The following is a 56,320-nucleotide window of genomic DNA, read 5'->3' as shown; positions in this document are numbered from 1 at the left end:
TTTCTACAAACTTTGTCTGCTTCCCTGCACAGGACCGAACTGTCGTAGCATATTGGTTCCCGTAAGCACATGAGAATTTTCACAGTGGAGAAGTTAGCCGTGCTGTCACAGGTGTTTCACAGATGTGCCATTCCTTCGCGTCTATTACCTGCCTTGCTGTAAAACCCTGTCCTGTCCCAAGACCCTGTCCAGATTGCTCTAATTAACTGTGTACAGTTACTCAGAACAACTTTATTTGAATGATCATGAGTGGGGAGTTGTTGAACTGGGTTAGTTCAACAAGAGGTTAGTTTGAACAATTTCGCATACAAGAAGCCAGCGCACCAAATTCACAACAGAGACCAGACACTAACAGAAGCGCGAAGACAAGTAGAGGTTGAATAGATTGGAATATATTTTCTGTGCACGTGCTCCGGTGTAGCCGGTTCCGACTTTGTTGGGTCTGACCAAATTTTTATTTTTCAGTCAATCAAAATCAAACTGTTCTCGCGGAACAACAGTTTTGAAAAACTATTGTTTGCAGAAGATGACTTAAAGGCGCATAATGTCAAGGTTGGAAACAACGTCCGCTGTTTGTAATGGTTTGTGTCCTGCAGAGAAACCTACGCAAGGGCAAGTGTGCTCACAACGCACGAAGACAGCAGGATTCACGATGTTTAGTGGCTTTACATGACTAACCAACGTGCAAAGCCCATGTAGCTAGAGCTGAGCGGAAAATGTCACTTTCACGTTGAATATGGACCCTACCTTTTTAATATTATGCGAGGTCCTGCTTATGTATAGGGGATCACCACATGCCTACGTCCCGCTCGAACAAGGGTCCGTCCACCCTGAAAGCCTGGCGGCTACATTAAAGGAGGAAAGAACTCCTACATGCAGATATTTAGTTACGAGTATAATAGGTGTAATATTGTTCTTCTACGCTTCGTAATTCTATTTACAATTTATTGTTCAGTACTTCTCCTGCATAACGTGTGCAGCGTTAATACAAAGACGAACTTTTTTAGTTTAGTAGCACCCAAGACGCAAACGCGGAGGCAGAGGTTTATCCAGAATCCCAAGCATGGACGGGTGTTGGAAAAAATTGGGGGTGGGGAGTCATCGTTATAGATACGTCATTACCGACATGTGTCTAAAGCTGAAAATGCAATGATACCCCCTGTATGGGGTACACAGGTGAAAAAGTTTGGGGGTGTGACTGAACATTTGGGGTGTGTTAGGGGGTGTAGGGGGTCTAGATAAATCAGTGCGTGGAGGTACACATAACGTTCTTCTCTACACTCTTAAAAATGAACTTCACCACATAGCACGCTCCTAGCCAACATCATCCCGAATGAAACGGGAGGTGGAGCCTATTTTGCAGCCATAATGCCGTACATAATGCGTACATAATAGGCTCCGCCTCCCGTTATCAACAATCAGGAGTGAGAACGTTGTCATTGGAGAATATGATTGCCTAGCAGCGTGCTATATGTGGTGAAGATACGGACCTATCAGATTCATCGATACAAATCGAATCACAGCCAACAAGTTAAAATCGCCGTTTGGAGCCGACACAGTCGGTGAGCTAGCTTGGTAGAGCTCATAGCCCTTTTAACGGTAAGGCTGTCTGGATACCCAGTCTCCATCATTGTAACCACATGACGACTGAACGCCACCTGCACGCACACACGAACGTGTTAGGGCAGTCTTGGTCTAAGTGCAGAACGTCTTTGAGCTTGTCACGGCAGTCTACGGACTTCCTTTTCGGTTGTATTTGGCGCCGCCCGTCCGGCACCTGACACACAGCAACGGACCATTCGCCTTGCTCCCTCGCCGTACCAGACGATCCTCGGAAGCCAACAAAAGTTCTCAATGGTCTGACGTCACGATACGCCAGAAACAAATGGGAGGGCAGGGATAATGTACAGAGAAATGAGATGATGTCCGCCTGCACAGAGATAGGTGGTGTCGGTTTCGCGGATTAGTGACGCGTGCGTTCTGTCGCCAGGTACCTCTCGATCAAATTGCTACTGTCGCTTGTGGTAGCACGTGTGTGCGGCCATTGTTGTTCTTGGTTCGACGACGCAAAATAACGTAAAAGAACGACGTGCACAAACAGCACCGCAAAGGGTAAATGCGTGTTCCGCGTTCCATGGAACCCGGAACAACAGACTGGGGACAAAGGCAAACTTTCGGTGCGGTCGTTAAACAGCCTGGTAAATGGAGTAGGGTGACCGAACAGGGCACCCTATTTAGTGACACCAATGTCGGGTATAGGCAAAGGTGGAGTTTACCCATGTTACACAGGTGCTGCACGCATTGCTAGACGGACTATCGCGTCCGGAAACGCGTGCAGAATTCCAATACGGTAATATTCGGCACCGCTTCACAGTCTAGTCGGGCAAGTTTCTCTTCCGAAAACAGGTAAGATATTAAATAGTCGAGTTTTAAAGATACGCGCTCCCTCTGCAACTAAGCAATCCCCAGCGATAGTAACATCATGATGACGTATATGCCAGGCACACGAATGGGAACGGAGCGCAGGCGATTGTCTCTAAGCTCGTCTTCTTCACGTTCACAACGCCATCATATACTAAGTGAAAAGTAGTCGGTAAATACGCCCACTTTCGCTTACCTGTGGGAGCTCTGATGCGACCATGTCGCGTGAAGCAAGGTGTTACGCTCCTGGCTGCACGAACACGTCCGACGCTAACCCAGAAATGACACATTCCACAATGAATCACAGGAAGCCCGCGAAGCCGCGACTTGCAGACGCCGTCCCAACCGTCCGCCGGTTGGTTGCCAAAGGCTCTCCGACCGCCCCATAATTGGACTTGTCCACGTCAAAGGGTGCTCCCAAGCCTTGTCCAAGTAACGTTTTCTCCTTTTTCGAGAGAGATAATTCCCGAATACCCTCAACGTACGTCGTTTGCTCTTGCAATGCATTACATCAAATTGCACAGAAACTATTCGCGTCACATTTCCGGCCTTATTAATCTGTGACGAACGAGGAGTAAAACAGCACTATAGTTTCGGAATCGACCGTGACGGATGCCATAGTCCCTTTAAGTGAAAGTCTGCTTGTGCAGTGGACTTAAGTCCTCCTCATTGTAGTGGAGGCTAGCGATGCGAGGCTGTCTTGACAGAAAAGGAGACGAAACCCGCCATCCAGTCATCAGGGCATGGCTTTTCCTGGTAATCACTCGTGTGCTGGAACCTCCAGAAGCGGAGTTTTTCGGATAAATCAGAATTGCTTTAGATTCTGCCGGAGTATTCCTTTTGATTTTTTTTTATAAATACGAAAACACGCATCCCTACCGAAAGGGAGAAGCCACGAGCTGAATATTTCAGATAAGTGTATCGCAGGCATATAGCATAAGGGTAAAGACCGTTGGGGGCATTGCGCTCAGGAACGAGCGCACCTCAAAATTTTTCAGGAAGAAAATAAAACAGCAGTGTCCGACCTGCGCTAGTACGACGCTTAAACCCGCTGCCTTGTGAGTGTGTTTCGTTTTCTGTGGGATTTCGTCATCTCAACGTTCCGGCCGACAACTAACAAGTTGTCTTGCCTTTCTTGCGAGAAAATATTTATTTTAGTATTGCCAGCATGACTTTCAGTATTGCGTGTCAAAGCGCCGTGCACAGTAAAGTATTACTCACGTTAATCTTTTCTTTTGTAAATTCCGTGTTAGCGCCGCGAAGCAACTGTGGCTATGAGCGGCGTACAGACGTGGACAGATGGAGAGAGGACAGCAGGAAGGAGTGGGGGACAGGGGGTTAGTATGCGTTCTGGGCCGACTTCAGGCGGAATTGTGCCGACATTCGTCTGGAAAGTCTTCGGAAAACCCAGGGAAAACCTCGGACAGCACAGCCGGTGACAGGATTCGAACCCGTGTCACCTGCCTGTCTTGCCGTGGAGAGCGATCATCCTAACCACTATGCCACGAGAGACGGTACACAGTAAACTTGTTTACACTTTTTTGGTGTAAATGGCTTGCCCCATGGCGCACACCTTTTTGGTGTTGCCTTTACACTCAAATGATGGGTGTTTTCTAATACACCCTTTAGTTAAGTGTATTCCTAAACACTGGTATAATGGGTGTTTAAAAACAAAAACGCCCTTAAAATGGGAGTATTCTATTGAAAACAGCTTTTATGATGGAATTATTTGCCAGCAAATAATTGCTGCTGTGAAACCAGCATAATTTTTCTCTCACGAAATAAAACACCATTTTTAACACCATATTCCCAATTCAAATGGGTGTAAAAAATGTGCATTCGACGGAAAACACCTGTTTCAACACCCCATTTTACACCCTTAATGATCCACATTGGATAAAACGTGGCGTATGTCGATATTACACCTTTAGTAATGCACTTTTTGTGGAATAGAGAAGGGTGTTTTTATAAGAATACACCTTGTTTGAGCAAATAAAGGTGTAAAATGATTTACTGTGTAGTAACGTTAATCAATAAACCAAATGACGTCCCATACAACAATATACACACTTCCAAGCGCTGCAGGCGGTTCGTGCAGTTTTGTACTGACACTAATCTAGCTGATCCACTGTGACTGTCACCTCACTCTAACAACCATGTGCCGCATGAGACATGGGACTACTGTTTTCTTTTGATATTTATTCCTTTATTACTATTTTATATACTTTACTGCATACTTAACTGAACTGTAATAGCGGGCCGTCTTCATGAGCGCCACATATATGCTGCGTTTTATTTTTCCTACACCAAACCAAATCATCATGAACAACCTGCAATTCAACATCTTTCTGGCTTAGGCTGGGGCTGTGATCAACGCTCCCTTCTAGCCGTTCACGCGGCTTTGGTGAGGGCGACTGTGCTTTACAGCCTTCCAGTCTTGCACAGGGTTTCTACAACATCTTTAAATACCCTTCGGACCCTGTTCGCCCGAAGCCGAAGGTTGCAGGTTGCTGTCTCGGTTGAATATACCGAGATTACTGCCTGTTTACAAACAATCTACGATTCTACGTCATAGAGTGTACTTGACGAGATGTCCACCAGATGTAGCAACCCGTCATTGGCAAAACAACACCACGTGCGTTGACAGCCGCCGATCACATGCGTTGTTTTGACGGCTGTTTCCGATGATGGATGTCACTGCGGGAAGGAGATACGAAGGAAAGCCTAATTTGCGATACAGATAGGGTAAGGTGGGGCAAGATGAGACATGGGCAAGACGCGACATTTTTCGCTCGTCGCCGCCTGTCTCAGACACGCGTTGCTCAATGCGCTTGAAACTTTACTCATAGGTGGCTCTGCATGTTCGCTTTATTGCATGTGAGAATTGTCTTCATTGAAGAGAGAGAGAAAAAAAAATCGGTTACTTCTGCATAAAATGTAAAGGCCCGCCAAAAAGGCGGGATTTTCTGTAGTTCTTTTTCTTGTCATTTGTGCAGCACCGTTTCGCAGGCTTATTCTGTCAATAAATGATGTAAATCCACATCCTATTTGTTTAATCATTCATCTAGATATATGCAAAATATGAGCGCTCTTGGTTATCCGGTGTTGAACAGAAAAATTAATGCATCCGATTATATGCACGGGGCAAGACGCGACAATTTAATGCAATTTAAATTCAATGCAATTTAACTTTGATGTAATTGAGAAACGGATATATCAACTACAGTCAACCCTCGATTTATGAACCTTTGATTTATGAATTCCCTCGTTTTATGAACAGGAGCACGAGGAACCAAACTTTTTACATGCATTTTCCCCTCGTTTTATGAACCTCGATATCCGAATAATGAATGGAATTTCTGGGAACCAACTAGGAGCTGCCCAGCGTTTTCAATTTATGAACGGATGGTTCCGAGGTCAACAAAAATGTTCAAAGGGATTATTCCGTGGTCTTATGAATGATGCCGGAACGGACGAATGTTTTTCCAGGTATTGCACCCTCGGTTTTTAACCCCTCGAAATCCGAACAAACGGGTTTTCCGGGGACGCATTAGGGACGACCAAGTGTATAGCAGAAGGCCTGGTCGAAAGAAAAATTACACAACATATTGCATTATAAACACAATCCCAACTCACAAATACTGTTTCGTCAGCCGATAGTACTGACTTAACGGATTTATTAACGATTAACGATTAACTTAACGATTTTTTCCGGGAACCGAGGGTGTTCATAAATCGAGGGTTGACTGTATTAAGAGGCTTTATGCTTCTTCCTCAGATATTTGTTTTTTGCATATTGCCAAGGATTTTCCAGCAAATTTTTCTGTTTCCAAGGATACTTCCAGCAAAGCAGAAGCGCGCGCAAAACCGAACGACCAGTGACACATCAGGCTTGCGCTGCCTTGTTTGCAAAGGACGGTGGAGCAAAATATCACCTGGTTCTGTGGTTTTATTGCATATCGTGTGGGCGGTGGACCCAAGGGGGTTGTGTAGGGGCCCACGGGCTTTATTCGACCCATGTGGGCGCCAGGATTACCAATATTGGTCCAATATAGGCTGCCAATATGGGACCAATATGGGCTGCCTATATTGGTAAGCCCATTTTGCCCATATTGCGCCAATATTTTCGTGATAACGCCAACGGTGAGTCCACGTAATAATAAATCATTGTCCGATATATCTACCACTGATATCATCTCTTCTAAATCTAATCCTTTTTTATTTCTGTAGATCCTATTGATCCACGCTGCACCGCGTTACCAAAACAACACTGCATCTCGAACGAAGAACAGGTACCGTGCCCGTCTTGCTGAAGGACCCAGGCAGTCCCACGGAACTGCCAAAAATCCCTCAGAAGCATTCATTGAGATCGCAAGAGTATATGAACCAAAAACTTCCAACCCGCTCCTAGAGTACAAAGGAGCGAAACACTTTCGTGACCGCGACGGACATACGCCTCAGCAACTCAAACTGCCTGCAGTTACTTGAAAGCACCTAGCATTACAGAACAGACATCCCTTCCTTCATTATGTTTTTACTTGACCTGCCGCGGTTCCGTTGTCATTAGAGAAACCAGCGACATTTTAGCCGGAATGAAACGTCCAATCCGAGTGTCGCGCATGTGCATTAGTTGTAGGACGCGTGATTTCGCTCAAACGACCACGCTCTCAATCGGTTCGACCGATTGGCATCCCGAAGCAAGATGGCGGCTGTTTGCAGCACAGGGGTGACACAAACCCGCCATTGTTGTAACTACCCTCAAGCGGGTGCCTTTGGCAAAACTGCCATCTTGTCCTGGTCGCACATCATAGAAAACGTCATTTTGAGGTCATGTGACTTTGTTTACATCTCGTTTTGCCGCTTAACGACATATCTCCGGCATCATAAAGCCAAGAAATGAACATATTTTGCCAGCGTAAACCATGCGGTGCTTCTTCCGCAACATGGTAGCCCATTTCTCCTTAGTTTAAGTACATCGCATTGGCTCGGTGAGTCTTAACGCGCGGTCGTCATCACATCTTTGGAAGTCGTAAACAGTACGAGGCCATATGTGCAAAATTGTGGGTTTTACTGCGAGATTATCTGATAAATAATTACCGTGATCGAAAGATATCCAAAACGTCGCGCAGCAACCACAGCAACAGCAACCACATTGTTTACAAACGGTTTTGCCGCCGGTCACGGGCGCCGCCATCTTTAAGGTCACGTGTGCCTCGACGTTTGCTGTGACGTTTGACCAGGACCTGTCCAGGATGCATTGCGTTCGCATAGCACGCTTTCGACTGCGGAGCAATACATTGAGTGCCACCCCTGTGGTTTGCAGCAAGTGGAAAGTTGAGTTGTTGAGCTGCAGTGCATGTTACAGTGGGATTGCCACATATGTTGACTGTTTCGAACAATGTGTATCATCTGCGGGAAGTTGTTGGATGTAACGACGTACTGAGTTGGGAATTTCGCACGCTTCAAAGTCCAATCTTGCCGTGCTGCTTGGGTATTTGATACAAGTATACCAATACGGGTACGTACCATTTTCTGCATTTTCAGTCAATATCGGGTGTACGCGGGCAATATGGGGCCATATTGCCGACATTTTCCCTATATTGGTTCAAACTTGGCAATATGCGGCCTACATTGCAAGGTTTGAGCCAATATGGGGGAAATCCTGGCAAAACGGGTCCCATATTGGACCCGTATCGCAAACGTTCAACCAATATGGGTCCAATATTGTATGCTGCTTGAGATGAGATAATCTGCATTTTTGAATTTCTTGTTCTGTGCTTATTATAGATCAGCTACGTACGTTCTGCATTTACGGGTCAGGAGCTCTAGACCTCTGAGAATGTGCCTACATGGCTAGTTTTTTTTTTAAACACGAAATATAAAAAAATATATTCAATTGCAAATTTATGCCTCATCTTGCCCCACCTTACCCTACTTCCCTGACCTCACCTCACAAAACGCAAAAACAACGAAGTCACACGACGGCAACACCAACGTGCGACCATTTTGCCAATCAGCGGGTCACCTATAACGGCTCTGGGTAGCGGCAGTGCCGTGTATGCCAAAGAGAGTCTGGCCATTAATGGGACCTGCTATAACTGGAGCTCCACCCACTTTTTGAGCTCTCTGGCCAATCATAAGGCAAAATACAGTTCGCTATTAATCCCAGGCTATCCAAGCTATAAATTATCTCTATTCACTGGATGCCGACATTTTCGGGAAACTGGATTGGATTGGATTGAATAGGATACTCCCCGACGACCAAGCAAAATAATGGATTTTGCGTCCACTTTTAACGGCGCCATCTGGCATGTCTGGAAGACGCAGACTAGCAGAAGGGCAGAAGTAGCAGGGGTCAGTGCCGTGTATGCCAAAGGGTGTCTGGCCATTAGGAGGAGCCTAAAAAAGAGGCTCGACCTGTCAATCAAATTCAGCGTTTTTCATTGACTGCTGTTTTCAATGCTGGCCGCCATGACACCAAAATTTTCCCGAAAATGGCGGCGTAGCTTGGAACGGCGAAGCGAGGATTTCATGACAAATATTTTTCACAAATTACATGAATTGTATTCCCTAAGTGTAGATTCTGTTGCAATTATCTTGCAAATCACCTTTAAATTACGCTCCAGTGTCGATGTTTGCCTGAAAATAACATGTTTCATTGTCCTTGTTAGGCCTAGTAACGACAGCAATCATAGGCAAATAGCGAGAAAAACGCTATGGATTGCCAAAAATTTGCATTTTATGCCATAGTTTTATTCATGTACGCACCTTTGCCCATTCTCGATTCAATCATATGGTGTTTTATAGTTAAAATACGTATAATACAGGCAGTCTGTTACAACTAGCGGTCCTACCGACCAATCAGTTCTGCTAGCATGCACTTCTGCCTTCTGCTATTCTGCGTCTTCCCGACATGCCCCTCTCCATCCAGATGGCGAGCTTAAAAGTGGACGCAAAACCCATAATGTTGCTTGGTCGTCAGGGAATATCCTATTCAATCCAATCCGATCCAGTTTCCCGAAAATGTCGGCACCCAGTGTATACAGATAATTTATAGCTTGGATAGTCTGGGATTAATAGCGAACTGTATTTTGCCTCGTGATTTGCTAGAGAGCTTAAAAAGTGGGTGGAGCTCCAGGTATAGGCATGTTGTTACGTGGGTAGCGGGCGCTGCCAACGCCACCTAGATACAAAAGGTCTGCTTATGCCTCCTCTCCCTCCTTTCTCTACGTGGACGCATAAAGTCACAACTCATCTACTACCGCGATTCGCCGTCCTGCGAATTCAAGTGCTCGTAAATGATTGCAGCTAACTTCGGAAATTTAAACCTGCAGACAAAAAGTGTAACACGCTTTCCAGGGACTCAGTCTTGAGAAAAATATGGGACCGTTTTGTTTTCCGTTGTTGACCGTTGACCGTTTTGCTTTATTTTGTTTTCGCATTTAGTACGCTGGGACGCTCTCTTCTCGCAGACGACAGTGGCTGCCGATGCATCTGTCGGTGGCGTGTCTCTATGGCTACGACAGCTGAAAGCACGTTCGTGATTGGCTACAGCCGTTCAAAACACGATCCTGATTGGCTGACTCTTAGTTGCTCTGTCACGTCGACGAGTAAGCAGGCTTTCTCTATCTAGGTGGCGTTGGTTGTGCGGACTTCCCTCCCGTCTTCGAGTACAGGAAGTAGTCTACGAAGGGGACCTGTTGTGCGAGTAGGTTATGCCCCTCCTGTCGCAAGGAAAGTTTCTAAAGCATGTTGTCACCTGTGTGCAAACCCAAATGTGGTTAAAATGGGGATGCCACTACCCAGGCAACACAAACCCTCGGGAAAAGAATGGGAACGCAATGGGGGCTTCGGCTCCTGAACGGGCGATAGTGCCCGACTGGTTCCCAGCGGTGTGGGAACTGAGGAGGTAGAACATAAGAGAAGGTAAGGTAGTCCCCCGATGGTGCCCTGATCATTTCCCGCTCTGGTCTCCTTTTGGTCATGTAAACAATAATATAGGATCGCTCCCCGATGCTGCTCTGATCATTTCCCGATCTGGACTGACCTTGGTCATGCGACCAAAATATAGGATCGCTCCCCGATGCTGATCTGATCACTTCACGATAATCAGTCACATGACAGGGGTGCAGCAACGGATTTCTCTTCCCAGACTGTCAGGCGCCGAGTGATGCAATCACGTAACCGACAGTTTCGAATCTGGCTAATGATGTTCCTCGATCATCCAGCCGTGTTTGCACTCTCGGAGTCTCCGTCGCTCTCGCTGCGAGAAACGATTGTACCCGGCCGTGCTCCCGAAACTTTCGAGGAATTCCAACATTTTTAAGCGATTCATCGAGTGGTAAGTGCTATTTCTTTTTGTGGTATTCCTCGCATTGATAAACGTTACTCATAGATGCTTTTCAACATGAGTGACACCGTTCTAGAAGGCTGCTCTCGAAACTTAGCATCGCATAGTTTCGATTTCAGTGATCCATTGTGGTTTATGCGTTGCTTTTAGGATAATGGACTCCGTTTTGGTGAAAATATGGTTCAGTAAAGTGTGGAATCGTACGTATATATGAAAAATTTATGAAATGTATGTATGCATGAAATATAACCATTTCTCAGGACGACTGCGTGCTGCAGCTGTGCTTTCCATCTCCTGCGTGCGTAGAAAACTGGAATGCTAGAGGACTTCAGCTCAAGGTTCGTTTTTGTAGTCATTCTAAATAAAAAGAAAAGAAGAAAGGGAACCTCCGAAGTGAATAAATTATTCCGCTTTAATCCGTTTGCGTAATGTGATCGACGCATGATATGTCAATTTGTTTGAAGCTGTGAGTGAATGAAAGCTATCCTGATCTTTCATTCATAATGTCATGCTGGACAACTACCAGAGCGTGCTTAAAGAAATCAATGCCTTGATGAAGGTATCACCGAAGTGCCCACCACCAGATCACTGCCTCAGAGCCAGTGATGATGGTCAAGATTTTTCTAGCGGATCTTGTAATGTCATGCTGAAAACTGTAAGTTTAGCTATTTGGTCTGTATTCAATAACGTGTGCATCTTGTGGTGTGATGTACTTTTCTCAGTGTAACCCTGACCTCAAGCTATCTTCCACTTTCAGAATCCACCCCGCACTTCGGTTACAACACTATGAACCTATCGCGCTGTGATGCTTGCTTGAAAGGAATACAATCTGGTATGCCGTGTTGTTTTTCTTTTAAAAGGACTTCAGGTATCCATAATAAGAGGCCTTCGTAGCAAGAAAGCCATAAGAAAAGGCATCTTCTTGATACGTTAATATTCCTCCTAAAGACAAGGGTACGAGACACACTACATGTGCCATACTGCACTCTCAGAAAAAAGGGTGGAGCAATTAGACCTTTTCGGAGGTAATAGTTGTCGCATATGTTGTGCCTAAAAGTTCTACCTGCTACCTCACTCTCTGCCACGAATAATAGGGTTACCGCTTCTGATTCGGTGAGCGAGGGGGGCGTACACCTTTTTGTTGCAATTTGGATCGATGATAATTTCTTTTACCACCTTTTCACACCCCTTATCAGACGCTATGTTGGCTTAGGAGGTAACTAAGGAAGTTACCACCTTCTCACACCTTCTTTCTTAGATTGGTGTTCGCAAATTGTGTGTATGTTGCCCTCGTATTAGCAAAGGTGCGCAAATATTTCTTCTGTTTTCTTAAAGAAGGTATAGAACTATCATGACACATGTAGTACGGATTCTCAAGTTGTTCACGTGTTCCATGTTGTTCGGCGTAACTCGTTACCAGTAACTCGATACTGTAACTAGGCTACTCGGCTTTCTTCTTTTTTTTTTTCGCTTTCTTCTTTCTTCGTTGCTATTTTTTTTCCTTTTCCCTTCTTTCTTTTCGTTTTTGTTTTTCCTCCTTTTTACGGAGACTCACCTTTTCCTATTCGTCCTTTCCTTTCTATTTATTCTTCGTTTTCTTTTGATTTTTTTTAATGGAATAGCATGCCGACCTTGGTCTGGCAGACCTTTCCATTCAATAAATATATATCCCCCCTAGGCTACTCGGCTTAGCTGTTTTCAGTAACTTTTTGCATAGCTCTTTGCTTTTGAGCTCCAGTAAGTTCTTGAGGAGCTCGTTCCTTTCCCTTTTTCCCTGTTTCGGGGGTGGGGGGTTAAGTTCGTCAAGGATCTTGAAGAAAGTTCAAAGTACCTTTTGTTCGATTCTGGTCTACAAACATCGCAGGCGATGTCCTCCCCCCATGACTTGAGATGAAAGATGGCACGTGCACGGCGCGACTAACTCCCGTTGTTACACAGTGAATGTTACAAATTATGTTTTAGCCGAGCATTAGGAAGCTCGGGTATCGCGCATCTTAACGATAAGCAGTGTATTGATAATGATAGAGGGCATTGAGAAGCAGGATTAAAACTTGGCATGGTTCTACGATATCTATGTAGGGGACAACTCGTAGAGCATAAACTTGCTTTGTGCTCCTTTTTTGTGTGCCTTATTACGAGATCAAAATCATCACATCCCTCCCTAAAGAAGCCTATAAATGTAGGTGTTAGCCGAATAGCCGAGCAATCTCATAAGTGTTTCAGTTAATTAACTTTTACTGTTGTCTGTTGACTGCCACGAGGGAAGCACCTTAGAGGGACGACCTTCGCTGTTGGACCTTTCAATGCGGATTAGAGCGCTTTCTAGGTCGCCCATCGCCATTCAAACCCTAGGTCGCCATTCAAACCCTTGGGACGTCCGGCTGGCAGTCGTGGAAAGCGGGTCACCGGACCGGTGATCTTTTGTTACCCTTTTCGGAGAAAGCTTGTTGAAAGTGAAAGTTTCCATATCAGCTGCTGTGCACGTGCATCCCTTGACGTCAGTTTGTGAATTTCTGATTGGCTTAGAAAGGGTGGCATTTCCGTTAAAATGCCACGCCCGAGTATCCTTGGGGTTGATTGCTGATGGTTTCGCTGCCACTCAGGCTAGCGTTTGTAACTAAGATGTACTTGTAAATAAATGTATATAGTTGGTGTTCCACATCAAGTCTCCGTGGACGTCATTTGCAACGTGTCGGTGTAGCGTCGGATCCGCAACCGTACAACCCTGCGGACTACTTCAACAACGATACGAACCTATCTGGCGCAGTCGACAGGATGCTACGCCAACTTTCTGCGAATGAAGAACAAGACACGGCAACGGCAAGTACAGTGGCAGCTAGCGTTTGATGCCTGTGGAGGAGTGGCAGTGCGTTAACGTCGTCGAGGCATCAAGTCAATCATCCCGGCGACGAAGACAAGTACTCTGAGCGAGAAAGTCTACGTCCTGTGTGGAGGTGATCTTCGCCCGTCATCAAGGTTCCGAAAAGCACAGTGAACGGTGAGTGTCTTTTCAGTTGCGTATTTTGCCTATCACTATGACCGGAGGGTATAAATTAAGAGATAGGGGAGACGCAGGGAATCGTGAGGATGAGGGGGATGACACATTGGCAGTGGCCCCACAAAGGGATGGTAGTGAAAGCAATTCAGAAATGTCTGTGTCTATCGCCGAATATAGGCGGTTGGAGCTTAGAGTCAGATTAGCAGAAATCGAGCTAGAAACGCAAAGGTTGCTAAGTGCAAGTAACTCGGGGACCCCTACGGAGGCCGGTACATATGTGATGGGGGAAGAGGATAGGATGTTAAAATTTGCCTCCCTCCTAAAAGGCGTGTTGTCGCCGATGCCGACACAGGAATCACTTATCCCTGGTTGGTTTGAAGATGTGGAAGCAACGCTAGACTCGTATAAGGTGCCTAGTGCGTGGCGAGCAGGTCTGATACTTCCATTGCTTAGCGAAAAGGCGAGAGCATTGCTGGTGAGACTTAATTCAGCTGACCGCGCGGACTACAAAGTGCTCAAGACAAAAATCCTCGAAGGACTAAGACTGTCTACCGCGGAATACAAACGACTTTTTGTCAACTCCAAACCGGACAAAAGGGAGACCTGGGAGCAGTTTGCAGTAAGGCTAGAAAATTACTTGCGCTACTATTTGAATAGTTGTAAAGTAACTACTTTTGAGGACTTAATCCAATTGATGGTCACGGACAGAATGAAGGAATGCCTATCGCCGGACGCAAAGGCTTACGTCGCGTTGAATGAAAAGGAGAAATTCCTTCAGCCCAATGAACTAGCAAGACTAGCAGAGAACTTCCGCGAAAGCGTTAGATGCAAGGCGGCAGCAGCAGCTGTAACCGGGACAGAAAGCACAGTGGAACGGAACTTCCCAAAAGGCCAGGCAAAGGCTCGCGTTATAGAGAACGGGGGTGCAAAGCCTAAGAGGAGAGGTTGTTACAACTGCTCATCGCTCGACCACATTGCCAAACACTGTACTAAGAAGGCTGGAGATTCCGCGGCGCGCATTAATGCAGTGAGCCTTGTATCTGAAGAAAGCAGCAGCGAGAGTGAAAGCGAGAATGTCGTTATTGTCGCTAGGGTACTGCTGCCCTTAGAAGAGAGTAGCTCTCAAGAGATGCCAAGGGATGTAAGAGTTAAATTACAGGATATGCATGAGGTGTCTGTAAAAAATGGTGAAGCTACTTTTCAAGCGTACGTAGACTCAGGAGCCGAGATCACAGTTATCCGCAAGACGATGCTTGCGAACTACGTAAAAACAGGATCAACAATGAAGCTCGTCAGTGCCTTCGGAGATGAGGTGGTCGCGGAATTGGCGTACGTTCCGTTGAAATTGACAGATAGCTCGCCCTATGTTTCCGAACAGCCCTCTGACCCAGTGTTCTTGTGCGCGTTAGTGGACCGCATGGCTAAGAGAATGAATGCGCTAATCACTCCAGATGTGTACAAGGGGTTGTCTAGCGCAAGTGCAAAAGTAATGGTAGATGAGGGTGACGCTCCGGAGGAAGCGCAGAACGCTCAGGAGCACGCTGACAATGAGGACCATTGTGAGTCAACGACTGTGTTAGGTGTAGGGCACGATAAGGGATGTGATCCTGCTGCAGGCGATAACAACTCCCCGCGGCAGATTTTTATGAATAGCCAGAGTGAGGATGGGAGTCTTAGAGAGGCATGGGAGCAAGCGAGAGCAGGAAAACACGGGATGATAGTTGTTGACGGCCTGTTATCTCATAGTGACTACGTAAATGGGCGCGAATGCAGGCAGTTAGTCCTCCCAAAAGAAAGACGTAGTGAGGTTCTACGACTGGCACATGATTCGGACTGGGCAGGGCACCTAGGCGAGCGAAAGACGCTGCAGCGTATAAAGAGCTCATTTTACTGGCCAGGTATCACCAACGACGTGAAGCGCTATTGCCAGAGTTGCCACCAGTGCCAAATTAAAGCGCCAACAAGAATGACAGACAGAGTACCGATTGCACCGATAGCTAGACCACGTACCCCCTTCCAAGTTATTAACATGGACTGTATAGGTCCCGTTAATCCTCCATCAGCCTGTGGACATCGCTACGCGCTGTGTGTGGTTGACTTATGTACGAGATGGACTGAGGTCGTGTGCTTGCGAGCCCTTACGGCAAAGGCTACCTGCGAAGCCCTGTTAGACATATTCTCGCGTCTCGGTGTACCGGAGACTATATGCTCGGATCAAGGGACGAACTTTACCTCTCATTTGACTAGGGAATTTCTGGCACGAATGGGCGCGACGCCGCGTTTCTCCACACCCGATCACCCCCAGAGTAATGGATTAGTGGAGAGGTGGAATGGTACCTTCAAGTCAATGCTATACCACACAGTCGAAAAACATGGGCGGAACTGGGATAAACATGTTCCTTTCTTACTCTGGGCATATCGCGAAGTCCCAAATGCGACTACGGGGGAGACACCCTTCGAAATGATGTATGGGAGAGTGCCCACTGGATCGCTAACAATCTTGCAGAAAATGTGGTCAGGAGAATGGGCAGTGCCTGATGGGCTAAGCACGTCTGCTGTAGAATATCTGAGCGACCTGAGGAAAAGACTTTGCGAAGCGGAAGAACGGGCGAGAGAAACAGGCAGTGCAAATCAAGAGAACTACTGTAATCGCTACAACCTAAGATCGCGGGAGAAACAGTTTCAGGAAGACGACCAGGTTCTTATTCTAGAACGGGATGGCACCGGGAAGTTGTTGTCAAGGTGGATAGGGCCAGTTACAGTTATTCGACGCCTAAGACCGTACACCTATCAGGTCAGGTTGAGTGACAAGAACTTTAGGACGGTGCACGCGAATAAGCTCAGACCATATCACGCCCGAGTGAGCTCCGTAGGAGTAATTTTCGAGGATGATGTAGATTTTGGACAGGTTGAGATGATACCTACGAAGAAGAGAGAGCGGAACTTCATAAATTCAGTGGAGGCGGACCATCTAAGCCCTGGCCAGAGAGGACAATTGTTGTCATTGATCAAAACGATGCCGCAAGTGTTCAGGGACACGCCTGGTGAATGTAAGGTGGGCAAACATGTGATAAGGATAAAACCGGGCGAGGAACCACAACGAGTGTATCCCTACAAAATTCCAATGGCCTATCGCAAAGAAGTAGAGCGACAGATCAGTGAATTATTGGAATGGGGACTGATTTACCCCACAGAAAGCAAGTTTGCGCATCCCATTGTGTGCGTGAGCAAGAAAGATGGAGGCATGCGCCTCTGTCTAGACTATCGCAAGCTTAACGCGATCACGGAGCCTGACGCGTTTCCGATGAGTCAGAGCACAGAAATTCTGTACCAGGTAGCTCGTGCGAGATATATCACAGTAATCGATATGCTCAGAGGGTACTGGCAGATCAGGTTGGATGAGGAGTCGCAACAGTGTACATCGTTTATCACTCACCATGGCCAGTACGCCTGGAAGGTGATGCCTTACGGCCTCAGAAATTCGGCATCGACCTTTCAGAGAACGATCAACGAAATTATGGCACCACATGGTGAATACGCATGTGCGTACATTGATGACGTTGCGATATATTCGGCTACATGGGAGGACCACTTAGAACACCTGGCAAGAGTGTTGGGATCAGTAGCAGCAGCGGGCTTGACAGTAAACTTGAAGAAATGTAAGTTCGCCCAAAACAGGGTTCATTACCTAGGGCACATTGTAGGATCTGGTACGCACGCCCCGGATCCTGAACGGATCAAGGCAGTTGAAAATATCGCCCGCCCCGAGACCAAGAGCCAACTTCGAAGCTTCCTCGGGATATGCAACTATTACCGTGATTATGTGGCGCGTTATTCGGAAATTGTCCTTCCGCTCACTAATATGACGAACCGTCGCACTCCACAGAGGCTCCCGTGGAGTGAGGAGGCAACCAGATCCTTTCAAGAAATTAAGGAAGCCTTAGCGAACGCTCCCTCTCTTTTTGCTCCGGACCCGTCGAGAGATTACATTTTAGCCACTGACGCGTCAGGGTCCGCAGTTGGCGCTTGTCTCGCACAGGAACATGAAAACGGCAGGGAATGCCCTGTAGCGTTCCTAAGTAGGAAGCTCACGCCTGCTCAAACACGATGGGCAACTATCGAGCGCGAAGCGTTTGCTATCATATGGTCATTGCAACGACTCGAAACTTGGCTCTTTGGTGCCACTATCAAGGTTGTGACGGACCACAACCCACTCAAGTACCTAACCTTGACCACCCCACATAGTGCCAGACTGACGCGGTGGGCCCTCGCGTTGCAACGATTCAACATTACCATTGTACATAAAAAGGGATCTCTGAATTGTAACGCTGACGCCCTTTCGAGATTGACCACTGCTGATGAGCACTCTCTGGTTAGCTAAATGTCAGGTTGCTGTGTGTGGTGAAAATCCGGTCATGGTGTTGGCGGGTGCGTGACGAAAGGAGACACTCTGTCTGTATACTGTGTAATCATCTTCTGGTGACTGTTGTGTATTCCTGGTGCCATGATCAATCTTGTGGCGGAGGTGTCGACCAGAAGAACTTTGCAAGAACTTTGCCAATTGTGGCCAAAACCCGGGACATATGTATAAGACATGAACTTTTCTAAGAGTGCACTGCGCTAAGAACTCGGCTAATATTTGTCCGCGTATCGCCCCGTTCAGCCTGATGCTTGCTCGGTATTGCTTTTGGTTATGTGATGCATGACGTTGAAGTACATGCATCACAGTTGTGGCGGAGGTGTTAGCCGAATAGCCGAGCAATCTCATAAGTGTTTCAGTTAATTAACTTTTACTGTTGTCTGTTGACTGCCACGAGGGAAGCACCTTAGAGGGACGACCTTCGCTGTTGGACCTTTCAATGCGGATTAGAGCGCTTTCTAGGTCGCTCGGAACCTGTACCCCATTCAAACCCTTGGGACGTCCGGCTGACAGTCGTGGAAAGCGGGTCACCGGACCGGTGATCTTTTGTTACCCTTTTCGGAGAAAGCTTGTTGAAAGTGAAAGTTTCCATATCAGCTGCTGTGCACGTGCATCCCTTGACGTCAGTTTGTGAATTTCTGATTGGCTTAGAAAGGGTGGCATTTCCGTTAAAATGCCACGCCCGAGTATCCTTGGGGTTGATTGCTGATGGTTTCGCTGCCACTCAGGCTAGCGTTTGTAACTAAGATGTACTTGTAAATAAATGTATATAGTTGGTGTTCCACATCAAGTCTCCGTGGACGTCATTTGCAACGTGTCGGTGTAGCGTCGGATCCGCAACCGTACAACCCTGCGGACTACTTCAACAACGATACGAGCCTATCTGTAGGCTTCGTTTGTCATAGCAGATATTGATATCATTTTTGTATATCAAGACTATTTTGAAACGTCTTGAAACGCCCATTGTGAAGGCAAGGTCTGAATTAACCATATAGACAGGTCAAGAGCTGAAAAGTATATATATATATTCAGTAGAAAATAACTTGAAGATGACCTGTTAGATTTCTAAAGTAGCTTAGGAACTTTTCATTACGTTTTATTACGTGTAACTGCGTTTGCAATTTATTTACGGGCCGGTTTCACGTCAGTTCAGGCAGGGAGGTCCCATTGACCTCCTGGGTCTTCAGTATTTTTTATATTTATAAACTCATCGTATATTATGATCAACATTTTTGCCGAATAGGTTTCGTGCAAAAAAATCGAGAAAATCCGACCCTGAATTCGGATGTTTCAGTTTTGCGTTGTTTGCATGCGTGTACCTCCCGAGTGTTAAGAGATACTGTTGTGAAATTTTTTGATGCTGCTTTATGTATATATTTTGCCAGAATATGTCCCGATGTTAGGCCTTTCATCTAACGCAAAAACTTCTTGTCCAAAGGCGTATACTGCTGATTAGTGCGTTAAAACGCGGCCCCACTGCGTACGAACGTGTCGGAGATATTTACAGCCAGAGCAAGAAGCGTCGAAATTTGAACAAAACTGCGCGACAGAGCATGTTCGCCGCTTTTTATACGATACAGTGTTGCACCTGTGCGCCTAAATTTGTGCTTGGAGTGCTGGCAAGTAGGTATGCTAAAACACAAAAATATTGCACTACGATATCATTTAAAACTCAGGAGGTATACACGTGCAAACAAGGCAAAATTGCAACAATCGAATTCAGGACTGGATTTCTCGATTTTTTGCACGGAAAGTATTCGAATGCTTAATTTTACCAATGTTGATCATCATCTGCGATGAGCGTCAAAATATATATAAAAAATCATGAAAATTCAGGAGGTCCATGGGACCTCCCTGTCTGAGCTAACGTGGAACCGGCCTACAATTATGTTCTGGCTAACCTTTTCAGTGACTTCCATCTTTCAACAGTCTAACTTAACTTGCAACGAGTTCCAACTTCTCTCTCTGTTCCATATAACCTGTGTTAAGTGAATATTTGTGAAGTAAATAGTACATATGCGGGACTGGTGGTTATGTCACACTGCTTTCAATGTAACACTCTTTTTTTTTTCATTGCTGGTGAAGTGATGCATTAAAGAACCCATATATCTTGTGACTATGATGCAATAAAGAATTTTCTACAATGACATATTGATTTTGTTTTTAAAAATCGCGCAAATTAACTCTTGTTTGGGGGGTAGGAGGTACCCGTAAGTGTGCATTGGCTGCACCTCGGGAAATCGTTGGGGTACGATACAGGCTGCCGATAACGGACCAATAATATCCCCGTGTTGCAAACCGTATGCCGGACCATGGTCGGGAGCCGACCCGGTCGCGTATTTCGAAACCCTGACCGATACAGAAGAGCGGCGGCGGCGGCGGCGGCTGCAGAAAACTCTGAAAACCCGATGCGTCGCGTTGGCGCAAGACGCTGCTGCTGACATAATGGCGGCTGTAGGCGGTGTTACGTTTTGTGGTGTTGGGTTGGGACAGATGGGTTGAACGAAAAGAAGCAGATAGATTTGGCTTGCTGGTTGACGTGCCTTGAGATTACGCGTTAAGTAACGCGCAAGTTCTTCCAACATTTATGCTCCTTGTGTTTGAAAGCGTGAGTCCGCAGGGAGCCGGTGTTTTCAGTGTATGAGAGCGATGTTGTGCTTCTATTTGGGTGGTCGTTGCCATTAATACACGGCATGGAAGTTGAAAATGTTCGAATGTGAAAGTGGGACAGAAACAGAAAATGGATCCTTGCGGCGTGTAGAGAAGTTTGAAGTGAATCTGCAAAAGCAAAGGCGCCGTAGTGAAGTCTGTGCGTAGTGCGTGCGCAAAGACTGTGTGTGTAGTTCCGACTAGAGTCACTAATAGTGACTAGAGTTCTGACGTTTTCAGGTTATATTCCTTTTGTCATTTTTTCTCTCGAAGAGAAAGTTGCATGTTGTGGTCTTGAGCGTCAAATCCAAATAATGTGCACCCAGTTTATTTCATGATTGAAACGTGATTTAATTCAAGGGCGATACTTGGTTCAACAGGGACTCTTCAGGCTCTGGGGTGGCATCGGGTATAACACGTAATCAGGCTATATTTATGGTGCATTTCAGTGCACTTCACATATATTTATGACCAATATTTATAAGCTTTTATGACCATAGTGTTGATACAGCTTACTTTTGTGGTTACATGTTGGCAAAAAGTCGATTACACTTGCCTTTCATTACTAAATGTTGTGGATAAATGTTCACAGTATGACAGAGAATGTACACAGGTTTTTATATTGCTATATTTTGTCTTTTATTCAGTGTTTCTGACTGCTAACAGGGAACTGTGGCCTGAACTTGAGAAAACATTATGCATAATGGACACATGCATACCTAAAGATAGCAAGTGCACCAAAATAGCAAGACTAACTTCTACAAAATCTACCAGCGTAAAAGCAAAAACAATAATGAAGTCAGTATCACTGCATTGGTCATCTTATGATGAGGAATGGCATTCACATTGTTTTCTGCAGAGAGAAGGGATGCTTCGAGTTGGAACATTTAGGTATAGCTATTTGTGTCTCACTTAATATCACCCAACCAAAACTGACCAACTTTGTCACACATATATTCCTGAAATGTTTGTTTTCTCGTTTGAACTGCACGAACTGAACGCAAGTATTAGTTATGTTACTTGTTTTAGATTAGTTCATTACTACGCAGCTGAGCAAGACATTACTTTTGTAACTTTGTGACTTAGCAAATGCCCCCATTGCACGTTCCATGAGCAATATTGAAATCGCCATTTTTGTGGTGTAAATTATGTTATCTGATTTTATTTTTCACTCTGTATCCCATGGCTATGATAGTCTCTGTGTCTCATGGTCAACTCTCATCTCTGCTCATGACTGTCATGACTCTGCTTATGGTAATGGACAAAGAGACAATAGTGGTTATCACCTCAGAACGAAAGATCATCAGTTTCACCCGTCACCTATGCAATACTTCATGCATAGGGTTCTTTGTTTTCGGGTTTTATGATTTTTCAAATTCGGGGAGTTAAAATCGGGCGTTATTAACACACGAGAATTCGGGGAGAAATCGGGCGCTACGATCTCTATTTGATATGTCATCGGGGCATTTTTGGGTGAAACGAAAGCTATATGAAACAAGCCACTGCTTTACACGTGGACGAGAAACAAGAATCTTTATATTCCGCTCGTAACTGGGGCAGTGAATGTCTGTCGTATTAAAACACTTGCCCGAGCCCCACAAAAGCTCGTCTCTCACTCCTGCAGGAGGGGATTATAGAAGGAGGACAAATAGGTTGTCACAAATAGCTGTCTTTGCTGATGTACCCCCCTGTCCCCCACTCCTTCCTGCTATCCTCTCTCCGTCTGTTCATCTCTGTACGTCGCTCATAGCCACAGTTGCTTCGCGGCGCTAACATCCAATCAAAAAAAAAATTTGCTGATGTTATGATTCACTTTTCGTACGGTTTACCGAGAACGACAAGATGAAGGAACCCGAGCATTTCGGGTAGATATCGGGTTTCACCCGAACTCTTGAAAACTTGTTCGGGGGGGACTATTGTGAAAAATCGGGTTTAACCCGAAAGCTAAGAACCCTACTCATACCACATTCACATACCAGATTCACCACGGAATTGTTCATTGGATACAACCATTGACCATTACCTGTCATAACTAGAATTGTAGCTCCAGAACAACATGTCTAAATTACTTTGGTTAGGAATAGTGACAAGATGTATTTGACATGGTCATGAGACTACAACTTGCTTTTAATTTTTGGCTGGGGCCACAGCTGGTTGGGTATTACTGGGAGCCCTCTGTTTTGGCAACTAACACATGACACATTTCTCTTGTTTTTATTATTTAGGAAAGCTGTCATACAACGGTTTCTACAAGGGGGTATCTAGCAAACTTAGAAACTTGTTAACTTATCAAGATGGGAAGGTGTCTAGGTTTACATATTTACTGATCAAGGCAAGGGAGTGGGTTAACTAAAAAAATACAGTGCCAGTGTTTGCACCCACTTGACCCAATCTTGATCATACCCACACCATCACATGCTGTATGTACGTATGCACATAACTTGAGCTTTAAGTACAACATGAAGCTCACAAATGCAAAGGCACTGCAGCTCTGTAAAACAGTAACATGCACTGCCAGGTGCCAGGTTATGAAACAAAAAGGGCTCGACTAGACAACAGTGTCTTCAATATAGTGAAGGTGTTGGGACTTTGGGCACCGAACACTAGGGATGCTGCCTTGGCGGCACTTGTGTTCAGAGCTGTTGGATGGATACAACCTTAGGATTCTCTGTGCATGATCCTGGGATAATTGTGAATAGTGAACTGCTAGTGAACATATGGCTAGTGGACTTCTGAACAGCGAACATGTGCATAGCGAATACCGAACATGCGAGCAGAGCACGTGAGCAGTATTTTTAGGGAGTGTGTGTGTGTTGGGGTGGGGGGGGGGGGGAGAAATTATGTTAGGAGCAGCAGAACAAGTTGGGAGACATGTTCAATTTCTCCTCTTTTATCATTACAAGCAAACAAAAGAGATTATTTATTCATGTCACTGGAGTAATACTTGCAATGTCACACAGCAATGTCGTTTCCACGAAACCCCCACATGTTGCAGGATCAATTACTTGCTTGGGCTTCATGCATGTCATTGCAGTTAGACGGCAACAGTGAAGTCCCTAATTCCGTGTAATACAAAAACATTACAACTGTATTCCCCATGTTTTCCCGCTAATAATGGCCTTTTAATATTTCAGTTTGCTGTGCACAAACAACATATCAATTATGGTAGCACCATATCACTAGAGTTATAACTTTATGGTCTTCCTATAAGCTTTGTAAACACCTGCCAGAAAGCTTTAAATCGATGAGATTTTTTGTTGAAAAGTGTTGATTTTTCTGTGCTTTAGAGCATGGTTTTGAGGAATTCTGGTCCCACTCACTGCTATAACGTTCACATTGTAGAGGAAACTCGAAGAGCACACAGCCTGAACAACACAGACATCTATTGGTTAGTCGTATAAGGTCACCAGGGTGGGTGTGGGGGATATCTTTATTATGTAATATGTAAAAAATAGGAGGGAAAGGTTAGGTTGCGCCATGGCGGGTTTCGATTCCCAGCAAAGAAAGGCAAACAAAAAGAAAAACAAACCACCAAGGGCAATGGAATGAACATGTACAGTACTATGGCTATCAGGTAACAGTTGTGTTAGTGAGCTTCAGGACATGTCTTTAAGCGGGCCATCGCTGCACAAGAAAGAGAAAATATATTGCGTTTTATGATGTCTGGTGCTAATGCCATACAAGCATAGCCCAGGCAAGTTCACGGCAGTTAATAAGATAGACATAAACCTCAAACAACCGACAAAAACTTGTCTGGTACCTGCTACATTTTAATGTATGTGTTCTCTGATTACTTCGAGCTACGATAATTCATACTTTTGCATACTTCACACAAACTTCATATCACCTCCATATTTAGCCCACAGTTTTCAGTGTATTGAAAAGCTTATTAACTGAATGGCATTTTTGCGTAATCAACATTTTTCATTCCCTTGTGAAACCCTCCTACAGGCAGAAGATGGCTTCCGCATGTTGCTGACGCCATCTCTTGAGACACCCTCCTTTGAACATAATGCTCACCTACAGATGCCTGTCTCCTAAGGAAGGCACCATTACTGCTTGGGCTTTAGCTGACATTAGACATTTAGTTTTGAGGACTGACGTGTTACGCTAATAACCATCGACATGTTTCTTTTGAATATCTCTGCAGTTGTTAACTTATTAACGACGTAAACAACGAGATTTGGCCGAGGCAGACCACACTTAGGGACGACACAAACATGTAAGCTTCAACGCCCAGAAATCACTCAATTGAGGCACTCAATGGCTCAAGGGACTTAAAACTTCAGACTGGGCCTGTTGGTAAGGCATGGCAGTATAAAAGCGCTAAAAAGACGAGGACAACGGACACACAGTTAGCGCACTAACAACATTTATTTTTCAACAACACCGTTCCTTAAAAGGGCTCACGAATTCCCTTTCCTTCGTTGTCAAACCAATGGAAGCGCTGCTGACGCACTTGTCACCCCCCTCTGCTATCAAAAAAGCTTCCCAGATTTCCCGTTCCAAAACTTCCCGTTCCAAAACTCAAATGAAGTTGTGGAGTGGCTAAAATCGCAGGGGGGCGGGGAGGGTAAGATGGTGTGATCTTTTGATATCGTGGACTTGTTCTACTCACTTCCTACGTCGGGAATAGTGGATGCTGTTGAGAGGGGGATTGACAGGGTGGGGCTGGTTAGGTTTCAAAATGCTGCGGGGTGTACTGTACCCCAGTTTTTGTGGTTGTTAAAGGAATACCTTAGTTCCACCATGGTACAATATAACAACTGTTCTTTCAGACAAAAGAAGGGAGTATGTATTGGGTCTAGGATTGCCCCAGTTCTCAGCAGTTTATACTTGGCTGAGGTGGATTCCAAAATTGAATGTATCCTTAAGGAAAGAAAGGTCCCTGTTACACGTATTTTTAGGTACGTAGATGATTACCTTGTGGTTGCAAACGAGGGGACGGGACTTGTTGACAATGTACGGAGTATTTTTGAGGGTGCTGCTCCCGATCTTCAGTTTACGGTGGAACGGATGAATGAGGGCAGGCTGCAGTATTTAGACTTGTTGTTAATTATGAAGGAGGAGCACCTCTGTTGGCGGTGTCAACAGAGGTCCATCAAGCCTATCTTGCCGTTTTCATCTAACCAGTCTAAGTTGGTAAAAAGAGGCGTTGCACAGAGTTGTTTAAAAACCTCCCTGGATAGATCGTGCTTCCATGAAATGGAAATCAGCTTTAAGGCACAGGTGGACAGATTAAGGAATGCGGGGTTCCCGGTTGATTTGCTTGTGGGGATCTGCGATAAAGTTCTGAAGTCCCGGGGGTCTAAGAGCCGGATCCTGAAAGAGTCTTTTTCCGGGGCCACTGTCATTCCCTATGTTCATAAAGTCTCGCATAATCTAAAAAAAATTGTCTGAAAAGAGGGGGGTTAAAGTGGTTTTTGGCGGGGGGAGGAAATTGTCTTCCCTACCTGCAATAGTTAACGATGTTCGGGGGGTTGAAAAGAAAGCATGCGTTGTGAAGCATAGGGATAGATTTGTTAACTGTGTTTCTCACGTTGTTTATGAAATTCCATTGTCATGTGGGTCCATGTATCTGGGCCAAACAGGAAGGTGTTTAAATGTTCGATTGAGAGAGCACAAGTATAATCTATCTGCACGTTCTGGTAATCTTTTTCTACATGTGAGGGATTGTGGGTGTCTACCTTTGTTTGGTGACACGCAGATAAAGGGCAGGTTCTCTGATAGCAGGGAACGGGAAATCTGGGAAGCTTTTTTGATAGCAGAGGGGGGTGACAAGTGCGTCAGCAGCGCTTCCATTGGTTTGACAACGAAGGAAAGGGAATTCGTGAGCCCTTTTAAAGGAGCTCTGAAAGCCATCTCAAAAATTTTCCGTTCCGAACGCGTTGTGGAAGCAGGTAACTTAACTTGATGATTAACACGAAAATTTTCTCTGTGCGCGATGTTTTTCGTAGAAAAAAAGACACTTGAACATCGCCGCTCGTGTTCCCACTCGACTCGCTCCTCCGGGTCAAACGAGGAGGAGAAAGAAAAAAACGTCATTGGTGACGTAATAAAAGTTGAAAGCGGCGACCGCGCTTCTATCCGGGTCAGTGCTGACTGGTTTTCTTTTCTTTCTTTCCGTTTTCTTTCACCCTGCTTTCTCTCTGTCAAGGGATGAATAAGGGAGGACCTCGATATTCATGGTCGTGAAACCCCCGTTCTCGAAATTCATGTTCTGGAAACAAGGAAAAGGGGAAATGCTGCTTGGTAAGATGTTATGCCGCGATTAAGAACATAACATCACTATTTAACCACACAAATTCAGGAATTTTCTATATGTGTTCAAGTCGCCTTAGCGAACGAAAGACACATTTAGAAGCCATTTGGCTTGGCAGGACGGCATGTTGGTTGGTTAGTTGTGTGCTTGCAATATTATGGGTGGGTTAATCACAGTTTGCCGTTGGCAGTTTTCCGCGCGCAACATGTGCATTTTATAGTCAGCTAAAATTTACGCTAGTCACGTGTTGTTTTAGTGCACGCTGATATGTCGTCGGACGCAAACTTAACCGGCGTTGTCGGTCACTATATGATGGATAAAACTGATGCACTATATGGTGACAAAACAAATGGCGCCGAGCACGGATAAACTCAAACTTGCGTGTCTGCGTCGTCCACATTTGTAGTCTGCATCGGCCAATTCTCGTTTAGCTCGATGGTTGGTAAGTTGACCATAAATTGTGGTGGTCTTATGACACTGCTTGGCTATGTTGGTGTGTAACTCAGGCAATGAATGTTCAACTCCTGATGCCACGATGTGCCGGCGACGGCATATTGCGATAAATTTCACTGGATTGTATCTGACAACGTATGGGCAAGAACACTCCTCCAGCTGAATAAGGAATTAACTGAATGGCATAGCGAATTAGTGATATAGCGTATATTGATATAATGACATAGCGGACGGAATTAGTGGTCATAGCCATGCAGCGATCATTTCGTGGCGTGAAGTGAAGCAGCGCTTAGTGCCGCACTGTGTTTATACGTATTGCCACCAACAACACAACAAGAAACAGTCACCACGATAACTTGCAGCATACAAAACACAGACACGGACAGAACAGCGTTCAACTGGCACCTGAAGTTTATTTTCATAATCCACCTACTCCGGAAGGTCGCTTTAGGGAAAGCAAGGTCAAGCGGGGAGAGGTTGACCGATTTTTGGTTGACTTCGCTGGGAGAGTTCAATGGGGAGGCCTCTACAATCTCACGGTCTAACCTTGAACAGTGTCTGTAGACTAGTCTTCGTTTACTGTATCTGATAAACCAAAGAAAAAGCAAAAGAAACTTCTTTCACCGTTGCAGCGGGGTTCCGAGTGAAAAATAGCAGACGACGTTCTTCGAAACCAATCAGGGGCTTCACCTTTCTGACGTCAAAATGACGCAAGCGGCTCGACGGCTCGTTCCGGGTATCGCCACCGTTGCGCACGGTCGCGATTTTCAAAATCGAATTCTGCGATATTTATGCACCTGTTGATAGTATCACTTCGCATGGTGCATTTTAATATGCTTATTAACCACTTGGTTCAAAAAAATGCTAGTGATTAAAGTGCTTTCCTAGCTCCTTTAAGGAACGGTGTTGTTGAAAAATAAATGTTGTTAGTGCGCTAACTGTGTGTCCGTTGTCCTCGTCTTTTTAGCGCTTTTATACGGCTCAAGGGAAACGACGTGCTGGTGTGGTGTAGTGGTTAGCATATCTGACCGGAAATTGGAAGACCGAAGTTCGATTCCTGGCGTCAGCGCCTCTTTTCCCTGAGTTGTTGCATTCGTTAACTTATGCCTGTTTTTTTGTGTCCCCACTCATAATAGCACTTTTTCAGAGGAAAGGCAAAAAAATGAGAGCTGCAACATATATTTGGAGTAATTTATGGCAATTTGAACAAAAATATGTAATGACCTGGGGTTTGAATTAATGAGTCTACTGTAATTTGGTCTTCTACACAACGTCCTGCAATTATGCCCATATGAAAAAGTTGCATGCAGGGCCAGCCCGTTCGTTTTGCTTCGTTATGCTGCTTCCTTCTGATTTGTTTATTTATGCCCTCAGGGCACAGCAATGTGATGCTTGATGAACTTTGACAACTGCTTTTGTACTGCACTATCTTTTGAAACCCACAAAAAAAGTATTTTAGAAGTTTACGCAGACTGTTCTGCAAAAAAAAAAAAAAAGAAAACGCCCTAGTCAAGCGGCTTCTGCTGCTTTTTGGCGTACCACCTTGTTTTGTGTTTGACACAAACAGAAATAAATGAAATGAAATGAAATCTTGTAGGTCATGCTTTGTGGTAAACAGGCCTCATCAATGGACGTACTCTGAAACCAACATGACAGGAGGCAGTCTTTTCGTGTTGTCTTCAACATTTGCCCATTGTTCAGGGTTGTTTACCATGCAGTTTGTCCACCAGCTTGCCTGCATTTATGCTGTTCTATCAGTGATTGTAGGTCAAGTTATTTTCATGCAATCACATTATTGATGAAAAATGGAAGTCACTGAAAAGGCTAGCCAGCTGTAGGACTCGAACCCACATCTTCTGGATTACCAGTCCAGGGCTCTACCAATTGAGCTAAGCTAACAGACCTCCCCAGCGACTTCCAAGGGTGCGTCATCTGACGGGACAAACCAGCCACTCTCTCTCACTCATCCTCCTTTCACTCTTACATTTTTGCTCACTCATACACACATTCATACGACGGGATCGACACAAGCGGCAACTGTTGAACATGAGAGAACTGATGTTCTGAGGCTGGAGCACATAGAGAGGACAAATACATAAAAAGACATTATTGTTTGTTTGTTACTGTCATTCTTCCTGCTTCTAAGACCAGATAGCACTTGTCTTTGCTATACTATCTGAGAGACAGATGAAGAAACACAATGTTGTAACGCAATTGTGTTTAATAAAGCTCATGTCTTGCAGCCACAGCAACCATTTAGTTGAGTGAAATGATGAAGCCCACACATGCTCTGTTATATTTGTTGTTTATTATTATACCGGGTGTTTCAGTTAAATCCCCGGGCTAAATAATTCGCGAACGGGTGCACCAATCCACGAACTTTCTTTTTTACAAGTATCTGTCCGATACCACCTACAAGCTGCACACCGTGTGAATGAGTGGGAGGCGCTCATTATTAAAATAAAAATGCAAATGAGTTTCGTCAAAAAGCGTATCTTCTAAAGCAGGGCGCTGTCGGTATTAAAATGTGTACTACCCCTTTTGGGACCTTCAGTGGACACCTTTTAGAGAAAAATCTGCCACCGAAGCGGGTCATTTGTTGCAGTAATTAATTGGTTTCGGTTTACGTATTTTTGTCGCGGCTGGTCGCGGCGAAGCGCAAAAGGGCGTATTTCATTGGTGTAATCCATTAATGTAAGGACGTAATTTATCGATGGATAAGGGGGTGAAAGAGCGTCCTTTTGCGCTGCGCCGCGACCAGCCGCGACAAAAATACGTAAACCGAAACCAATTAATTACTGCAACAAATGACCCGCTTCGGTGGCAGATTTTTCTCTAAAAGGTGTCCACTGAAGGTCCCAAAAGGGGTAGTACCTATTTTAATGCCGACAGCGCCCTGCTTCAGAAGTTACGCTTTTTTACGAAACTCATTTGCATCTTTATTTTAATAATGAGCGCCTCCCACTCATTCACACGGTGTGCAGCTTGTAGGTGGTATCGGACAGATACTTGTAAAAAAGAAAGTTCGTGGATTGGTGCACCCGTTCGCGAATTATTTAGCCCGGGGATTTAACTGAAACACCCGGTATACTATTATTGTTAAACTAATATTAATAATATAACTAATTATGTATTGTTATTATCTATTATTATTATTATACTGCATAGTCTTATACGTGGTTGCAGATACCCAGCGCAGGTCTCATCTATCATACAGGCTGCAAAGCACACTTTTTGTAAAAGCAAGGGATAGTGGTGTGTGTGCGTGGCTGGGGGAGGATATGTTTATTATATTAAAAAGTAGTAGGGAAAGGTTAGTCTCTGCTATGGCGGCTTCCTATTCCCAGGAAAGAAAAAAAAAGGGAAAGACAAACCAAAGAAAAACAAGCGGTGTAAGGTTCTTAACAAAACTCTGTCTTTTCAATGCAGTCAACTTTTGATGAAACACAAGTATGCGTGATGACAATGAAAACATCATAACCACCAGGTCTATCAACACAACCCCTTTGTTTACATTGATATAATGTATGTTTGTATGTATGGAGGCGCTGGAAGGTGGGTGGAGGAGAACACTTTCCTCTTGATCTCAGGGCTTTGGGGGAACGGCCCCCCTTTTCATACATACGGATTAGACAGGGCACCTGATATTCTTTTATAAGGCATATTTTTACAGAATTTACATGCATTTTGATTACTGCAGGTAGCGTCTATTAAATTAGACGGATCTTTTATGTGTATCAATATGTTTAATAATAGAGTCACTACCACTCTGATACCAAACATACCTAAATATGGCCTCACATCATGTGAGTCCTACCAGAAGTCTGCTTACCACAATTTACAATATTGCAGATTAGATTTCAAAAACTGCAGCTGCTACATGAAATAAACTTCCAAAGTGTAAACACCCCATTTAATTGTTACTCCTTTTGTTGTCCACGTCCCATTTCTTTTGGACTTCTCTCGTGCAGGTTCCCAGTCTGAATAATCCATAGAGAGTTGGTGCTATTGGAGAGCTTTCTTATCGCTAAAGATGGGTTGTGCAGTGAGTGGCTTATTTGCATATACTCACTAATTAAATATATACCAACTTTTGAATTTTACTTTGGACACGTTTGGGTAAGTACCTGGGCCTGCTTGCACTAGACTTCTGCTAGGCTCCTAACCTTGAGGAATTCCCTTTGGCACAGCCTTGCTAGTACTTGTGTCACATGCTACTGACATAAACTTCCCTATAAGCGAAATGCACTGCCAGAGCTGTGTCAAAGCAAATGCCTCAAGGTTAGCATCCTAGCAGAAGTTTCGTGCAAGTGGGCCAGTACCTCCAGCAAAAAATATTCTGAGAACGAACTGCATTGACACTCAGTGACTTTTTCGAGTTATTAGTTGGATTCTGTTTACATATTTCTTGTGTGAAGCATTGTACAAATATGCTCTTTGGCTGCGGTCAGTTGTGTGTCAGGGTCACTAGGAAGATACACTGCACTTTTCATCAGGGTGTCGAACCGAAACGTTTTTCGTTCCGGTTACATCATAAACGATCCGGTACCGGTTCTGCTCCGGAGCAAAAAAATAACGGTTCATACCGGTTTTTAACCGGTTCCGCTTCTGCTGGGAATACTCATCCCCACAAAAAAAATCAATGTTGCAAAATGTAAACCCGTTTATTCAGCATACATGGTATTTAATATTAATAGACAGCTGTGAAATTGGTAGCTCCTGGTTCCTGTAGGTTACTGTCTGTTCAAATGGGCTTTCTCATTTCTTGAAGCGCATGCTACAAACTGACTTGTTTGTCGTGATGTCATACATAAAGTACTTTCTTGCTGGGTTGGAGCGATTGCGTCCCATCCGAATGTCTGTTGTTACTGTCTAGCCAGCAAGCACCGCACGAGTACGACGCAAATCGAGGAACACCTTCACTCACAAACGCGCTCGACGGCTCCGTTTTATTTTCTTGGTGTCCTGTCCACAAAAGAGTTGCCACTTTGCACGGGCTTGCCCTCGCGTATACGTAAATGTTTTCAACTTAGCTGCTCTCAAACAAGGGACGCGTTGCGCGACATTACCGATAAAGAAGCTGTTATGCAGCCCTTGTTGTTCAGTTGAGGAGAGTTTGGGGGGATCAAATAAAACGAACACTACGGCACATTGCTAGAGAGTTACATGTACCTCGAAGTCTGTGTGCGTGCGCGAACGATAAACCATTACAAAGGGAGCCCAAGGGTCATACTATACCGACATACATTCCATCGTAACCGCAGCCCTCGTATAGTATCCATGACATGACTTCAGAGCACACGACGTCTCATTCGCCTGTCCGTAGTCCAAACCGGCGAAGTTTTTTCTTGGACCGAAAACCGTTAAATTATTTTTCGGTTTCCCTCCTGAGCGAAAAAAAAAATGTATACGGTTTCGATTCCGTTCCGGTTCGCACCAAAATAGCGTTTTTTTTTTGTTTTCGGTTCCGGTTTTCGGTTCGCTCAGGACACCCTGCTTTTCATTCGTCTTCTCTACCGAACTGGTGCACAGCACTCGTGTCGTCTCATGATGCAAACGTGCTGTCTCACCTGCGGAATGACATCATAGCCATTGCTGTTTACAAGTCAGGTAGAGAAGGATTCCAAAGCATGCCTTGTGGCTGTTCTTTAAGCAGTGTTCACACAGACGAACAGACCAACTTCGAGGCGGTGCCATCTGCGTATACACAAGTACCAACTAGGCTGCTCCGCAGACAAACAATCTCACATCATCTTATTTCACCAAGAGAACAACATTCTCTTAAGAAATGCCAACTGGGATGTTTCTGCGGCTGTGACCTCTTAAGGACTATTATTTTTCAGCTACACCTGCACTCTAATAATAGTAGTACGGCACTATGACACAAATAGAATTGCATCACCATTGGAAGTGAGGGCATAAGTCATGTGACAATGCTCCTCTCGCCGACTTGCCAATGCACAACCAATTTCTGAAGGTTTCGTTGAGTGACAGATTCGCTCCAGTTTGTGTCGGTCATGAATGTGCAGTTGGTGCAGAAAGTTGGCCTGTGTGAACGCTCTTATCCTTTGTCACTTTGTGTGACAGACAAATGAACATGCGATGGATACGTCAAGTGAGCTGAGTAAGAGAGCTTTGGACACTGCTCTGTACATAAAATGTGTAAACTGTAGCCAACTGATAACTTGAAAACAATCACCAATTGCCAACATAGTTTTCTTTAAATATTTTTCACTGAAGGTTCCGATACGTAAAACAGACATTCCAAAAGTGTCACTAGTAAAATTTAAATGTTAGAATTTTCATTCAATTAGCGAGCATATACAAATGAGCCATTGCCTGCATAGTCCATGGCACTGCACTCTCAAGTTTACGGAGGTCTAATCTGCACTAGTGCAACAAAGCTTAAGACATACAGAATTAATTTGCCAGTTTTGATTGAAATACATGTGTCAAGTGTGAACAACACGCACTTGTTTCCTGACTGTAGGTCATCTATGCCTACTCAGAAGAAGAGCTCGATGCAGCGACAGCCAGCCTTCAAAGTCAGTTTCTCACCCATGCAAGTGTCAAATCGACGCTGCTCGATTACAATCTCTGTCTCTTTATTACAAATATCCAATCATTACATTATTCTTTATTTGACACAATATCATTTTCCTTCGATACAAGTCAGGCCACATCTGTCATTCGATTGACTCTCCTGCAAGTTTATGCGGTTGTTGATGTTGCAAAATATAACAAAAATTACAAAAATTTCCTAGAGTATAATAACTATTGGGACCTGTCTACTAGTGTGTGCTGACATTTGTAGTACTTATTATCTGTATGAAGATATAATAAGTTCAACATTGTCTTCACTTTTGCATTGAAATACAGATAGCCTGTTTGTGTTCCTGCTTTCAGTGTATGTCTCAGCCTTAGCATTACACATCTCTACAGCAACACATAGCACGACACATCGTATTGACAGTTCAGTACAGTGGATCAATTCTACGCACCGTGTTTACCAACAGCATATGAATTATCAGTGGAGGCTCCTAAATGACAACTGTTTTGACGCAAGGGACTGTTTTGATGTGCTTCGAATGTGGGTCGAGGCACATACTACATCAGACAGGGAAAGAACGACATTGACATTAACAGTGCGACTGGACATACTGTTCCTTGTGTGGCAGTTTCCGAACGTTCAAATTAACAGTTGTTGCCCTCTTGCTGTATATGGCGTAACACATTCTCCGAATATCTGTCTGGTTTCAACTATAATTTCGTAACGTTCCGTCTCATCTACAGTCCAAGGGGTAGTCAAATTTGACACACCCCTGCTTGCAATCTAAACACATAGTAAAGAACTTCGAAATTACGTGCGTGTTCCAACCTAACCTTGTTCTCCAGCACATTTCACCACTCTCCGCCCTGCCCCGTGGGCGATGCGTACGATTTACAAATAGTCGCCGTCGGCGTCGGCGTCCGTACAGCAAAGGCATCGGGTTTTCGGGGTTTTCTGCCGCCGCCGCCGCCGCCGCCGCCGCTCTTCAGTATCGGTCAGGGTTTCGAAATACGCGACCCGGTCGGGTCGGTCGCCGCCGGCGCACTGACGTTGGGTCGTTGCGCTGTGCTGCCTGGGTAATTTATTCGAATGTGTTTTGTGCACACAGTGCGTGAGAGCAAAGGGTACAGGAAATGAACGGGTGTGGGAGTTACGCAGGTGTGGGTCGCCTGGTGTACAATGCGAACGCCAGCCGTAACTTTGTTTATTTCATTTATGTATTCCCGCTGTGCACAAACGCTATCAAATATCACATGTGCTGACACCACAATCATAGCAGTTGCTGTAATTGTATCCAGCAACTTCTTTCACAATGAAGCCTGTGCAAATAGTTTTATTACGATACTTAAGTATTCTTCTGCAGTATGCCGGATCCTCTCGTACAGGTGCCCTTTCGCCGCCGAAAGACAACACTTCGATTTTGTCCCTGATTCTCAACGGTCACGATGACCCTGACAGGTGCGCACGGATTGTAAGTGTTGCGCTTTTTTAATCACTGGTCTTCACGTGTGCGCCAGCTTCTGAAGAAAGCAAGGTTTTCTAACGAGATCATATGCTAGTGGATGCAAACTTGAACGTGTGAAGATTAAACGTCTCCGTGTCAGTGTACGTTCTTTGTGTTCGTGGGCGACCTACGGATAGTTTAAATGCATGCAACGCATTTCTTCGCAACGCAGCGCTTCGTTTGTCTACTTCACATCCCGGTTCTGCGCTTTTTTTTCTTCTTTTTTTGTCTGCATGCAGCGCATTGGGTCGTTTAAATACGCATTTGTGTCAGTAATGTATACGCGTGTTCTTTCGCGACAAAACTGTAATTTACAAAGAGGTGTTTTCAAATGTGGAATCATATACTCTATTTCACATCAACGTTCTCATTGCAATCGTGCGGGTCCTACTCAAGACACAGGCATAGCCAGTGAGGAATGTGAGATCAAAAACCTCCTACTAAGTTATTATCAGTTATGCCGAAATCTCGAACGCAGACGGACACACTGTTGTGGGAACAAAGTCTGTAGAAGAAGAGGAAAGAAAAGGAAATAATACTGTTAAACCGTCACCGTTATGTCTTCCACCTTCATCACAGACAGAAATTTGTAATTGAATATGGAATTTTTATTTTTCGAGTTTTTCAAAAAATTTGCCATAGGCACATTCACAGAGCTTCTGATCTGTATGTCAGAAAGTACGTAGCCGGTTCTAAAATAAACACAGAACAATAAATTCAAAGATGCAGATTGTCTCGTCTTGCCCCAACCCTCGGGGCTGGCCCTGTGAAAAAGATAATGCGTAATGTCGCGACCGGCCATGATGGTGTGAGTGCTAGCAGGAATCAGCTGTGCACCATGTGCACAATGTCTTTTTCTTTTTTTTTTGCAATGAACCCATTATGGCCACTTACTGAGGAAATGCAAACTTCTAATCACTACGTGTACATATGGCTCTACGTGAGAAATGGACCTTAAGTGAACCTTCCTAGTCAAAATCTGTGATCACTGTATGTGTTTCGAATTGATATACGTGTCATTAAACCTGATATGGTTTATTTTTCTCTGTTCTCGTCTGGTAGTGTTGCCCGGGGGGATTAGTATGGTTCGGTTAGGAAAGGGGAAAGAGAATACAACGCAAACGAAGTACGCGAATGCAAACGTGCCATGACTAATTATGCATTGCTTATTATATATACTGTTGACGTCATCTCTGTCGTCATTTATTTACAATCGTTGTAGTCCGCGCAACGGAAAAATGGCGCTGACGGTCTCTATCATGGCGTCATTCCGAAGACGCAGGAGCCTATGAAAGTTACGCTACCTGTTTAGATATACCTTGCAGTTGCCGTCTGTAACATGCGCAGACAAAATGTTATTTTGTTGATCGAACTGGGTTTTCGATGTATGCATGGCCTGTTACTATACATGCACTGCGCGACAAGGCAACACGCCACATGATGATGATGATGATGATGATGACGACGACGATGTGTTTCTCAGGAATTCATCGTGAAACGAAAAGGATACGGGTTTCAAAGACACAACGTAATCACAGAAGATGGTTATATAATCGAAATTCATCGCATAGTTAGTGGCAGAAAGGAATGCAACAAAAAGAAGAAGCCTGTTGCTTTTCTCAATGCCGGACTGTTGCAAGATTCGACGTCGTGGGTGCTGGACTACAAAGACCAATGTGCAGGTAAGCTGTGAAGACAAAAGCAGCGAACGCAAGTTCTTTGAACGTTGTCCTTGTTTGCTAACGGTATCGCTGATTGAAGTACTAGATGATAGTCATGGTGATGTGATAAAGAAAAAAAAAATGAGGAGGCCAGTCGCGACGAACTCGGATTGGCTACCGCCAGGACGCTTACAAGAAGGAAGTACCCTTCCTACGCAGCAAATGTTGTAAGTAAAAGTTATATGTAAACGGCAGCTTCGGTCGCCTTTCGGTCGGAGGTTATTTAGCAGCAGTTATGTCAATATAACTTGAAGCTAGCCGTAATTCAGTGACAGTCACAGGAGCGAGTACGTAAGCTGAGCCATGCACTACCATTATGCAGGTAAGACAGTGATGCGAAGTTACGTCAGAGGTGACTTTGTTCTGCGCCGGCAGGTTTAGTTGCTCTTTGGTTTGTCGTTTCATGGTGTTCACAATTACAGAGCTTGGTAAACCTGTGAGTTTAGCAGGCCGGTCGTGAGTTAGTGGGCAGGAAAAACCAGATGTTGTGTTAACAGAACACAGCAGTGAGTAGTTCTGCGATTGGTTTCCACTTTTTCAGAAAAGGCAATCGGGCTGGTTGTACAATACAGTATAATAAGTATCCAAAACTTGAACGGAATGGAGCCGGATGAATATCCCACCCCCTTCGTGCCGCCTGAATCACGAAGAACAGTGGGAGTGAAGCGTGAGAGAAGCAGCGACAGCAGCGAATAGAAAGTTTTAGCCAGTTTTAGATCAGAAGCTATTCACGATAACGGTTCCGAAAATATGACAAGCCAATCGCAGCGTTTCGACCACTTGGGGTTCTTTTGACGGAAGCAATGTGTGCCTCCCCCAGATTGCTACCGTCATCGGCTGTGTTTGAGCTCAGAAAGCTAACACGTCACGACTGAGGAGGTACTAAATTCTCTGTACTAAAACTCTCTGTAAACTGTCAGTACTAAACTGCACAAAAACTCTCTAATATTTTCTCTCGTGCGATACCTATGTAATGGTACCCCGAGTGTGCCCCCTGCCCGATTTGAGACTGTGTACACCACAAATTCAACAATCATCATCATCTCGTCGTAATAATAAAATAATTGGGGGTAGATTTACACGCACAGTGGATGGAACCTGGAATCGTCGTCTTTTGAACATTGCATAATACTCCCAAAGAGTATTGGTTCCTCTTGCAACCATTTCAGGTTATGTACTGTATATTACGAAGAAAGGACTGCCTCTTCGAACGCCTCGCGAGTTTCTTTGGGAAGCGCAACTACCTGAACACTTCACGTCAAGTTGATCATGACTTAGTTCAGAGGTATATCACCATTAAATGATTTCATAAGTTCTCCCTCGCAATCTCTTCCTAGGATTTTATCTAGCAGATGAGTGCTATGATGTTTGGCTGGGAAACAAGAGAGGCTTGACGCTGTACGGAAGAAAACACGTCAACGAAGAGTTCCAAAATAGTCCAGACTTCTGGGACTTTACGTAAGTTGAGATACGCACAGTCGTTTATTACGCCTCTTCACACTTTCACTATCCACCTCATTCAATGTATGTGTGTGTGCTGTGGACGAGCTGGGTTCGTGTATGCACTTCGTTACCCTGCTCGATAATCCTGGTGTTGGCCTCGTATAGCACATCACATAGAGAAACAAGTTCCTGAACATGCAAGTAGAATGCAAGGAAGCCGGCGTAGATGTCACCGATTTCCCTTCGGCACGCCACTTTCTCTATCCTTAATAAACATACCCCCCCCCCCCCCTTGGGCACGCGATAGCTATTGGCCGAATTTTATCACACGGCCGTTTTTGCTTGTTTTCTTTTGGCGCCCCGCTCCTGTCGACATATACCTGCCATGCTTGTGAGTTTGTGAGTGGGCAGTTGTTTTGGGTAGCGTTCCGTGAGAGCCGTCGCTTACCTCCGGCTGGTCGAACACTATAGCGTTCAGGTGTTGCGCGGACAAGCGGAGGAACGGACCTGAGTACGGCATAACGTTGTTCAGCATCACAGCTGAAAAAAAAAAAAAAAAGGAAACAGATTTACTTTTAACGCGTGTACACGATCAAACATCGCTGTTCAGAAACACCGTTGCTGCGTCAGCACTACTTCAGTTTTGTATTCTAAGAACTCAGTGTGTGCGCCGCCAGCACATTCATGTAGAGTCGACGCTCGATTTCTGAAATCTCGATTTATGATTTCCCTCTTTTATGAGCGGTGCCACCCGGGATAATGTATCTGCACTTGTAGTTTTCACTGGGTCTATGGACCTTAGATTTAGGAACAGTGCGTGCATGCTCCAAGGACGCACTACAAGATCGCACGCTTTTTTACCTCAATTTATGAACGGGACACGTGGAACGGGGTAAAGTTGTTCAGGTCAGTTGAGGTATTCCAAGCGTAATCATAGAGCATTATTTGCCCCATTCTCAGGGGGCAAAGTAAGGATTGGTATTTGGTGCTTAAAAATACATACATTGGTTGTAAGAATACAGCAAGTACACTGTTCCCTGGCTACGAACCGAGTGAGGCTCGTGCCCCGTTCCTCAGCTTCTTTATTGTCTCCCCTGGTACCCTACATAGGCCCCGGGTCTTGAAGCTCATCCCTCCTGGGATGATATTTTGAGACATTCCTTATAGCGGCTATGTGCATATGATTGTCTGGTGTAACGTATCCGACCGTCTTTAAGATACCGTTCTTTGATGCCGTTTGTACGACGGTGTAAGGACCTTGTGGTAATCCTCGCGTACCAGGCAGAGGTTTCTGGACGAGAATAAGATCTCCTATGGCGATGGCTGGATCTGGCGACTGTGACGGCGGTCAAAGTCTTTCTTCATGGCCATCCTATACTTTTCTGTTTCAACAGTGGTCTTGCGTTGCTCTTGTAAGGTGATGTGATCAGCAATGTTGAGGTACTGGTCGGCATGGAGAATGGGTGGTGTACCATGCAGAGAAAAGTATGGTGTACATCCTATGGCTTTGTTGTGGGAACGGTTGTGATGGTGTGTGTCTGCTTCTAAGCATGATTTCCAGCCTCCAGGGAAGTGTGTGCTCGTCGATAGCTAACAGAAATGACTGAGTTTTCCGTATTCCTTCAGACTTCTTTCGAAGTTCGGCGAAGTCGAGGTGAATAACATCGAAGGGCACTGAGGAGTGTTGTGGCAATATCATTCGGTCTGCCGTTTGACGATACTTGAGCTTGGTTCTTTGACAGACGTTACAGGAATTGATGTAATCTTTGACATGTTGTTTCATGTGTGGCCACGTGAAGCGCTTACATAGCTTGCGGTATGTTCTTAATATGCCATCACGCCCACCTGACTCCGGGCTGTCGTGGTAGAGCTGGAGGATTCTTCGTGTCATGGTAGGAGGTACTTTGTATCTGCTGCCTTCCTGTGTTAGGGGTTGGGTACCTTCCCATAACTGCGAGTCACAAAAGGAAGCAGCAGCGAGGTCTTCGAGACCCAGTCGGGACGTGGCGTCTGCGTCCGTGAGAGCTGTTCCTGGCTTGTAATGTACTTGCACATCGAAGTACTGTAATTCAGAAGTCCATCTAGCAAGGCGGCCCTTGACGTCAGCAGATCCGAGTATGTGAGTGATGGGCTGATGGTCTGTGAACAGCTTGAATGTTCTTCCATCCAGGTGCAGAAATATCTAGTTGCCTTGATTACGGCAAGTAGTTCTTTTTCCGTAGTGCTGTAATTAAGCTCGGCATCGTTGAAGGTATACAAGTGGTACCCAATAACGGTGAGTTGTTGGGGTTTTGGTCTCGTGATGTCGCGCTGGTAGAGGACAGCACCCGTGCCGTACTGGGAGGCATTAGTGTGTAACTCAAAGGGTAAGCGGAAGTCTGGCAGGTCCAAAACAGGGTTGGAGGAAATTCTGTTCAAGATGTCTTGGTAAGCACTTTCACGCTCTGGTGTCCCAATGAATTAGTTTCTTTCCTAAGTAGGGCTGTTAAACATTTTGTTCTCGCAGCTTGTATGAAGGCACGGATGTGGCCTGCGAGTCCTAGAAATACCCTCAGTGAGTGGATATCGTGCGGAGTCTCCATATGTTTGATTTTGTCTACTGACTCCTCCTTTGTAGTTTTTGTCTTCCCGTTAATGCGCCGTCCTAGGAAGACAACGGAAGACTGGAAACAAACGCTTTTTTTTACACAGGTACACAGACGAAAGGAGACGTCAGCCTTGGGGGAGATTGTGATAGGCGAGGCAAATGGTGATGTTGACGGACGAATGATACCGGCGTCTAGCATTGATTGGAGGTCCAGTCTTAACCAGTTTTTTTTTTTCAAGAGACAAATTGTAAGGCTTTCGTCTGATAGGTGTAGTGTCCCGAAGAGTAAAGGGGACTTCCAGCGCGGAGGTTGGGGAAGGAAATCCAGACAAGGACACCAATTCCGGGTACAGTTTGGGTATGTCACTGGCCGTACCGAAACAAGGAGCGGTAGCTGGTACCTTTGGCAGCGAAGTCTCAAGGCGGTCGTCGGCGACAGACACGGTATCGTCCCAATAGATGTTGAGCTTCAGACGCCTCATGTCTGGCCTTGATAGTAGAACATCGTAATCTACTTCACTTATCACTAGAGCATTGGTGGTGATTGTTTCATTTGATACACTTACTGTGGCTTGAGTCCACTGATCGAAAATTTTCGAGCTACTGTCAAATCCCTTGACTTGTATGGGATTTCCCCTGCGGATGGCCGCTGCGACTCAGAAGTCGTCTGTTCACGAAAGTAACTGACGATCCGCTGTCTACTAGTGCGCGGGTAGGCGAGTTGTTTAGGATGACATCAATGTAGATCAGTTTGTTAGATACAAGATAGACAGTTTCACATTATTTCTGCGGGTGGAAACTGACACCCTCTTTTACTCGTTTTTTGTAGTTACATCTTCGACGTAGTCCTCCACTGTGGCTGATGTTCTCGCGGTTCTTGGTTTACCGTGTTGCGTTTGCGGTACGTGCAATGGAGAGGTGCGGCGGGGTGGAAAGCTGGCGGGGTTATAACGCGCAGGTTGGGCTTGTTGTTCGCCACGTTCGCTTCCGCCAATATCCCGCAGACACTGTAGGAGAGCGTCTGACTCTGTTGGTCCTCTAATTTTCACCATTTGTCGTATACGCTTAGGAAGACCGTGTATCAGCAATGCGACAACGGAAGCGTCAGGGAGACAAGGCTCAGCAAGTTGTAGGAGGCGTAGTTTTTCGAAATGATAATCGATGAACGAGCCATCAATGTACTGTTTGGGACACGGTTGTCTAACATCTCCAGCCCGTGGCCGAACAGTCCCCTATCGGCGATGTCGCGCACGAAGGAACTATGCCAATACAGTCTCCGAGGTAAGGCCACGCAGCGCCACCTGTCGGGAGAGAGTACCATCGCATACTCGGCGTCGTCTGCTAGGGAGCAGTTGAGCGCGGCCTCCCCTCGGGAAGGGTATTGGTACAGTTCCTTCGTGCGCGACATCGCCGATAGGGGATCGCTCCGCCACGGGCTGGAGATTTTAGACAACCGTGTCCCCAACAGTACCTATACGTTATTGCGTCATCCCAGCGAGCAACGTTTTCCTCACAGAATGACAGAAGGAAGCTTTGTTTCCACGACTTGCACGGCGACTGGCGGTGATTAAGAGGCGTAAGTCGTACCATTTCCTGGCGGCACCAATGAGGAACGGCCTTAAGTTGTCAACTTTTGCGTTATCTGTGGACCACGAGTTGTGTTGGCAAGCACATTCATAGGAGGTCATCCATGACTCTGCGCTACCGCTACCATCGTACTCATCAGGCTTCACCAAAGGAAGACACAGAGTCTCTCGGCCGGATATGTTACGGACCAATTCGACGAGGACTTGTTGTTGTTCAGCGAACCAACCTTGTTGACGCTCGAAGAGCGCAAGAAGCATCGTTGTGTCCGAATTTCCTTGTGGTCCAGCCGAGCAGGAGGGCTGCGGTTCTGAGGGAATATGAGTGAGTCGATTAAAATCGGCCACTTTCATGTTGACCTTGAAAGTTCCAGGCATAGAAGTCGAGGCGACGTCCATGTTTAGCTTCGAGGCGACGTACTGGTGAAGGGCCCGCTGGTCGGGGTGAGGTTAGATCAATGCTGTCCCCACCGACATCGCAACGACGTATCTTCGGTCCCTCGGACGTCTCTTATACTACAAATTCAACCCACATTCGGGTGTCGGCTGCGCCAATGTAAGAATACAGCAAGTACACTGTTCCCTGGTTACGAACCGAGTGAGGCACGTGCCCCGTTCCTCGGCTTCTTTATTGTCTCCCCTGGTACCCTACATTGATGTGTGGGGAAAAGGCTGCTAGAAACAGCTTGACAAGTCCCACATACCAGCAGCATAAGCGTCAGAAAAAAGGAAACAAGGAAACACATACAAAATACATTACAAGGATATATATTACTGAAAGTAAGGTGGACGTCCCTACCAACCTAGGAATATGCACATACTGCTGACTACAATATATGTATAATACACGATATTATACAATAATATACAATAGCCGATAATTGAAAATTTACATAAATGTAATTTCATAATTACCCTGGAAAACAGTTTAATTTGTCATGATATAGATGTCATTTCTGTTTAGGCTATATATAAGTTCTTCAGTACGATTTTCATTTCGATTCAGTTTGATGTACTCGGGAGTGAATACTCGAGTGACTGGAACCCATAATTTGTTCGTGGCCGCGGAACATAGCCATACTCGGGATGCCGAGTGGCCCGGGTTATATTATTTCTTCTTAATCTAGCAGAGCCAGCGAGGGTACTTGTTTTTTTACGCGACTGCGATCTTGCAGAGACTAAAATCAGATAGTCATAAAGCGACGGAAGAGTGGGAACCTTAAATTTGTGAAAGAGGTGAGAACAGTGATCTGTATACTGGAGACCACCGACAGCGCGCAAGGCGTTTTTCTGTAGTGTAATTAGCTTCCGAGTGGTTTTCTTGCGGCCGTTTCCCCAAACTAAATAGCAGTAGCGTAAATGTGAATCAAATAGTGCGTTGTATACAACATAAGCTTTTGCTGCGCACTCTACACAATTTGACACGTACGCTTTCACATTGATAGTTCCACAACATGTGCTCGTGGAAGAAGACACCCCGTGTTTTAACCACCGACGTTAATTTTATTTCTGTATTTCCTAAACGCAACGGGAGCGATGGATGGTGTATCGCATACTTAGGACGAAATAGGATGGCCTTAGTTTTAGAGCTGTTGATTTCCAGGCAGTTTGTAGACGACCACTTATGGAGCTTGCATAGGACACTGTTTCCTTGCGCTATAAGGGTAGCAACGTTTGTTCCCGTCAAGAACAGGCTGGTGTCGTCTGCGTAGAGCACGTATTGTGTAGTATCGTCGATGTGAACTATGTCATTGATGAAAATGTTAAATAATGGTGGCCCGAAAGTGCTACCCTGAGGCACACCCTGGAGAATATACTGAGGTGAAGCGAGTTCTTTGTCAATAGACACCTGCTGGGACCGGTCTGTCAGGTAGTTTTTTATTAGTTCCAGTGGAACACCACTCACTCCACTATAGGATAATTTTTGTATCAACGTTTCATGGTTAATTCTGTCGAATGCCTTGGCGAAGTTCAGGAAAATGCTCAGCGTTAGTTCTTTTAACTGAAAGTTTTTTAATATAATTTCCTTCTGGTATAACAAGGCTGTCTCCGTGAATTACCCGACCTGAAACCAAACTGCAAGTCCGTAATAATGGAGTGCATACTAAAAAAACATGAAAGCCTTTTAGGTATAATTTTTTCTATGGCTTTAGAAAATACTGGCAATATTGAAATGGGTCGGTAGTTATCATATCTATTTTTGGCACCGCCCTTATGCAGTACTGTAACTTTCGCAGCCTTTAGCCGTCGTGGAAATATCCCCGTAGATATAACTAGATTATAGGCATGTACGAGATACGGCGCGAGGAGATCAATGACATAAAGGACGGGATGCATCTTTAATCCGTCAATGTCTTCACTTTTACTTTCTTTCAGTCCTCCAAAGGTTGCAAGTACTTCACTTTCGTCGGTAGGATTGAGGAATATAGAGCATAGAGGGACACAGTGAATGGGGTAGATAGTTTAGATCATCAGCGTTATGTGAACGTCGGTCGAGTGATACGAAATATTTGCTGAAATTTTCGGCCAATGATTTTCCTCTAAGCGTATGACCGGCAATACTCATCTCGATGGTCCTATTTGCCTGCCTTGAGGGAGACACGATTGAGTTTTTTTTTTTTTTTTTTTTTCAGATTTGCTTAGGATCTACAGTGTCACTGAAGATACATGCATAGTAATCACGTTTGACATTCTTGACCGTTTTGTTCAGGTTCCTAAATTTCTTGAAGGTTCTAAGTGCACTTGGATCACGGCTCTTTAGAAATACATGATACAACTTTTTTTTTTTCTATAATACCAAGTATTTCAGTGTTCAGAACAAAGCGTTATCCTGTTTTGGGGGAAAGGTCGTCGTGAAATCCATGTTTTGTTTTTTGTTTACCCACTGTTGTCTTCTCTGCAAATAAAGGCAGAATTTTCTGTTTCCCCGTTTATATTTCTTTAGACACCGTTCGGCTCTTACAAAAGCCGGTGTTTTCTTATTTAATTTTGTTTAAAGATAATGGGGCATGTGATACCTTTCGCTGTAGTTGACATAAAATGAACGGCGACAGTGTGGTGTGGACCATAGTGTACTTGCTTGACGTGCTATGTATCATCAAATGCCTAGTACGAACCAGTGATGGCCACTAACTACTTCTACAGTAGTTTAACTATAACAACGAACTACTTCGCAATGGAGTAGTTTAACTAGTAGTTCAACTACTTTTCAGGGGAGGTAGTTAAAACTACTTCTTTAACTACTGCAATGTATTTTAACTACATCTCTAACTACTTAACATTGTCCATAACACCAATCCCATTCTTTGCTGCTCTTGGACACCTAAATATGAATCACAAGCAGTGATAAAAGTGAAGATTCAGTACACATGCACGGCACAATTGCTCTGCACCTCCGTTCTCATCAAACAAGTAGCTCAAGGTAAAAGTCGCAAGAACAATCGTGCCGTAAAGCTTGCGGCAAAATCGGAAGTAGTTGGCGCCTGCAGTAACCTAGCTACTGTAGTTAACTACTCGAAATTGTAGTTTAACTAGTAGTTGCACACTACATTTCTGCAGGTAGTTGATAACTACTTTTTAACTACAATCAGGTAGTTTAACTAGTAGTTTAACTACATGTAGTTAACTACTGGCCATCACTGGTACGATCATGCCACAGCTCAAATAAGAGTTACAAGAAGTACGAGTAGAGCATAGGAATAAAATGAAAGCAAGCTGGGCTAGGCCAATTTGTTGGTCCGGTAATGTAGGAGGGACAAAGGGGAAGGCAGTCTCGGCAATATATTAAAGGGGCCACGAAAGGATGTTTGACAAGCTAACGACCAGTTTCAATTTGTTCCTCTGTACGAAAACATTTACCCTGTTAAGCATGAAGTTGAAAATCATTCAAATATACGAAAATATTCTATATTAACCACGGCCGTGAACGGCGGCTTCTACGTCCCGCCTGCGAGGCGAAGTGTCCGTGACGTCAAACACAAGGGATGCTGCTGATTGACGGATGCTCTTTTGTGAGTAAATTGCAATAATTGCAAGCGAGCTTGCAAACTTCAATGAAACATGTCTCAATTGGACCTGGAGCTAATATCGTATCTAATCGTTCACAACAGAAACCTACCGGAAGTGTGATGTAGCCGTTGACTTTCGACATCGTTACCGGCGCACGTTTTCCTCTCTGAGCTTCTTCGTTTTCAGAAAAGGTCTCTGTCGGTGGCCTTTTGGAAGCCGATGCGTACGGAATGATTCCTAGACGCTGTGTGCGTCGCATAATCTCTTCCTCCATCGCTGATAATTTGCGTTCAGCCCTAACCCAGTATCCTAGGTTCACAGTGACTTGTCGCCTATGACGGCCTTACATGGACACAGAGATATGGCGCCCTTTTAGGAAACCAATATTTTCTTTTTCGAGCTCCTGTGCCAGATATCCTCCCCCATATTTTCTTGCATTTTCCCTCGCAAATCTGATCATAATGATAATTCGGGACTTTACGTCACGGTGCCACGCCATTTGCTAATATCTTTTTACGCGCCTGCCTCGTTGTTTTTTTTAACCCACAGGCTACATCAAATGGGCGTCCACGACCTTCCGGCACAGATAGACTACATTTTGAACAGAACACAAGAACGACAACTTTTATACGTGGGTTTGTCACAAGGAGCGTCAACGTTCCTGATAATGATGTCAGAACGCCCAGCATACAACGAGAAAGTAAGTTCGCAACAGTTATTGATCTCCCGCTCTCCTGAAAAAGAGGGCGCTCGAATGGTGTTTCCTTGACGGTCAATTCAGAGTGGTTCACGTAAAGAGAACCGACCTCCAGGAAAAGTGCATTATACGGAGGGGGGAGGGGATCCAAAGGATTCTTCAAACAACGTGTCCTTGAGTATGAGGAAAGCAAGAACGGTAGGGAACACAGGGATTTGTTTCGCAGTCGTCTTGCGGATGTCAAACTATCTTCTACACTGCCCCTAATTAAATGGTTGATACTAATTATGAAATTCTTCGAATATCAATTTTACAAGCAAAAAAAAGAAAGTTGTAGGACATCTTTAGAAACTTGTGACATGATGAGTACTGTCCATGTAGTTCTTGTTTCAAGGCCCGACGAAGAGAGTGTGAAATTTGAAAATTTCTACGTAACAACACGGATCCGATACACAACGATACAGCACCACCAAGCGCGTTGTGAGTGACCGAAGACCTCTCCTTCATTCTGCTTCCGGCCCAGGCTATTAGCGGGACTTCTCATTCACAGTGTGCTTGACGGGACTAATGTTGCTGCGCACTAAAGTACAGGATACGCGTTGTCACATGATATCTTCAAATTTTGCTCTTTTTGTTTATATAAAAAGAAGCTATCGAAAAATACCGCAAATTCGGAGTCGGGGGTGGGGTGGGGTGGGGCGATATGTTTAATGCAAAGAAAAAAAATCTGAACTCTTGAACTCTAACATAGCAAGCTTTATCGTTATACAGGGTGTCCCGGCTAAATGCGAACATATTTTTAGAAAATATATATAACACTTTCTCCGAGATGAAATCAATTGCCATATAGCATATGCTAAAGGGCACTCCTTAGGGGGGGGGGCATTGCAAACTCCTAAGACAATGTCTTAATTACGTTTCAATAATTAACTTATTAACTATAAAAGCTACGAAGTTGTCCCAATGGGAACATCTGGACCCTTCGGTCACCTGATACCCGGAGCCGTTTTCAGAACAAAAATCCGTTCGATGATCGTCTGCAAAAAATTCGTGAAGGAACACCATTTTTTCTTTATTTTGTTCATTGCACATGTTCGGAGACGCGTCTTTCCTTCACTCCCAATGTGAGAGGGTGAAAGGGCACACTATCGCCTCTTGCGCCCTGGAAAAAGATTTAAAGAAAACAGAAAATGCAGACCAAGATAAGGGCAGTTCCGCCCGAAGCAGCACAATGTACTGAAAGTCGAGTGCAATAGGAGTGGCTGGTATGTGTCTTATCAGTGATCTTTACTTTTACGGGTCTGTTCAAGGCCTTCCACCTACCCATCCACCCCTATTGCACTCGACTTTCAGTAGATTGTGCAGCTTGGGGATAGAGTCACCCGATAGATTTGCTTTTCTTTTGTTTCCGCAAGTTAAGGCTCATCTTCGACTCATGAGACGGCACTGTGCTCTTCACCCTCTGACATTGGGGGTGAAGGGAAGGAGTGTCTCCGAAGATGCGCAATGAAGAAAATAAAGCAAAAATGGTGTTCCTTCACGAATTTGTTGCGGGCGATCTATCGCACGGATTTTTCTTGTGAAAACGGCTCCGGTATCATCAGGTGACCGAAGTGACCAGATGAACGGATTGGGACAACTTCGTAGCTTTTATAATTAATTTTGAAAGTTAAAATTTAAAAATTTGAAAGTTAAAAGTTAATTATTGAAAGTTAAGTAAAACATTGTCTTACAAGTTTGCTAATGCCCTGTTAAGGAGTGCCCTTCAGCATATACTATATTTCATCTCGGAAAACGTGATATATATATATATATATAATGCAGGAAAAAAGCCATTAAATATTATTTTTATTTATGTTATATTATATTTTATATATTATATATATTCGCATATATATGTCATATATTTTATTAATGTTATTATTTATATTATTTATTTAATGGCTTTTTTTCCTGCATTATAATTCACTGGCTTGCACTGTGGCATTGAGGAGTGCTCAGTCACCCTCCCAGGTGTAGATCGCTCGGTGAGTGACCCCTGGTTTGCCAATTCCGAACGATGCGCAGCTACCCAGAGCTGACGAGCCGCAAACACGGCGAAACACGTGTCCTCTGGTGCTGTCGCATCGTTCCATGAGTATCTATCTATCTATATATATATATATATTATAGGTTAAAGAGGTTAATATATCAGACGGCTGCGAAGCTGAATAAAAGTAAAATAGTAAGACGTGGACGACAGATTACAGGAAAGCTAACAAAAACTGATTTATTTAATGGGCAATTTAACACATAGATTACAATATGCCATGAAACGTTTACAAGAACGGTCGACGTTTCGACAGTAGCACTGTCTTCGTCAGGACAAAACAAAAAAGTCGAAAAGTCTTTTCTTTTTTTGTCCTGACGAAGACAGTGCTACTGTCGAAACGTCGACCGTTCTTTTAAACGTTTCATAGCATATTATAATCTATGTGTTAAATTCCCCATTACATAAATTAGTTTTTGTTAACTTTCCTGTAGTCTGTCGTCCACGTCTTATTATTTTACTTATATATATATATATATATATATATATAACGAATAAGTGAGCCAGAGACGGAAGTTACAGGAAAGGAAGTAAAACAGTTAGTAGCTTAATGTATTAGTTAACGTAAATAATTAGCTCCTAGATTTACAAAGTTACAAAAATGCAGATGATCGACGTTTCGGAGGAAGCTTCTTCAGGATAAAGGTAAATGATTTTGTGCAATGGCTTATGTAGGTTTCTTGAATGACGTCATAGTTGAGCAGGAGCTCGCCACCTGGCGATTGTGGTACAAAGTTACGGAAATTTCCGGGAAGGTCACGTGCGGGGTCCTTGCCCCGTGGTTGACATAATCTGGGGTATTGTGTAGAGATGTTTCGCGTTCCAATGTATAATGGAAAGGTCGGCTTTGTTGTAATCTGGAAAAAGGAAGGTAACACCAAGTGAACTGTACAATTAACGGAGGGGTCATTGCTTCTTCTACATGGTATTGATGTCTTTACTAGTTTGAACCGCACCGGCTTTCAACCGGCTTTCAATCAATTCGACCAGGACAGCGTCATTCTGATGATGGGACCCGAATGGGACCCGAAACGTTAACTGTATTTTGTTATGTTTGTTGAAAGCCGGTGCGGTTCAAACTAGTAAAGATGTCTACTCCCGGCAATTGGACTATATTCAGATGGTATTGATGCTACGAACAGTAGAGAGGAGGCCTGGATCTTCATTTATCAGAGATTTAAACTTGTAAATGAGAAATGACTCGCGTTGTTCTCTTGATCGGTCGGACTGAAATCCAGACTCAAGAATAAAAATTGATACATCAGCAATTGAGTGTTCAGGTTGATTGAAGTGACGGGAGACCGGGAGGTTCGGCTTCTTAGTAACATCAGACCTGTGGTTGTGGAACCGAATTCTGAATGAGGTTTTTGTCTGGCCGATATATTGCGAATTTCAAGTGTTAGATTGAAGGAGGTAGATGATATTAGAAGAATTGCAATCCAGGTTGCCAAGTACATTTGTCTTAAAGTGTGAATTGGTACTTTGAACTGTTTGGCATGTTTGCATTAATTTGCAGATCTGACACCTCCTTCCGTTGCAGGGCTGGCATCCTACATCTTCATCTTTTGGTTTCTTGATCTTAGCCCTTACTAACGTGTCTTGCAAACTCCACCACGGCGGTAGGTGACGCGTGGTGGGTCAGGGAATATGGACTGCATGCGTTCAGATTGTGAGAGAATGGAGTGATGGCGTTTTAGAATGGCATTAATGTTGGAAATGTTGGGAAAACGATGCAGTGATATTTATTAAATTTGCCGACTGCGGCTTGGTTCCCCTGGTACGAAGGGATTGGCGATCGGTTTGCTTTGCGCGGGAACGCGCGTCCTAGACTAATTTGGGCGGATCATATCGCCTGACCAGAGTATTCTCAAGTTGACTAAGGTGCTCATCCAACTTATAGTCATCCGAACAAATTCTGCGGTATCGAAGTGCTTGGCTGTATGGCATCGCAAGCTTCGTATGTGGCAGCTCCGAAATGAAAGGTATTGTTGGGAATCTGTGGGTTTGCGGAATAGGTCGGTTGTAATTTTCCCGTTTTCAATGTTCCTGGAGTAGGTATGAGTGAATTTAATGCTTTGGTGTACAGAGTTGAAGCTATTGGTGAACTCCAATAGATCATCTTCGGAGTGAGGCCAGATCATGAATATGTCGTCTAGAAATCGTTTGAAAAGGAGTGGCTGTTTTTCACTGTTAGTGAGGAATGTTTCCTCTAGTGATCCCATAAAGATGTTTGCGTAGTTTGGGACTATCTTTGTTCCCATAGCAGTGCCGTTAATTTGGATGTAATGTTTGTTATAGAATTCGAAATTGTTGTTGGTAAGTATTAGTTCTAAGAGCCCCGACCACACACAAGCTCCGAGCTCACAACCACAGGATAACGACCCCGCACGTGACCTTCCCGGAAATTTCCGGAACTTTGTACGACAATCGCCAGGAGGTGGCGAGCTCCTGCTCAACTATGACGTCATTCAACAAACCTACATAAGCCATTGCACAAAGTCATTTACCTTTATCCTGAAGAAGGAGGAACTTCCTCCGAAACGTCGATCATCTGCATTTTTGTAACTTTTTAAATCTCAGAGCTAATTATTTACGTTAACTAATGCATTAAACTACTAACTGTTTTACTTCCTTTCATGTAACTTCCGTCTCCGGCTCACTTATTCGTTATTTTATATTAACTCGCGGCTTTCAGACACTTTATATATATATTAAAAATATGTTCGCATTTCGGTGGGACACCCTGTATTTGAAGTTCGCACGATCCAAAACCGTTTTGTGTGGCTCGTGCAAGAACTTGTGACGACATACGTCGGCACAGTTCCCCTAGAACTCCGCCCAGGACGCACATTCCCCCCAGGGCGTCAGTCGTGACGTTGCCCACATCTATGAGGCCGACAACGGCGAGCCCTTCCACCACCACCACGGGCAAAGTGATGCGTTTAACGCGCGTTATGGGGATAACCGCTTTAGTCACCCATGCATTTATTTTCCAGGTCAAAGCCGCTGCTTTCTTGGCACCAATGTTCGACTTTGCACACGTTCAAAATCCTTTCTTCGCTGTACCATTCGGCGAAGAGATTTACGTGAGTGAATAGATGTTAGCAGTCATTGCGTAAAATTTACCAATAACTCGGAGTCTATCCAGGAAAATAAGAAATTTTGAGCAACGTCTGCACGAGATATTTGGCATGCACCATAGTAATAATGTCGTCGCGATCTTAGTCAGACAAAGCCAGAGTATGAACATGGTTTATTTCACTTTAGAACTTGAATTAGCTAGGAACGTTTTCTGCTTGTGGGTACGTCAGAAGAGGAAATATTGTCTCGTTGGACTAATCAAACTGCGTGAGAGAGATTGGTAATATTACAGTGCACAATATGCATATGCCCAATACTGCATGTTTCTGTGTTTTTATTTGTTCACTTTCTTGCCTTTCCTTCGTTTGCGTTAGACAACCTTATATTTGGCTGGCAAACGTGAGTTGTTACCGAAGGACATACCACTAGTGGAAACTGCTACGGGGATCTGCAAAGGGGCAGGAAAATACTTATGCGCCTGGGGAGCAGACTTCGTTGGCAACCTCGAGGCAGAACATCTAAACAAGGTATGTAACGCGGGAGCAGTTAGAGGGGCACGAATGTGTAAAGACATTTCTTTACATCGAACGAAAGGTGCCCATACCTTAATTAATTAAGTAAGTAATGCGAAAGGAACGGGATTCGTCCGTCGAGTCGTGAATAAAGTTTTCTGTCTTCTTTCCTTCTGAAGAAGGACGTGAAGAAAAAACAATGTACAAGTTTCCGGCGGTACAGAATCAAAAATAACAAAGGCGGTTAAGAGCATCAACTATTTACTATACACATAAAAACCAAGACTTTCGTGCAGTAGGTTGCACTTCTTCAGGTTTGAGGACCTGACACAGAAGAAGCACAGACATAACGGGCACGTCACCCCTAATGCGCCCAGGCATCATGGGAAGTCGTCTGAGGAAACCAATGGAACTCTTATCGCATTTGTTTTTGCAATGAACGGCATGCCAGGGAATCTCCTACTTGCATGCGACCCGCAGAGAAACACCGGACAGACCTCGTGCCGGTACGGTGGTGTGCGAAGCAGATCGCTATCATATCGACACGCTAATTCACGGAACGATCTGACTAATTCGATCTCATTATCACTGGCTTTTCACCTCATGGTGTCATAATGAGCACGAGACAACTAAATGTATTGGAAGAAACGACACTTTTCAGGTCAAACAATGTCTGTCTTTTCTCGTACAACAGCACAGCCGTACACCCGTTCGCTTCCAAATGCCGCTTCATCCGACGTTACTGGGAGCCGAGCAGTTCCGATTAGATTGCACATGCGTGCTCAAAAGAAGCTACGTCAGTGTCGGCACGGTTACAATAGCGCAGTTGTGCGATTCTGACGTGCACCTCTTCTATCGTACGTTCTACGAAGGTGTTCCTGACAAAAATATAGTTTTACGTCAAACAATTATTTGTGCAAATCCATACGTCATCTCCATTCGGTAGTGGAATCTTTCTTCAGTGTGAAAGTCATCTTCACACACACATCAGAGTCGGCGCGCTTAGCGAATGAGCGCATAATTGGACTTCTCCCTGCGTTACGGTACTGTATTGCAGAAAATGGGATTGAGTACAGAATATACCTGCTTTCAGCAGCAAATGAGACCCACAAACGCCATATCGTAAGCGGCCCTTTAGTGCCCCTTTAAAAACGAATTCTGCGGGCATAAACAGCATTTACCCTATCCTCGTCACTTCTAAACAATCTCCCGTTTCCCCGGTCTAGCTCCGATAAGCGCTTGACTGATGGGCGACGACTCTAGGACAAGGACAGCGCATACGAGTACGACGGTGAGGACCCACGATGCCTTTCTGATTCTCATTACCCTCCCATATTTTCAAACGTAATATCTAATAACTAACAAGTATGTAAATGTGACGACGCCAGCCAACACCACCTACCGAGTCGCTAATAGACGCGTCGTAATCATTAGGGGTTGTGCAAATCAGAGTCATGCTTGCAGCGGCTGTTGCTATCGGAATCAGCCGGCGTCACTCTAATAGGCAGGCATTCGTAATCACAGACCTGTCTGTGTTTGAAATATCTGATAACTGTGATGAACTCTGTGATAAACTGTGATAACTCTGATAAAAAGTCTTTCTTAGTATATTGCGCGAAGCAGACGACCTCGGAGGCCTACGCAGCGCTCCGATTCGTGTGCCCGGCTTACGTCATTCTGGCTTAGCTGCAGAGGGAGTGCTTTTCTTCAAAACTCGTTTATGTAATAAGTGAGCTGTTTTCAGAAGTGAAACTCGGCCAAGCAGACTGTATGTAGGCAGACTGTAAGTGACTGTAGGTATCGGGATTACTGTATCGGTCTCATGCACACCTTTCCGGATGCGACAGTCCCTTTAAATCACGAAATACGCTACAGATCAATGCCGTCTGTTTTGTGTTGGGTGCCAAGGTAATGTCATCTCTCACTCCACGATGGCAAAATGTTTGCACTTTGGTGCCCCTTTGAAAATGACATGGACTGCAAGGAAATGAAAGGAGGTGCACTTAGTCACGTTTGCTAACGCATGGAGGGTGGGGGATTTCGAGCGGCCTGCCTAGATTGGCGGCACGGTGCTCGGGAGCTCACGCATGGCCACTGTCATTGCATGATATTGGGGTGCTATCACATTCATGAGTGAGTGTTGTTTGCACAGTGTTTGAAAACAACAATCACTCATGAATGTGATAGCGCCCGAATATCATGCACCAATTAATGCACGTAGCCGATACTCTTTTTCTTGTGCATTTGATGTATACTTGGTGGCGAAAACAGTGATTGGCTTTCCAATTTCAGAGCAGGATTGGCGTTTACCTATGTCAGTTCCCAGCAGGCACGTCAACCTTGAATATGCTACATAACCACCAGGCACGTTGACTAGCCTTTACTTTCAGCACCAGCAAGCTATCACAATGTAACGTATAACGTAACAGTTGACAAGATATAAACCCAATACCCGTGCGCTATTCAGTGGTGCAGTGATTCTTGTACATGCGTGGTATAAATTCAATCAACAATCATGTTTCGGTAATCTCTAAACGAACACGTTGATTCTGCTCAACACTGTGTAATTATTTTCAGATTGAGACAGCGAAGAGGTTCCAGACATTCAATTGTCTCTACATCAGACCATCATCTATGAATTGCGTAATATATTTTCTCTTTTGATGTGCCAATAGATAGGAGTAATTCCCACAATTCTCGCGATGTAGAGTGATTCTTGCAATTATAATTACAATAGCAGCAGACCCTCCTGATAATTTTGTCCAGGAGTCCTGTTAGCCTCCATTGCTAACGTGGAAGCGAAATAAAGCGAGTGACTACGAACGTCAACGTGACGACGTTCGCTGGAGCAAAGCTCCTGGCAGCGCCTGAGCACCGTATAGCATCGTAGCACCCCTTATTGCACAAGCACGGGCGGCGCTACGATGCTGCGACACTGTAAGCATAAAGAAACACTGGAAAGTGGAAAACATAGCGGACCCGTGAAAACAGA

The 56,320-nt window shown here is 44.7% G+C and overlaps 1 protein-coding gene and 1 non-coding gene across 2 annotated transcripts; one reads left to right on the top strand and one right to left on the bottom strand.

Annotated features, from left to right (window-relative positions):
• The first annotated feature begins 13,806 nt into the window (after positions 1-13,806).
• Positions 13,807-55,701, top strand: LOC135384751 (uncharacterized). Its single transcript, XM_064613940.1, has 8 exons — positions 13,807-18,141; positions 34,044-34,098; positions 37,179-37,289; positions 38,666-38,786; positions 47,499-47,649; positions 52,732-52,821; positions 53,191-53,343; positions 55,621-55,701. The coding sequence occupies exons 1-8, from the start codon at positions 13,807-13,809 to the stop codon at positions 55,699-55,701; spliced, it is 5,097 nt and encodes a 1,698-aa protein (XP_064470010.1).
• On the bottom strand, positions 29,380-29,452 carry Trnat-ggu (transfer RNA threonine (anticodon GGU)). The gene has a single exon. It is a non-coding gene; the product is annotated as a tRNA-Thr (tRNA).
• Positions 55,702-56,320: the final 619 nt, after the last annotated feature.

The sequence above is a fragment of the Ornithodoros turicata genome, chromosome 2, assembly GCF_037126465.1.
Source record: "Ornithodoros turicata isolate Travis chromosome 2, ASM3712646v1, whole genome shotgun sequence".
In the NCBI taxonomy this organism is placed as follows: Eukaryota; Metazoa; Arthropoda; class Arachnida; order Ixodida; family Argasidae; genus Ornithodoros; species Ornithodoros turicata.
Note: the sequence above shows the minus strand (reverse complement) of the source record. Positions and strands in the feature narration are given on the sequence as shown.

Excerpts from the sequence above, each read along its gene's own strand:
- LOC135384751 (XM_064613940.1), top strand. The coding sequence starts at position 13,807 with ATGACCGGAGGGTATAAATTAAGAGATAGGGGAGACGCAGGGAATCGT. Across the intron at positions 34,099-37,178 it reads AGCGACAGCCAGCCTTCAAA|TTAGTGGCAGAAAGGAATGC; the intron begins GTCAGTTTCTCA and ends TTCATCGCATAG. Across the intron at positions 38,787-47,498 it reads CCAGACTTCTGGGACTTTAC|GCTACATCAAATGGGCGTCC; the intron begins GTAAGTTGAGAT and ends TTTAACCCACAG.